At 44.3% G+C, this 72,089-nt stretch overlaps 1 long non-coding RNA gene across 1 annotated transcript; it reads left to right on the top strand.

Annotated features, from left to right (window-relative positions):
* The first annotated feature begins 27,310 nt into the window (after positions 1 to 27,310).
* On the top strand, positions 27,311 to 66,482 carry LOC140475920 (uncharacterized). The gene is made up of 3 exons (XR_011960353.1): positions 27,311 to 27,385; positions 60,468 to 60,541; positions 65,939 to 66,482. It is a non-coding gene; the product is annotated as an uncharacterized lncRNA (long non-coding RNA).
* The last annotated feature ends 5,607 nt before the right edge of the window (positions 66,483 to 72,089 follow it).

Here is a 72,089-nt window from a genome sequence, read left to right as displayed (position 1 = left end):
TTTCTAGTTTTCTAGGAAGGCACCAGTAGAGGTATTGTGTTTGGACTCCCAGAAGGCATTCAAAAGGTGAAGTTACAAGAGCCCACAGTGTTGCAGGTAATATATCAGCATGGACGTGCATTGGCTAGTGGGTAGGAAACAGTGAGTGGGGATAAGGGGTTGGTGATCAGTGGGGTGCCACAGGGATCAGTGCCGGGATCACAATTCTCTCCAACACATAGCAATGACTTGGAGGAATGAAGTGAATGTGCTGTAGCCAGATTTGCAAAAAAATAGTTGGAATGACATGTTGTGAGAGGAATACAGTTAACAGAGACACATTGATAGGTTAAGTAAGTACGCAAAAAATTAGCAAGTGAACTATAATGTGGGAAATTGTGAAGTTGTTCATTTTGAAAAGCGGAACAAAAGAACAGAATGTTGTTTAAATGGAGAAACGCTGCAGAAAGTGCAACACAATAAAGGGACTTGGGGACAAATGTGCATGAAACACAGAAAGCGAGCACATAGATGCAGCAGATAATCAGGAAGGCTAATGGAATGTTGGTCTTTATTTCGAGAGAGTTGGAGTATAGAGTAGGGAAGTCTCACTGCAACTGCAAAAGGTGCTGGTGAGAGCACATCTGGAGTACTGTGGGCATCTTTGGTCCCCTTATTTAAGGCAAGATATCATTTTAGAGAAGGTTGGCTAGGGTGATTCCTGCTATGGGAGGTTGGTCTTATGAGCGAACTTTAAACCTATTGGAACTCTATTCACTTGAGTTTAGAAGAAAGAGAGGTGATCTCATTGAAACATTGAGGATTTGGGCTTGACAGGGTAAATGCTGAGAGGATATTTCCCTGACGGGAAAGACAAGGACCAAAATGCATAGTCTCCGAATAAAGAGACGCCGATTTAAGACTGAGATGAGGAAGAATTTCTTCTCTCAGAGAGTTGTGAGTCTTTGGAACGCCTTGCCATATAGAGCTGTGAGGGCTGAGTCTGAGCTTGATTAATTCTTGATCAGTCAGGGAATCAAGGGTTTCGGGGAAAGGACAGGATGTGAGGGATGTCGGATCAGCCTTTAACCAGTTAAATGGTGGAGCAGCTAGAGATGCTGAATGGCCTCCTCCTGATCATATTTCTTGACATCTTTTATTCCCCCCCATACTATTCCAAACATGATCAATCACTTCAAATTGCAGAGAGACCTGGTCACTGTCATAATGCAGGCAAAAATTTAGCAAGTTTTTTAAAAAATTCATTCACAGGATGTGGGTGTTACTAGATGGGCTACCATTTATTATCCCTTTCTAACTGCTGTTAAGAGTCAATCACATAGTTATGTGTCCAGCATCACATGTCAGCCAAACTGAGTAAGGATGGTAGTTTTCTTCCCTAAAGGACATTATAGAGACATAGAGGTGCACAGCATGGAAACAGGCCCTTCAGTCCAACTTGTCCATGCTGACTAGCTATCCTAACCTAATCTAGTCCCATTTACCAGCACTTGGCCCATATCCCTCTAAACCCCTCCTATTCATATACCCATCCAGATATCTTTTAAATGTTGTAATTGTACCAGTCTCCACCACTTCCTCTGGCAGCTCATTCCATACATGCACCACCTTCTGCTTGAGAAAGTTGCCCCTTAGGTCCCTTTTATATCTTTCCCCTCTTACCCTAAACCTATGCCCTCTAGTTCTGGACTCTCCCACCCCAGAGAAAATACCTTGTCTATTTATCCTATCCATGTCCCCCATGATTTTATAAACCTCTGTAAAGTCACCTCTCAGCCTCCTACACTCTAGGGAAAACAGCCCCAGCCTATTCAGCCTCTCCCCCTGTATTTCAAATCCTCCAACCCTGGCAGCACCCTTGCAAATCCTTTCTGAACCCTTTCAAGTTTCATAACATCCTTCCGATAGGATGGAGACCAGATTTGTGCACAATATTCCAAAAATGGCCTAACCAATGTTCTGTACAGTCACAACATGACTTGCCAACTTCTAGTGATCCAAATGGGCATTTCCTGACAATATTTTCACGGTTTTCTTAAGTCAGGATTTTTTTTTTAAATTGAATTCAAATTCCACTGTCAGCAGTGGAAGGATTTGAACCCAGGTCTCCAAGATATTGCTTGGATCTTTGGATGAATTATCCAATGAACATGCAAGCGGGCCACCTGTTTTCCACTGGTGAAGAAAGGATATCAAAAAGATGCCTACATCTTCCTCAGAGAGCACCAGGCAGATCAGAGCATGGACCTTAACTATACCTGCAACACTTCCTTACACCATTGGAAGGTCAGTCACTCAGACATTTTTTTGTTGGCCAAGGCTGAGAGTAGGGCCTGACTCAAAAGGTGACTCCAAAGGTCAGCAGACTGTCACTTGAGCATTACTTAAAAAGCAAACGGAAATTATTAGTGCCCAAGGTTAAGAGTCCCAACAACTGTCATTGGGGCCAGCCATAATGCTGTCAAAACTTTATTACTTATTCATTACTTGCCCTTATTACTAATTCATTTCTGTACATGGCTTTACTGTTTAAAATTCATGGGACAGGGTATCTGGAAAAGGCTGCATTTCATGTCTCTTTTTTGACGGATAAATCATAAATCAGAATGCTTTGAGAGAGGAGAATGAGAATGCATATAGATTGGGATCTTACTGGTGCCCTCTGCTTGGGCCTTGCTAATTGTTGCTCAGAAACTCAAGGTCGTGGCTGGTGTCAGGAGCACGCCAAACATCCTGAGGGCCAAGGTCTCAGGTAAGTTTCATCCGTCGGGGCAGAGGTTGGTTCCTGGCGTTGGGGGAAGGTGGTCAAGGAGGGGGACCGAAGTAAAGCTGCCTTTCGGCAGCCACACCCATGCCATATGCCCAGTCTCTCAGTTAGTACAGACTTTGCCCTCCTTATCCGATGCTGCCAAACTGCACACAGCAGTTTACCAGGCTGCTTAACTCTTCCTTTTGTCAAGCCTGGAGCTGAGGTCATTGCAGCCCAGGCAGGAATAGATTCTTAAGTGGTCAGTAATGGAACACTTAAGGGCCGCAACTGGTGCTGATGATGCAGGAAGGTTTTACTTGGACCTTCAACAAATGAATGGAGAAAATAACACACCGACACACAAGCACAGATGTAAGCACACAGACCCAGATATAAATGCACAGACATGATCAAAATATGCACACACATATCTCCAAACAGACAGAAGTGCAGAGACCAAAACACATACAGACAACACAGAGACACACAGGAGCAAAAGCACACATACACCGACAACAATACAGACACAGCCAAAAAAACCCATTCATCTGCATGGATACATGTCTGTCGAGCAAGTGCACAGACATTTTGCATTGACGTTCGACAAGAATTATTTGTGACAATGAAGCAGTATGACCAGTAGATTTTCTGCATCACTGCGGCTGAAATTTCTGACATAAGTAACGGCGAACATTTGCCTTAAAAATAAACTATGATCTCTGCTTAACAGCAAGAGACAGGGCATCAGAGCAGCAATTTCAGTGTAATCACAGCAGAGTGAGGAGAGTGCTTTGTTAATGTGCCTGTTATAGTTTCACTCAAGGAATTGTAAAAGACGGTTTTATCACGGGCAGGGATTGAGCGAAGACAGATGTAAAACTGAAATAAATTACAGCAAGATATGTAATGCTGAAGAATTAGAGGTGGATTAGTCTTCCTGAAACCATCTGGGTGTTTTTGCAACTTAAAAAGAACAAGATGGGGCAGTGCTTTTACTGTCACAACTCCAACTCAACTGGAATGTTCTCTGTCGACTTTACACGTCACATTACTGCCCATTCTGAGTTCATACGACAAAATCAAAATCTGGACCTGGTGAATTTCTCTTCAATTTATGGTTCTTACACAACAGTATGAATTGAGGAGCAATACAGGCGCATGCAGTGTAGCACACATCCACTCTTCTCCCTGTGCTTGCTGACCTACAATGGCTTCTGATCTGACAATGCCTGAGTTTAAAACTCCCTTCGATTAAACCTTTGGTCACTAATATCTCCTTAAGTGTCTTTTTTTCCCCAGGGTAGGGGAGTCCAAAACTAGAGGGCGTAGGTTTGAGATGAGAGGGGAAAGATATAAAAGGGACGTGAGGGACAACGTTTGAGGGTGGTGCATGTAGAGAGTTGCCAAAGGAAGTGGTGGAGGCTGGTACGATTACAACATTTAAAAGTCATCTGGACGGGTAGATGAATAGGAAGGATTTAACGGGATGTGGACCAACTGCTGGCAAATAAGATTAGATCAGATTGGGATCCAGGTTGGTGTGAATGAGTTGGACCGAAGGGTCTGTTTCTGTACTGTTTGACTGTATGACACAATATATGGATCATTGATGTATATATATGGTCCTTGATGAAGAGTGTATATTGACACGCTGATAGTATGACTCCATGAGTTTAGTTTTGTTAGAGACTTCCCTCGGGAAGTTTTTGGTGAATTGCCTTGGGAAGTTTTACTTCACTATATGGAAGTGTTATTTAACTACAAGTTGGTGGTGGGAAGGAGTCCATTCATGCTGTTAGGTTCGACATTTCATGCAATTTTTCCTGGTGGTTGGGTTTCTTTTCAGTTTGATCAGCAAAAAGCAGAGAAGATGGACAGGATTAAACTGGAGAAACTTAAGAGGGACGTACCCCCGAAGACAATTGTTTCCAACACACCAATGCTCCCTCTGATGGTGCCAGTCCCAAACATAAAGTAAGACCAAAGGGTCTATTTCTGTGTCGTATGACTGTAAGATTCTATCACTCTCTAGGGGGTTGTTACAAGACTTGAATGAATAGGCACACGTCAACATATAAGGAAGGAATGTATTGTGGTTGTGTCAAAGGTTAAAGTGCGAAAATCAGAAGTAGGAGCCGAACCCTCCTCAAAGCCATTCACTTCCAATTTGAAGAGACCTCTGTGTCTCTCTGCCAATGATGCATCCATAAACTCAACATCAACCACATGGTGCTCCTTTGATCTTTTGCTTTGTGATAGGACAAAAGATGAACACAGTAATCCTGGTGTAGGTAAGAATCATGTTTCTAGGTTTACATTTAATTATCCTATTAATAAACCCTAAAGCTTTCACCTCCAACATCTCAATCTGGATCATGAACCTCTGACAACTCAGCGAAGAGAACACCACTCAGGTCTGAAGCAGCCTAGTTTGACTTCTGGCAAATACAACATAAAAGGTGTGTTAGGAAGTTCGAACACATAATCTTAACTGGGCTTTTGTAGGTCATCAATTTTACAACCTCACAAAAAGAATTTAATCACGTTGACACACCCAGATTGTTTTTTTTTTCAGAAATCTTGTTGAGATTGGAACCTCTCTGAGGGGAAGGGTGTTGTTATCAGAAGGAGGCCTCATGGGGAGGGAGCAAGACACAAAGAAAGGATTTTCTCAACATGACGTGACCTACAAGTTTAACTCCAAACTGAATACTCCATTTTCCTGGTTGAACCTAATTTTACTTCACTTTTGTAAACAGCTGATGCCAGTGCTGTAGAGAATCCAGCTTCATGATTTTCAGGCTATCTACATCTAATACATCTCTAATAATACCTTCTAATTTGACTATCACTGAATTTAAATTATTGGGACTGTAATTTCCTGATTTTAACCTTTTTTTTCTTCTTAAAGACATTTGTTACCATTCCTTGAATCCCACAATGGTTCAGGACCCAGGATTCCAACTAGTTCTTGAAAGCCTTATGAAAGTATTGTACACTCTTAAGACTGACTGTTGATTGAGATGATGGGTGCTGCTTTGTCCTTTGTCCTTCCTGGCCACAGATATTGTCAGAACTGTCAACTTTCCTCAAGTTCTGCTTGTCTGGAGTAACTCCTATCACATCCCCATCCCAATTGTACACATGGAATTAACACTTGCCTCCTTCATGTACAACCAACCTCAACTCATCACTGCTCCCAGGCAAATTGAGCAACTGAAATCTGACTCCAAAGTCGAGTGCAGCCATTTCTCCACCAACCAGAAAGGAATGGCCTACTTACTTCTTTCCAATCAGAGACATTTATGCTCAACACTTTACCCACTGAGAAACCTTCTGACTCACAAAGTATTTGTCCCAAGTGAGTGACTGAGGACTGGATCATGTAAGATGCCATAATGAAGGAGGGGAGCATGAGATGAGTTATACAGTTCCTCTTCTGGCCAGGTTGTTTCTTTATTCAAGGTAAGATATTAAAATTACCTTTAAATAACTATATGACTCTTAAAGACTACTTCAATATTCTATGTAGAATTGAGATGAACTGAGCTCTCCTTTGCTCTGTTATTGCTTTGTCTCCCAAAGCTCCATGCATTTTCCAAAGAGATGTAAAGCTTTATCATTACGTCCTGAATCTCAGACATGGGAGTTCCTCATCCATTGTTGTGGTTCTGTTCGCCGAGCCTGGAATTTGTCTTGCAAACGTTTCGTCCCCTGTCTAGGTGACATCCTCAGTGCTTGGGAGCCTCCTGTGAAGCGCTTCTGTGCTGTTTCCTCCGGCATTTATAGTGGCCTGTCTCTGCCGCTTCCGGTTGTCAGTTCAAGCTGTCCGCTGTAGTGGCCGGTATATTGGGTCCAGGTCGATGTGTTTGTTGATAGAGTCTGTGGATGAGTGCCATGCCTCTAGGAATTCCCTGGCTGTTCTTTGTTTGGCTTGTCCTATAATGGTAGTTTTGTCCCAGTCGAACTCATGTTGCTTGTCATCTGCATGTGTGGCAACTAAGGACAGCTGGTCGACCCTCGACCTCTTCATTTCCAACTGCCGCCGGGACATTAACCGCCTCAACCTGTCTACCCCCCTCCCCCACACCAACCTCTCACCCTCACAACGCACTGCCCTCCAATCCCTCTGCTCCAATCCCAACCTCACCATCAAGCCAGCGGATAAAGGGGCACAGTGGTAGTCTGGCGCACTGACCTCTACACCGCTGAAGCCAAACGCCTTCCTACTGCCCCCTCGACCCCACCCCCCCATCACCAAACCATCATCTCCCAGACCATACAGAACCTCATCACCTCAGGAGATCTCCCACCCACAGCTTCCAACCTCATAGTCCGGGAACCCCACACTGCCCGGTTCTACCTCCTTCCCAAGATCCACAAGCCTGACCACCCTGGCCGGCCCATTGTCTCAGCATGCTCCTGCCCCACTGAACTCATCTCTACCTACCTCGACACTGTCCTATCCCCCCTAGTCCAGGAACTCCCCACATACATTTGAGACACCATCCATGCCCTCCACCTCCTCCAAGACTTCCGTTTTCCCAGCCCCCAACGCCTCATCTTCACCATGGATATCCAATCCCTCTACGCCTCCATCCGCCATGACCAGGGCCTCCAAGCCCTCTGTTTTTTCCTCTCCCGATGTCCCCAACAGTACCCTTCCACCGACACACTCATTCGTTTGGCCGAACTGGTCCTCACCCTTAACAATTTCTCCTTCGAATCCTCCCACTTCCTCCAGACCAAAGGGGTAGCTCTGAGCAGCTGAATGGACCCCAGCTATGCCTGTCTCTTTGTTGGCTACATAGAACAGTCCATCTTCCATAATTACACTGGCACCACTCCCCACCTCTTCCTCTGCTACATTGATGGCTGCATTGGTGCCACCTCGTGCTCCTGGGAGGAGGTTGAACAATTCATCAACTTCACCAACACATTCCACCCTGACCTTAAATTTACCTGGACCGTCTCTGACACCTCCCTCCCCTTCCTGGACCTCTCCATCTCCATTAATGACGACCGACTTGACACTGACATTTTTTACAAACCCACTGACTCCCACAGCTACCTGGATTACACCTCTTCCCATCCTACCTCCTGCAAAAATGCCATCCCATATTCCCAATTCCTCCGCCTCCGCCGTATCTGCTCCCAGGAGGACAAGTTCCACCACAGAACACACCAGATGGCCTCCTTCTTTAGAGACCGCAATTTCCCTTCCCACGTGGTTAAAGATGCCCTCCAATGCATCTCGTCTACATCCCGCACCTCCACCCTCAGACCCCACCCCTCCAACTGTAACAAGGACAGAACGCCCCTGGTGCTCACCTTCCACCCCACCAACCTTCGCATAAAGCAAATCATCCGCCGACATTTCCGCCACCTCCAAAAAGACCCCACCACCAGGGATATATTTCCCTCCCCACCCCTTTCCGCCTTCTGCAAAGACCGTTCCCTCCGTGACTACCTGGTCAGGTCCACACCCCCCTACAACCCACCCTCCCATCCTGGCACCTTCCCCTGCCACCACAGGAACTGTAAAACCTGTGCCCACACCTCCTCCCTCACCTCTATCCAAGGCCCTAAAGGAGCCTTCCACATCCATCAAAGTTCTACCTGCACATCCACTAATATCATTTATTGTATCCGTTGCTCCCGATGCGGTCTCCTCTACATTGGGGAGACTGGGCGCCTCCTAGCAGAGCGCTTTAGGGAACATCTCCGGGACACCCGCACCAATCAACCACACCGCCCAATGGCCCAACATTTCAACTTCCCCTCCCACTCTGCCGAGGTCATGGAGGTCCTGGGCATCCTTCACCACCGCTCCCTCACCACCAGATGCCTGGAGGAAGTACGCCTCATCTTCCACCTCGGAACACTTCAACCCCAGGGCTTCAGCAGTTTCCTCATTTCCCTTCCCCCACCTCACCCTAGTTCCAAACTTCCAGCTCAGCACTGTCCCCATGATTTGTCCTACCTGCCTATCTTCTTTTCCACCTATCCACTCCACCCTCTCCTCCCTGACCTTCATCCCCTCCCCCACTCACCCATTGTACTCTATGCTACTTTCTCCCCACCCCCACCCTCCTCTAGCTTATCTCTCCACGCTTCAGGCTCACTGCCTTTATTCCTGTTGAAGGGCTTTTGCCCGAAACGTCGATTTCGAAGCTCCTCGGATGCTGCCTTAACTGCTGTACTCTTCCAGCACCATAATCCTGAATCTGGTTTCTAGCATCTGCAGTCATTGTTTTTACCTCTATGCACATGGGTGTTTGCATAGTAAGGGTCTATTTGCAGCTTCATAGAATATTAGAATCCCTACGGTGTGGAAGCAGGCCCTTCACCCCAACAAGTCCACATGACCTTCTGAACAGTAACCCACCCGGATCCTATTGCTCTACATTTACCCCTGATTAATGCACCGAACCTACACATCCCTGAACACTATGGACAATTTAGCATGGCCAACTCACCTAACCTGCACATCCTTGGACTGTGGGAGGTAACCAGAGCACCCGGAGGAAACACATACAGACACAGGGAGAATGTGCAAACTCCACACAGACTGTCACCCAAGGCAACTGGAATCGAACCCCAGTCCCTCGCGCTGTGAGGCAGCAGTGCTAACCACTGAGCCATCCCAGACAGCTTGCTGCATTAAAGACTTGTTGTCTGATGGCCTTAGCATCAAGAACTCACCAGCAGCTCTCCCCATCACATCCCTCATCGTCAGAGTCAGTAAAAAAACACACACTTCAATCAACCCTACTGATAATGATCAACTCAGTAACCAAAGACACACCAGCAATGATTTTGTTCATTACATCTCCCTCACTGAAAGCCCTGGTATACTCCTGGACTGCTTTCAAAGCACCCTGAGATACGTACAATGATTAATGAGAATTGATTTTTTTAAATCACATTTTTTTTTAAAAATTGCCTGTATTTTCAACCAGAATCAGTAGCCAGCAGAGAGGCTGTGATCCCTTTCGAATGTCTGACTGACACGACAGTGAAATAGATTTATGGTAATTTAATGTTAATCAACAAGCTGTTATTTTGTTTCTACCAGCTCCAGTACAGACAGCAATGAGCAAAACGACTTTCCCTTGTGAGTGAAGGTGTTAGACAGGCACTTGGTTTTTGTCTTGGAAGCTAGAGAGGGCACAGATTGTGGGCAGCATGGCTGAAGCCCGGAGTGCACTAGCTGTAATTTGAGTACTTTTTAAAGTTACTTTTCTGGACTTTGAGTAATTCGAGTACTTTTTAAACCTTTGTCTTCCTAAGCTAGACTATTTTTCTTTACCCTTTCAATTCTGTAACAAGCACTTAAGTATTCTGTACCTAGGTACCAAAGCGGTGATATTACAAATTTTTCGCTGCACTCATTTGAGTGCACATGACAATTAAGGCCATTCTATTCTATTCGTTTCTTGCCCACAGCTGTCCCTCAAGAAATTAGTTTGAAGGCGTCTTCGACCACTTCCTTGTTCACTTGTACCAGGTGCGACAGAATAATGACAGGGAGGAGAAAGTGAGAACTGCAGATGCTGGAGAGTCAGAGTCGAAAGGTTTGGAGCAGGAAAAGCACAGCAGGTCAGACAGCATCTGATGAAGGGCTTAAGTCTGAAATACCGACTCTCCTGCTCCTCGGATACTGCCCGACCTGCGTGCTTTTCGACTCTAAATAGTACAGGCACTGAGAATCTTCACTGTCACCAGGAGGAACAGCGTTAAGAATTAGATACCAAAGCCAAAGGCTGTTCCGAAAGATAAGCTTTAAGGATGCTTTAATGCTGGCCTGGGTCTGAGTTAAGTCATGGCAGGAAGGTGGTAGAGTGGAGGGGGGAGAATCTACTAAGCAGAGTTTAAACAGTGGGACAGTGCGTAGCTGCAGAAGGTTGAAGGAGCTTCAAAAACTCTGGAGAGATACAAGGACAAGGATAGGAGCTTGGGAAATGAGTACCCAACTGAGGTCAGTGAAAATGGGCACCCAACTGAGGTGAGTGAAAATGGGCACCCAACTGAGGTGAGTGAAAATGGGCACCCAACTGAGGTGAGTGAAAATGGGCACCCAACTGAGGTCAGTGAAAATGGGCACCCAACTGAGGTGAGTGAAAATGGGCACCCAACTGAGGTGAGTGAAAATGGGTACCCAACTGAGGTCAGTGAAAATTGCTCTCAGGTACGTTTTTTTTTCTTGAGGTCTACAGCATGGAAACAGGCCCTTCAGCCCAACCTGCCCATGCTGCCCAGTTCTCACAATTAAATGAGTCCCATGGGCCTGCATTTGGTCCATATCCCTCCATACCTGTCCCATCCAAGTACCTGTCTAAATGCTTCTTAAGATTGTACTCACTCCCATCGCACCTCTAGCAGTCCATTCCCAACACTCACCACCTTCTGTGAGAAAGGAAATGCCCACCTCACCTTAAACCTATGCCCTCTAGTTTTACACACCCCTAACTTGGGGTTAAGCTGTTGGCTATCTCCCTTATCTATGCCTCTCATGATTTTATGAGATGGGTCACCCCATCTCCTACACTCCAGGGAAAAATTCCAGGTTATAGAATCTTGGTGGGATTGATGCTTATTTACAATAGAAATCAACTTTGAACAGTTCAAATTTGGAAGTTGTATTGGCAGCGATGAGGATTTGCATTTCTCTGGAGGGACAGAGATGCCAGGAGACAGAAATGTGTAGCATTTTAAAGGGATGAGTAAGCACCCTTAGTGATGAGGCTGCTCATGAGAATTGAAGCCAAACTGGAATGAAGTTTCTACCATCTAATACTCAGCACAGAATCAGGAGCCAAGTTGTGAAGTTTCACCAAGCCCTGAACAGGATGATTTCAGTCTAGTTCATGGTGAGCTATAAGATGTTCTGGCTGATCCAGAACTTGAAATCAGATTAGTCAATGAACAGCATGGGATCAGCCATGAAATCAAGAGCAGTGCCACGAAAATAAAACACGTTACCATTAGTCTCAGGGTAGAAACTGAGCCAACATATAGGTGAAGAATGGGAATGAGTAAAGATTGGAAGATTAGATTATATCAGGGGTGATTACAAGAGACAAAGGCATTGCAAGAAGCAAAACTGAGACATGGAAGAGCGAACAACAAATATGGATCCCAAGGATGGGCAAAGAAGAATGCAACGATATTGTACTGGGAGGCACAGGTACAATGGTAAGGTTATTGGAGATGCAGAATCATAGAATTATAGATTCTTACAGTACAACAGGAAGCCTTTAACCCATTGTGTCTGTACTGGCTCCTGAAATCCCATTCTCCAGCCCTACCTGTGTAGCCCTTGAAATTTGACGCTTCCAAATATATATCCAGCTCTATGTTGGAACTTCCTGTGAAATCCACCTTCACCAATCTCAGCACATTCCAAGTACGAACAACTCTCTGAGCAAAGAAAGTTTTCCTCATCTCACTCCTGGTTCTTGCTGACAATCTTAAAATTGAGACTCCATTGTTCCTAACATACCAACTAGTGGAAACAAAATATCCTTCTTTACTTTGTCAAAATTGTTCAGCATTTTGAAATCCTCATTAAGGTCACCTCTTAATCTTATTTGCACCAAGGAGAATAAACCCAATATCTCTAATCTTCCCTTGTATCTAAAATCTATCATTCCTAGTATCATTCCAGTAAATCCCCTTTAAACTCTCTCCAGGGCTTTAACATCCTTCCTTAAATAAGGTACTCAAAACTGAACGCAATACTCTAAATCTGATCTGACCCATGATTTGTCCAGGTGTAGCATCACTTCCTTGCTTTTATACTCTATGCCTCTATTTGTTAACTCAAGGATCCTATAACAGTTCATAACAACTGTTTCACATTACCTGGCCACCTTCAGAGAATAAGCTGAAAATGTGTTGCTGGAAAAGCGCAGCAGGTCAGGCAGCATCCAAGGAGCAGGAGAATCGACGAAGGGCTCATGCCCGAAACGTCGATTCTCCTGCTCCTTGGATGCTGCCTGACCTGCTGCGCTTGTCCAGCAACACATTTTCAGGTCTGATCTCCAGCATCTGCAGTCCTCACTTTCTCCTTCAGAGAATGGTGTACATGGATCCTGAGGTCCCTCTGCTCCTATACTCCCCTCAGGGTTATACCATTGAGCCTGTATTGTATCTCCTTGTTTCTTCTACCAAAATGCATTACCTCACATTCCTCTGCAATGAAATTCATCTGCCAATTTGTCCATGTCTCTCTGAAGTCACTCAGCATCATCGTCACAATTGACTATTCTCCCTACTTAGTATCATCTGCAAATTTCGAGATTTTACCCTCAACATCTATCTCTAAATTGTTCATAGAAATCAGAAAAAGCGAGGGTCCCAACATCAATCCCTGAGGAACACTACGTTCAAATTCTTTTCAGTCTGACACATGCCCATCTATACCTACCTTGTGTTTTTGATCATTTAGCCAACCTCTCGTCCATGTTGCCAAGAACCTATCAATCCCAAACATTTCTAATTTACTAATCCACCTGCCATGTGGCACCATATCAAATGCTTTCTAAAAGTCCCAATATACTACACTTACATCACTTCCCCTATCCACTGCCTGTATTGCCTCATCAAAGGACTCAATCAAATTTGTCAGACATGACCTTCTCTTGACAAAGCCACATTGATTGTCTAGTATTAACTGAGTTTTCTCTAAGTGTATATTTACCTTATCCCATAATCTGTCCTCCATCAGTTTTCCCAGCATTGACATCAAGCTGATGGGTTGGCAGTTTCCTAGGATTTCCTTCGCCCCCTTCTTAAACAATGGTCTCATGGTTGTAATCCTCTTAGTTCCCCTATTAATCTAGAATCTCAGGCTAATGTTCTGGAGAACTGAGTTCAAATGCAGCTATGGCAGATGGAGGACATTTGAATTTGACCTAAAAGCTAGCCCAGTGTTACCCATGTAAACACTGCTGATTGTTGGAAAGGTTGGCTGGGAAACATTGTGAAATTCTAGTCTTCCGTCAAAATTGTTTCCTGCCATAATCCTGGCAAGCATCACAGGCTGGCTTTGAAATCAACAATGCCTCATGTTCTCGCTTGATTTAGGGTGAAGATTTGGATAGATCCTCGAGAAACTGAGAGTGCACCTTGGCCATTTTCATTGCCATATTTTACAACTTCAATTCCTTATTACAGCCGCCTGCTAGTCTTTCCGCCACTGGCTCATTTATTCTTCGGCATCTGGCCGAGCGGTGACCTTCACTGAAATTTTGAATTCTCTCGCTGCTGCACAGTTATGTCAGCGTTCTGCAATTGCAACAACTTTAAGTTTGAACTGGGCTCCTTTCTTCTTCGTCCATGTTGCGATATTCAAAGGCAGGATTCGAAGACAGTGTATGCTTGCAAAATGCAGGCAGGGTCAAACACAAGGAGTTGAACATCCACCTTTGATGTTGTGCTGTTCTGTTATTCTATAAGTAGTCTGTACCCGGACAAGTTTGACTCCAAGTGACAAGAGGTTGGTGGTTACAAAAAGTTTGGATATTTTAGCTGAAAGTCAAGGGTCGACTTGTACTTGAGACATATGCACAGAAGGGGTCAGTGCTTGACTTTTACACCAGAGGAACAAAATGCCAGTGTTTATAGTGACAGGTAGACTGATTGCACTTTGGTCCTAGCTGATGGTAATTCTGGAGAAGTCAGACCCCAGATTCAGACCTGGCTTGATAGACTATAAACATTATTCTCGTTTTGTATGTTTCTGTGGTGTTCAGTCACTGAATATGTTTAAACCAGAGGGCACCAATTTATTTTTATCATCAAATTTTATTACACATGCAAACATAAACATGTATTACATAAAAGAACAAGACACAACCTGTATTGTATTTGTAAAGACCTATTGGAACAATCTCATTATAAATATCAGAAAGAAAGATTCATCCCTTTAATCCCAGCAATGCCTTGACAGGCACCTGAATTTCAGTGAAGAGTCAAACTACTCACCTTCCTGTTAAAGCTTCTCAGCTGGCACATCTGTAATTAGTTTTCTTTGAACAAATTCCTGCGTACTGGATGTATTCTGCTTTCTTCAGTTAATGTCTGTCCCTGAGACCCTTAAAACAAATGGCTAACTCAGCTCACTATTATGTAACATGGGTTCCTTAAACTTATGTCTTCAACAGACCTGTAGGATGTCTTCCTCTCTGGTAGTCCCACAGCTGTCAACTCACTATCTTATGAGCATCTCAGGACTTCATCAGCAGCCTGAACCACTGAGAGACTACTAGTAACAGCACCTCTGCTGTTATGGACCCCTTTCCTCTGAAGAACCTTCTCTGGCTCTGTGTCTCTCAGGTTAACAGTCAATTCAAGCCAGCAAGCCCCTTAACAGTTTTCTCCCAATTTGCTGGATACTTATCTGAAATCAGAGGATGTGTTGTAAACATTGTTTCGAATTTTGCCAATTGAAAAAGGGTCAGAACTTTCACAGAACAGAAAAAAAAACAAGATCCATTTTCTTCCACTTTAGAACACTAGTTCTCAAGGAAACAATGGTATAGGATGAATCTTCCCAATGGTTGAGTGATGGATTGTGTTTGGTCGCTGATCACAATGAACTGTAAAGATCAGATTTACGAAAGAATGGAAGGCTGAGATTTCCTCATATCAAGGAGAACATTTCTCTGCTGCTAATTGAACTGAATATACAGGAGCCAGAGGTAGTCAATCAGAACAAAATAGTTGAAAGCAGCAAAGACTAATGAAAGCCTACTGCTGCGCAGGAAGATTAGCTAAAGTAACATCACCTTGTAAACTTCTTTCCATTAAAAAGTCTTTCATTAAAAATGACATGAAATACTTCAAGCAGAAACAAAATACCATTCATATGAAGCACAACAAACTCTTTAGAATATACACAGGCAAATGATGACAGCTCACTCAGAACAATCTGTACAAGCAACAGGTCAAATCTCACGAGTCCTTTGAGAAATGGAATTAAATTGGTGTGTCTGCCAGCGGATATGATTTACTCAGGCACTTAGCAGGTATTTGATAAAGTTTCATGACAAATTCATTAGCTGGGTATATAAGACCAAATGTTTCCACTGCACATAGGCACCCTTCATAACATTCAGGGCATTAAGTGCTGGAATGAGGGGCTAATGTCTAATTAGTGTAACTTTGGTGGTCGAGACAGCATCTTTCAATCCTTATGATTCAATGACTGACCAGGACGGAGAAGTCATACAGCATGGAAACAGAACCTGCAGTCCAACCAGTCTGTGCTGAACATAATCCCAAACTAAACTAGTCCCACAAACCAAGATTGCTTTAAACCTTGCACCTATTAGAATAGGTTGCAAGTTTCGGTTCATTAATATGTAAATGCGAAAACTTCTTTTGAGTCACGTTCTCCAGATAACTTAAGGTTTTGTTAAAAAAAAATTGACATCTCAGCTCAGTTATCATTCTAAAAAGTGAAAGACTTAACAGCAATCCAGGTCTGTTCAATATATCTTTTCAGTTGCATGACGCTGTAATCGCTTGCTATAAATTCTGTGTCTTACATTCCTGTCCCACAACCACCTGATGAAGCTCTGAAAGCTAGTGCTTCCAAATAAACCTGTTGGACTATAACCTGGTGTTGCGTGATTTTTAACTTTGTCCACCCAGTCCAATGCCAGCACCTCCACAATGACAGCTGGAAATAGAAAGATGGCTGGCTGACACATTACCTGCATACAGGCTGAGGAGACTGAGGGGGTGACATGATTGAGATGTATAAATCTATGAGGGTTATAGACAGGGAAGGCAGGAAGAAACTTCTTCCCTTAGTAGAGGGAGCAACAACCAGGTGCATAGATTTAAGGTAAGGGGTTTCGAGGGGACATGAGGGGAAATATTTTCACCCAGGGTGTGATGGGAATCTGGAACTCACTTCCTGTAAGGGTGGTACAGGCAGAGACCCTCACAATATAAAAGAGGTATTTAGTTGTGAACTTGCGATGTCAAGGCAGAGAGGACTATGATGCAGGAAAATGGGATTAAAAGAGTTAGAATTGGAATTAGAGTTAGGTTTTACTGTCACGAGTACTCAAGCACAGGGATACAGGAGCACAGTGAAAAGTGTACAAAGTCATCACTCTTGGCATCATCCTAGTACAAAATCTTAGGTTAAAAAGTAGAAGAGTAAGGAAAAAAGTTAAAAGTTCAACATTACACTTCTTATCAGTATAAAGTAGCAAATAAGAAGTAAAGTTAAAAGTTCAAAATTACAGTTTTTCTTTAGCCATGGGCCTGCAGTTATAGATTCATAGAGTCATATAGATGTACAGCACGGAAACAGACCCTTCGGTCCAACCCGTCCATGCCGACCAGATATCCCAACCTAATCTAGTCCCACCTGCCAGCACACGGCCCATATCCCTCCAAACCCTTCCTATTCATGTATCCATCCAAATGCCTCTTAAATGTTGCAATTGTACCAGCCTCCACCACTTCCTCTGGCAGCTCATTCCATACCCATACCACCCTCTACGTGAAAAAGCTGCCCCTTCAGTCTATTTTCTATCTGTCCCCTCTCACCCTAAACCTATGCCCTCTAGTTCTGGACTCCCCCACTCCAGGAAAAAAGACTTTGTCTATTTATCCCATCCATGCCCCTCATGATTTTATAAACCTCTATAAGGTCACCCCTCAGCCTCCACTCCAGGGAAAACAGCCCCAGCCTATTCAACCTCTCCCTATAGCTCAAATCGTCCAATACTGGCAAACGTCCCTGAATCCTTTCAATAGGAAGGAGACCAAAATTGCACACAATATTCCAAAAGTGGCCCAACCAATGTCCTGTACAGCTGCAACAAGACCTCCAAACTCCTGTACTCAATACTCTGACCAACAAAGGAAAATATACCAAACACCTTCTTCACTAACTGCAAATTCACTTACAAGGAGCTACAAACCTGCACTCTAAGGTCTCTTTGTCCTGCAATACTTGCTAGGACCTTACCATTAAGTGTATAAGTCCTGCTAAGATTTGCTTACCCAAACTACGGCACTTCGTACTAATCTAAATTAAACTCCATCTGCCACTTCTCAGCCCATTGGCCCATCTGATCAACATCCCGTTGTACTCTGAGGTTACCTTCTTCGCTGTTTGGGCTTTCCCCATGAGGGATCCATCACTCTCCCCAGGCACAGGCCTCGATCCCACTCACCCCCACCCTGGGTCATATCTCTCTTCCCTACCCTGGCTTGATCTCTCTACCCCCAACACTGGGCTCAACCTCTCCCCACCCTGGGCCTGATCTCTCTACCTCCAACACTGGGCTCAACCTCTCCCCACCCTGGGCCTGATCCCTCCCCCACCCTGGACCTGATCTCTCCCCCACCCTGGGCTAAATCTCTCTCCCCCCATCCTGGACCTGACCTCTCCCCTGCGTTAGGCCCTTATCTCTCCCCACACTGGGCTCAATCTCTCTCCCCCGTGGGCCTGATCTCTCCCCCACCCTGGGCCAAATCTCTCTCCCCCCTCCCTGGACCTGATCTCTCCCCTGCGCTGGGCCTGATCTCTCTCCTCCTGCGCTGGGCTTGATCTCTCGCCTCCTTCACTGGGCTTGATCTCTCCCCGCACTGGGCTCCATCTCTCAATCCCCCTGCCTCCGCGCTGCTGTCTCTCTGCTGACCGCCATCTGTGGGCTCACTAATCGCCTCCCCACAGGTTGACAGAGCCCAGCTGCAGTGCAGCTCCGACCCCCAGCCACCTCCATAATGCCGGCGACCTCCAGAGTTGTGCCCAGGCCCCACCAACCACCTCACGGCCGACTGGCAAAGTCCGTGCCCTGGGCCTCCAGCCTCTGCCATCACCACCTCCATGACAGAGCTCCCTCCAGAGGGTATGTAGAGAAAAAAGGAGCAAGGCAAAAGCAAGAAAAGAAAGAAAGAAAGATCATCTCCGGCTCAGGAACTACTCCACCGCCATCTTCGACAGTTTGATTGTTTTTGACCAGTGCAGACTCGAATGTCTGAAGAGCCTTTTTCTGTGCTCTAGACATCTATGACACATTTTTGCATTCCCCAATGTACACACATATTCATTCACTGTATATGGCAGAAGATGCACAATTCACATGAGGCTGTGTGTGGAGTGTCGGGTCATATGGATTTGGTTTTCGCATGATAATGGAATAAAGTAGATTAGATGGGCTTCAGATTGGTTTCACAGGTCAGTGCAACATCGAGGGCCGAAGGGCCTGTACTGCGCTGTCATGTTCTATCTTCTATGTTCTATGTTCTAGGTTTCTCAGCACAGTGATGGGACATTGAGGAGTGCTGCCTCTAATTCACATACTGGACCCACCGACTGTTTCTTTGCCAATTTTTTTTCCCCTAGCAATTCCTCAGCAACCCTTTTAAAATGAGCACTCTTAATTTCTGCTGCCTAATAACTGAAGTGTTAGTTGAGGACATGTTCGATGTGATACAAAGTCAACACATATTCAGTGAGATAAACAATGCTCAATTTCCCTTGGAAAGCTAAAAAAAGGAGCTCACTTTTCACTGCCATGTAATGGAAAACAACAGGAACTAACTTTGCCCAGTGGTTATTCATCCTAATGGTCACATTTCCCCTCACAGAGATTGGGAATGGTCACCCCAACACATCACAACATAACTCCACAAGTTGCAGGGGAATTCATTGGTGGAGTGATCACCAGATAACAAGCTCTTGCATTTGGAATCTCACTCAGCAACTGGTAAGAGTATATGCTCTTATTTAGGAAGGATGTTTAAAAGATTCCACATTAAGTGGAGATTGCATTTAAAGTGTGCTTTGTGCCATGTTGTTATGGTTGGCACGGTGACTCAGTGGTTAGTTCTGCTGCCTCATAGCAACAGGGAGCTGGGTTCGATTCCACCCTTGGGTGACTGTGTGGAGTCTTCACATTCACCCTGTGCCTGCACAGGTTTCCTCTGGATGCACTGGTTTTCTCCCACAGTCCAAAGATGTGTAGTTATGTAGACTGGACACTAAAACTTGCCCATAGTGTGCAGGCTAGATGGATTAACCATGGGGAATACAGGGTTACAGGGATGCGGGTGGGGAAGGGGTTTGCTATGCGGAGGTTCACTGTGGACTCACTGGGGTGAATGACCTCTGTAAGGATTCTATTCTATTCTACGGTAAGATTGGCATTAAGGATGGATCTCATCAAGGAGTGAAGACAGTATCTGACTGCTATGATCTTCCTTCTCCAGTTGGCACAGGAGATGACAGGATGATGGACACTTCAGGGGCATCAAGAGCAGTGATGGGAGGCAATAAGGAGGGACAAAGGAATCGCTCATCCTCGATTTGACTGGCAAGGGGCATAGTTAAAAGGAACAAATTGTCGGAATTCCTATACTATCAAAGTGCCTCGATAAGGAGGAATGTGTTCAGTCAGTGTGTGGAACGAAGGGTATTGTAATAGTCACGGTACATAGCAGCCTGGCAGAGTTTATGTTTCTAAAGGGAGCTTAGAGTTTACCATGCTTGAAGAATTTATACATCTATATGCAGCTGAGGCAGATTCTATTGGAAACAATTAAATTTTCATGCAAGATTTAAAGTGCTTTAAAATGTAATCATTTGGAAATACAAAGTTTCTTTCCAGCGGTTAAACATTCTGAATTCTTAAAATTATGGCAATTAAATCATTTGTCAAACTGTGGTGTTTCACAATGTCTCACATATCGAAGGGTTGAACATGAATTTTAAATCCAGTAAAACGTATGCAAATTTAATTTCTATAAGGCTAATCTTTAAAACAATTCTTGTTTAAATGTTGGCCCGCTTTTGAATAAATAAATATTTTCCTGTTTAGGAAATTAGCTGAGCGGCAGAGAGCAGAAAGGAACAGAAACACAAGTCGACAGGATGTGACTTGTATTCTTCTGCACAGATCCATGTTGGGATCGCAACTCTTTACTGTGTTTATGAGTAAATTAGCTGGTAGCACATGCCCAAGACTGATACACACACTAACACACAGCATTGTATGAAGCACTGTGATGGAAGCGTAGAATTACAAACCATTAATAGACTATTACTAGAACTGAGGCACTTTCCCAAAAGTTCTCTTGTTGTATTCATCAGCACAAACGCACTCAATGACAAATTTCAGTCACAACAATTTAAACGACAGGAGAAAAAGGGATGATGAATGACAAGTCAATCCCAATCAGCCAAGGATTGCCATGGGGGCAGCAACAGGGAACCACAGATACCCCAAGCTCCCAAGTGATTTTTAAAAAATCACATTCTTTCAGTTTTGAAAAAAAAAGTCACACCAGACTCGAAACACAGAATCCTAGAGGAGATATACAGCGGGGAAACAGACACTTTGGTCCAACCAGTCCATGCTGAACATAATCCCAAACTAGGTAAAAAGCTTTATTCCTGATGAAGGGCTTTTGCCCGAAACGTTGATTTCGCTGCTCGTTGGATGCTGCCTGAACTGCTGTGCTCTTCCAGCACCACTAATCCAGTATAATCCCAAACTAACCTAGCCCAACCTGCCTGCTCCTGGCTCATACGCTTTCAAACCCTTCCTATTCATGTATTTCTCCAAATGTCTTCTAAACGTTGTAATTGGACCCACATCCACCACTTCCTCAGGAAGTTCATTCCACACGCCAACCACCCTCTGTGTGGAAAATTTGCCCCTCATTCTTTTTTAAAATCACTCTCCTCTCATCTTAAGAATTCCCCCATCCGAGGAAAAAAGACACTGAACATTAACCCTATCTGTACCCCTCATGATTTTCTAAACCTCTTTAAGGTCACTTCTCAACTTCTTTGTGCCCCAGTGAATAAAGTCCCAGTTTATCTAGTCTTTCCTTATGACCGAAACATTCCATACCCGGCAACATCCTGGTAAATCTCTTCTGAACTCGCTCCAGCTGAATAGTATCTTTCTTATAACAGGGTGAACAGAACTGGATGCAGTATTCCAGAAGAGGTCTCACCAATGTCCTGTATAACCTCAACTTGACATCCCAACTCCTATACTCAAAAAACTGAGCAATGAAGGCAAGCAGCTCTCTTCCCACAAGTGCTGCCAGACCTGCTGAGTTTCTTCAGCATTTTTTTCACACCAGATCTCCTATTTTGTTTCTTCTTTGCACGTCCTCCTCTTGCTTTAGATGAACATGTCACTGCTTATGAGCGTATATCGTTGCTATCAAGCATTAATGAGCAAGGTTACAAGCTTGACTGATTCTCTTAAATTGGTAATCAAATAAGACTTCAGTTATTGGACTGACTGGAGAAGCTGGGACTGGTCTCCTTCAAACAGCAGAGATTAAAAGGAGGTTTGATAGATGTGTTCATTATCTGTTTTGACAGACAAAGTATGGAGAAACTATTATTCCCTGATCTGGGAGGGACATTAACAAGACTCCACAGATTTACGATTGCTAAGGTGACAAAGGTGACACGAGAAAATGTTCATTTTCTCGAAGCAGAGACTTATTAAAATCTGGAATACACTGCCCAAAAACAGCATGGTGATTATTTGAAGCGGAACAAGGTTGCATGGAAACGAGGAAGAAGCAGCCTATGCCAAAAAAATGTTAGCACAGACATGATGGGCCAAATGGCCTCTTTGAACTCTGTGATTCTATCTCAGGTAATCGTTCTTACATTAAAAAAAACGTGTTGACAAGCCATGCATCAGCCCTCCATCAGAATTGCCCAGAATCAGAATATTTACCTTTTAGTCGCAATTACTGACACATTCCAGGCAGTTTATGTTACATTTCTTTTTGTGTTAAACCCCAGTTTATGTTATTTTGTTTTCATCTCTAGTAGAGAGCTTTGACAGGTCTGTAATTTGTCAAGAACGCTCCTTTTTTTTGCATAAAGGAGGGGAGTGAGTTGCAGCCTGATGAGATCCAAGCCTCTCTACCACAGTACATGCTTATTAACTCAGCCCATGTGTCAATCAAGCTTCATGATTGCACCAATTTGGCTAGTCGAAGATTTCGGAGAATTTCATGGAGCAGAGATCATTGTGCAGTGATTAAGACATGACAGCCATCTGCATCAAGCCGGTGACGCACAATAAATGAGCGAGCCTTAAAGGGGAAGGCAACATAACTAGTGGAAAAGAGGTCACCTGACAGAGGGTTCTAAAAAAACATATGGGGCAAAAGGTAGGGTGAACAAACAAGGTCATTTTTCTCGGGTGGGGGAGTCCAAAGCTACAGGGCAGAGGTTCAAGGTGAGAAGGAAAGATTTAAACTGGACCTGAGGGGTAACTTTTTCATGCAGACCGTGGTCCGTGTGGAATGGGCTGCCAGAGGAAGTGGGGGAGGCTGGTGTGTTTACATTCAAAAGGCATCTGGATGTGTGTATGAATAGGAAGGGTTTGAAGGAATATGGGACTAGGTCAGATTGGGAAGTCTGGTCAGCACGGATGAGTTGAACCATAGCATTTGTTTGGATTAGATTACTTACAGTGTGGAAACAGGCCCTTCGGCCCAACAAGTCCAACCCACCCAGACCCATTCCCCTTTCACCTAACACTACAGGCATTTTAGCATAGCCAATTCATCTAACCTGCACATTTTTGGACTGTGGGAGGAAACCAGAGCACCCGGAGGAAACCCGCACAGACACGGGGAGAACGTGCAAACTCCACACAGACAGTTGCCTGAGGCAGGAATTGAACCCGGCTCCCTGGCGCTGTGAGACAGCAGTGCTAACCACTGCACCACCGTGCTGTATGACTCTATGACTCTATATATGGATCATTCTCTGGTCTATCATGAAGAGTAGGTAGTGGCGCACTGATAGTTAAACAGTCAATTTCAAGTCTCTTGGCATTGCAGATGAGTTGAAATCCTTCCATTGTGTTTCTGTTTTAGTTGCTTGTTGTCTAGCTGGTATCTCTCTCTCTCTTTCTCTCTCTCTCTCTCTCTCTCTTTCTCTCTGTCTCCAGACAGCCGCTGAAGTTACATTCACAGTTATCTCATGTCTGTATGTCCTTTTTTTCAAAAAAGAATGTGTGTTGTAATTAGGAGTTCGATATATCCCAAAGTGATTCAGGGTTGTACTGCATTGTTATGAGACGGTAGCAAAGCCAGCTGCTACTTATTTGTATTTGGCACGAAAGCTGGCACGAGAGTTGCAATCAGGATTTACCCTGCTCCCCATTCCCCCAGTGGCAGCTAAGGCACATACCATTATTTTTGGGGAGAGCTACAGGACAGTCATTTTACTTTGAATTAAAGGAAACAGTTTAAAATGTAGCCATCTTATGAAGCCTCACACCTCTCACATTAAATAACTCTCAACATATTTGTTGGAAGTTGCATTGACTGAACATCTGCTGAATGCAGTCAGTGAGGAGATAAATAGTAATGTACAAATGTAGGGTAATTGAAACACAGAAAATAGGGCAGGATTGGGCCATTTGGCCCTTTAAGTGTTCTCCCCCATTGTATTTGATCCAACTCAATACCCTGTTCCTGCTTTCTCCCCATACTCTTTGATCCCCTTGGTCCTGAAGACTATGTCTCATTCTTTCTTGAAAACGTTCAATGTTTTGACCTCGTGGTACACAGTGCTAATTGGATGAGCATGGATCCTGGGTATAGAGTGGCCTTCATAGGGAAAGTTAGAATAACTAGTGATAACATAAATGTTTGGGTAAATGTGGACACTGATGACCATCTGCTCTCCAAAAACATCAGAGAACATAAATCTTTTGTATTACTGCTGAATGCTGCCATGTTGCAATTCTTCAAATCTGTTCTTGAAAACAACAGGAACCTATTATGCTACATCTCCTCCGATTTTGGGGATTTATGGATCTAACAGCATCTAACAATATAGATAGTTGAAATGAAACAAAGAACTGTAGATGCTGGAAATAGAACAAGAACAAAGAACAAAGAAAATTTACAGCCCAGGAACAAGCCCTTCAGTCCTCCAAGCCTGAGCCGATCCAAATCTACTGTCTAAACCTGTCGCTCAATTCCTAAGCATCTGTATCCTTCTGCTCCCCACCTACTCATGCATCTGACCAGACGCATCTTAAATGAATCTACCGTGCCCGCCTCTACCACCTCTGCTGGCAACGCATTCCAGATGCCCACCATCTCTGTGTAAAGTACTTACTGTGTGTATCCCCCTTAAACTTTCCACCTCTCACCTTGAAAGCGTGACCTCTCGTTATTTTCCCTTTACTCTGGGAAAAAGCTTATTGTTATCTACCCTGTCTCTACCCTTCATGATTTTGAAAACCTTAATCAGGTTCCCCCTCAATCTTATTTTCTCTAATGAGAACAAACTTAACCTACTCAACCTCTCTTCACAGCTAGCACCTTCCATACCAGGCAACATCCTCTGCTGCCTCTCCAAAGTGTCCACATCCTTTTGGTAATATGCTACCAGAACTGTACACAGTATTCTAAATGTGGCCGAACCAATGTCTTGTACAATTTTAACATGACCTGTCAGCTCTTATACTCAATACCCCGTCCAATGAAGGCAAGCGTACTATATGCCTTCTTGACCACTCTATCCACCTGTGTAGCAACCTGAACTCCCAGATCACTCTGCTCATCAACTTTTCCCAAGGTTCTTCCGTTTACTGTATAATTCACTTTAGAATTAGACTTCCCAAAATGCATCACCTCACATTTGCCCGGATTGAACTCCATCCACCACTTCTCCGCCCAACTCTCCAATCTATATGTATTCTCCTGTATTTTTTGACAGTCCCCTATGCTTTCTGTTACTCCACCAATCTTCATGTCATCTTGCTGATCATATCAACAGTGCCCTCTTCCAGATCAAATCTGAAACAAAAAAAAAATTAGGGTGTAGGTTTGTTCGTGAGCTGTAGATTTGATATCCAGACATTTCATTCCCTGGCTAGGTAACATCATCAGTGGCGACCTCCAAGTGAAGCGAAGCTGTTGTCTCCTGCTTTCTATTTATATCTTTCTCCTGGATGGGGTTCCTGGGGTTTGTGGTGATGTCATTTCCTGTTCGTTTTCGGAGGGGTTGATAGATGGTATCTAGATCTATGTGTTTGTTTATGGCATTGTGGTTGGAGTGCCAGGCCTCTAGGAATTCTCTGGCATGTCTTTGCTTAGCCTGTCCCAGGATAGATGTGTTGTCCCAGTCAAAATGGGGGTTTTTTCATCCATGTGTAGGGCTATGAGGGAGAGAGGGTAGTGTCTTTTTGTGGCTAGCTGGTGTTCGTGTATCCTGGTGGCTAACTTTCTTCCTGTTTGTCCTACGTAGTGTTTGTGGCAGTCCTTGCATGGAATTTTGTAGATGACGTTGGTTTTGTCCATGGGTTGTACTGGGTCTTTTAAGTTTGTTAGTTTTTGTTTGAGAGTGTTGGTGGGTTTGTGTGCTACTAGGATTCCGAGGGGTCTCAGTAGCCTGGCTGTCATTTGTGAGACTTCTTTGATGTATGGTAAGGTGGATAGGGTTTCTGGCTGTGTTTGGTCTGCTTGTTGTGGTTTGTTCTTGAGGAATCTGCGCACTGTGTTTTTTGAGTATCCGTTCTTCTTGAATAGGTTGTATAGGTGGTTCTCTGTTTTTCGAAGTTCGTCTGTGCTGCAGTGTGAGGTGGCTCATTGGAATAGTGTTCAGATACAGCTTCGTTTGTGTGTGTTGGGATGGTTGCTGGTGTAGTTAAGTATTTGGTCAGGGTTTGTCAATTTTCTGTATACGCAGGTTTGTAGTTCTCTGTTGTCCGTTCTTTCGATTGTGACGTCCAGGAATGCGAGTTTGTTGTCGGTTTCTTCCTCCCTTGGTGAACTTTATGCCTGTGAGGGTGTTGTTCATGATGTTAAATGCCTCTTCTGTCTTGTTTCATTTTGTGATGACAAAGGTGTCATCTACGTAGTGGACCCAGGTTTTTGGTTTGATGGTTGGTAGGGCTGTTTGTTCTAGTCTTTGCATTACCACTTCTGCTATGAATCCTGATAGTGGAGATCCCATGGGTGTGCCGTTGGTTTGTTTATAGACTATGTTGTTGAAGGTGAAGTGGGTGGTGAGGCACAGGTCCACTAGCTTCATGATGTTTTCGTTGGTAATGTGATTGATGGTGGTTGGGGTGTGTGTGATCATCTCTTCTAAAAGTGTGGCGAGTGTTTCCTTTGCCAAGTCGATTTTGGTGGAGGTAAACAGCGCTGTTACGTCGAATGAGATCATTGCTTTGTCTTCCTCTATTATGGTGTTTTTGATGATTTTTAAGAATTCCTGGGTGGAGTGGATGAAGTGTTGTGACTCTTCTACTCGGTATTTCAGTCTTGCGTGTAGTTCTTTGGCCAGTCTGTAAGTTGGTGTTCCAGGTAGTGAGACTATAGGTCTGAGGGAGGCTCCTGATATATGGATTTTTGGTAGTCCGTAGAATCATGGGGTGTTGGTCCCATTGGGTTTCATTTTCTGGAATTCCGTCTTGTTTAATTGTCCGGAATTGTGTAATTTTCTTAGGGGATTTATAATTTTTTTTCCTGGTTGTGGGGTCGGGCCTAGCGCCATCTGTTGGTAGGTGTTGGTGTCTGCGAGTAGTGCATTGGCTTGCTCTATGTAGTCCCTTCTGTTCAGGATGACTGTGAGCCGACCCTTGTCTGCAGGTAATATAACGATGTTTTTATCTTTTTAGAGGTTTTCTAGGGCTTTCTTGTGTGTTCAGTTTGTTTCCTTCCCTCTTTCGGCTCAGAGTAGGTGCAACTGTCTGTCTGATTGTTTGTTGTGTTTCTTCCGTGAGAGTGTTGTCCTTCAATGTGATTTCTAATGCCGCAAGGAAATTCTTCTTGTCAGCATCTCGGTAATTGAAATTTAATCCTTTGACTAGTACCGCTTCTTCTGTGTCATAGGGTTCGGTCTGATAGGTTCTTTATCCATGCCCCTGTGTTATCGGTTTTGTCTTTTTTTTGTGAGTTTGTCATGTTTTTTCTTCAGCTCCCAATTTTTCTTTCTCTGTGTTTGTCGTTGTTTGGTGTTTATGGCTCGTTTTATCGCGTCTGTCCATTCTTGATTTGTTGCTTGTTTGAATAGCGGTTTTGGTGCGCAATTTCCCGGTTGTATTTCTGGAGTCTGTGGTGGGCGTCATTGATTATTTCTCGAAACATCATGAAGCTAGTGGACCTGTGCCTCACCACCCACTTCACCTTCAACAACATAGTCTACAAACAAACCAACGGCACACCCATGGGATCTCCACTATCAGGATTCATAGCAGAAGTGGTAATGCAAAGACTAGAACAAACAGCCCTACCAACCATCAAACCAAAAACCTGGGTCCACTACGTAGATGACACCTTTGTCATCACAAAATGAAACAAGATAGAAGAGACATTTAACATCATGAACAACACCCTCACAGGCATAAAGTTCACCAAGGGAGGAAGAAACCGACAACGAACTCGCATTCCTGGACATCACAGTCGAAAGAACGGACAACAGAGAACTACAAACCTGCGTATACAGAAAACCGACAAACCCTGACCAAATACTTAACTACACCAGCAACCATCCCAACACACACAAACGAAGCTGTATCTGAACACTATTCCAATGAGCCACCTCACACTGCAGCACAGACGAACTTCGAAAAACAGAGAACCACTCATACAATCTATTCAAGAAGAACGGATACTCAAAAAAATACAGTGCGCAGATTCCTCAAGAACAAACCACAACAAGCAAACAAAACACAGCCAGAAACCCTAACCACCTTACCATACATCAAAGAAGTCTCAGAAATGACAGCCAGACTACTGAGACCCCTCAGAATCCTAGTAGCACACAAACCCACCAACACTCTCAAACAAAAACTAACAAACTTAAAAGACCCAGTACAACCCATGGACAAAACCAACGTCATCTACAAAATTCCATGCAAGGACTGCCACAAACACTACGTAGGACAAACAGGAAGAAAGTTAGCCACCAGGATACACGAACACCAGCTAGCCACAAAAATACACGACCCTCTCTCCCTCGTAGCCCTACACACGGAGGAAAAAAACCACCATTTCGACTGGGACAACACATCTATCCTGGGATAGGCTGAGCAAAGACATGCCAGAGAATTCCTAGAGGCCTGGCACTCCAACCACAATGCCATAAACAAGCACATAGATCTAGATGCCATCTATCAACCTCTCTGAATACGAACAGGAAATGACATCACCACAAACCCCAGGAACCCCATCCAGGAGAAAGATATAAATAGAAAGCAGGAGACAACAGCTTCGCTTCACTTGGAGGTCACCACTGATGATGTTACCTAGCCAGGTAATGAAACGTCTGGATATCAAACCTACAGCTCAGCGAGTAAACCTACACCCTAAACCTCAACCTGAGCTACAAACCTTCACAAACCTTGCTAAAACAAAAATTGCTGGAGAAACCCAACATGCCTGGCAGCATCTGTGGAGGGAAAGCAGAGTTAACATTGCGGGTCCAGGGGCTGGCCAGTACTAATTATCAATGTCAATAATTCAAACACGTGCCCATTTGTGACCACATCCCAGGCAGTAGGCAATAGGTAAGGTTCTTAAAGCAAGGGAACCAAGGCAGGGATTTAAAGTTGAGATGGATGAGTGTTGTGGGTTAACTTTAACCCTTCGGCCCTCAATGTTGTGCTGAACTTTTATCCTACTCTAAGATCAAACTAAGCGACATACCCTTCATTTTACTATCATCCATGTGCCTTTACAAAAGTCACATCTTCAAAGAATTCAATAAGGCTTGTGGGGCATGACCGGCCCTTCACAAAGCCATGCTGACTATGTCCAGTCAAACTATGCTTTTCCAAATAATCATAAATCCTATCTATCCAAATCCTGTCCAATAATCTGCCCACCAACAATGTAAGACTGACTGGTCTGTAATTCCCAGGAATATCACTCTTCCCTTTCTTGAACAAGGGAATAACATTTGCCACACACCAATCATCTCATACTATTCCAGTGGACAGTGGGGATGCAAAGATCATTGCCAAAGGCGTAGCAATCTCTTCCTTCACTTCCCGCAGTAATCTTGGGTATATCTCAATTGGCCCAGAGGACTTATCTATCCTCATATTTTTCAAAGTTTCCAGCACATCCTCCTTCCTAACAGCAGCCTATTCTAACACGTCAGCCTGTTTCACGCTGTCCTCACAAACGATAAGGTCCCTCTCAGTAGTGAATACTGAAGCAAAGTATTCATTAAGGACTTCCCCAACTCCTCCGATTCCAGCACAACTTCCCTCCACTATCCCGGATCAGCCCTACTCTCACGCTGCCCATCCTCTAAATGTAGAATGCCTTAGAATTTTCCTTAATCCTACTCACCATGGCTTTATCATGCCTCCTTGTAACTCTCCTATATCCATATTTTAGTTGGTTCCTAGCTATCTTGGAACCCTCTAGAGCCCTGCCTGATCTTTGCCTACTCAACCTTAAGTAAGCTCCCTTCTTCCTCTTCACTAGATGTTCCACATCTCCTGTCATCCAAGATTCCTTCACCCTACCATTCCTTCTTTGTCTCAGTGACACAAACCTATCCAGCACTCGCAGCAAGTAGTCCCTAAACAACCTCCACATTTCTGTCATGCATTTCCCTGAGAATATCTGCTCCCATTTTATGCTCCACAGTTCCTGCCTAATAGCATTGTAATTCCCCCTTCCTGAGTTAAATATTTCCCCATATGATCTGCTCCTGTCCCTTTCCATGACTATAGTAAAGGTCAGGGAGTCATGATCACTATCATCAAAATAGTCTCCCAATGAGAGATCTGACACCTGAGTTGGTTCGTTGCCAAGCACCAAATCCAATATGGCCTCCCCTCTAGTCAGCCTACCTACATATTGAGTCAGGAATTCTTCCTGGACATACCTGAAAAAATCTGCTCCATCCAAACTATTTGCACTTAGGAGGTTCCAATCATTATTAGGGAAGTTGAAGTCACCCATGACAACAACCTTGTTACTGCTACACCCTTCCAAAATCTGCCTCCCAATCTGCTCCTTCATGTCTCTGTTGCTATTGGAGGGTCTCTAGAAAACTCCCAATAAAGTGACTGTTCCTTTCCTGTTTCTGACTTCCAACCATACTGATTCCGTAGACAAACCCTCCTCGACAACCTCCCTCTCTGCAGCTGTGATACTATCCCTGATCAGCAATGCCACTCCTTCACCTCATTTACCTCCCTCCCTATTCCTTTTGAAACATCTAAACCCTGGAACATCCAACAACCATTCCAGCCCCTGCGATATCCAAGTCTCCGTAATGGCCACAACATTGTAGTTCCAAGTACTGATCCATGCTATAAGTTCACCACCCTTGTTCCTGAAACTTCTTGCATTAAAATATACACGCTTCAATCCATCCACACTGACTGCAACTTTGCATTATCAACTGTCTATCCTTCAGACTCGCTGCACATTGTATCTGCCCGTTCACCAGCTACTCCATCCTCTGATCTGTAGCCCTGCTAAACTAGTTTAAATTCTCCTGAAGAGCTCTCTCAAACCTCCCACCCAGGGTATTAGTGTCCCTCCAGTTCAGGTGCAACCCGTCCTCTTTGTACAGTCCCACCTTCCCCAGAAGGTATCCCAATGATCCATATGTCTGAAGCCCTCCCTCCTACACAAGCTCTGCAACCACGTGGTCAGCCAAACTCGCTCTCTGTTCCTAGCCTCACTAGCCCATGGCACTGGTAGCAATCCTGAGACTACTAATCTGCTCATCCTGCCTTTTAGCTTCCAACCTAACTCCCTGTATTCACTTATCAGGAATAAGATCTCTCAAGTAAGAAAGTTAAGCCTCACAACATAACTTGGCTATTACCCAATTAATGATGGAATTTAGCTACAATTCCACCAACAGTGTCTGCCTCTGGATGTGTCCAGGGTCCGATCCTAATGCAAAGTTGTTCACAAGAGTTCTGCTGAAGGAGAGTTATACCTTCTGATTTTTATACAGATTCTCATCCTTCAGGTCCATGATGTGGTAGTATTGATGATTCTTTAGAGTCCTTTCACCCAACATATTGATTACTCTTCTGGATCCCTTGAGACTGCAACTTACTTCCTTATCAGAAGTAGCTTTCCTGTTCCTTGTTACATTTGGCTGTAAGTGTCTGTTGAAGTCACAGCTTTCCTATGATTAACTCTTTAAATACAATCCTTGTCCTTACAGCACTAAAGCAGCTAGTTATCAAGCAGATGACAGGGCAGTTTATGTAATCTCAATTTCTTAATTTCCAAGAGATGGCTAATTGTTTTCCATCTGTATCTAACAGCTTGTCTTAGTCCCTTAACAGTTTATTCCAGAGAGAGTTATTGCCACTTCTTTCCGTGTGTAACAGTTTACTTTTTGTTGATTCATTCGATCCATGAACAATTATTAAAGTTCTAAAGTCTATGATATCACATGAGTTAATGGTGACATTGGTGAATGGTGCACTGTGTTTAATGGACTCCACTTTGTTCTTATCTTCTTCAGCATGGGCCATCACTTACATTAAAACAGGGGAACATTTGGGCAAAGGAGGAAGACAATGAGATCCCCAAAACTCCCCACCACCATATCAACAAGAAGCCCACAGGAAGTTGAAGGAAGCATTATCATTGCCAGGGGTTCCTCCTCGATTTTAAATTCTGGATGGAACTAGAGATCAGGTGCATTATTTCCTCGCCTGGTTGTATGCAGGAAACCGAGGAGAGGGAAGTGGCTCTCGTTACCTTATCAAGAAGAAATCTAGTTTTCTGCTGCAAAAAAAAGCCTATGAAACATTGGCAGCTGCTCCTCAATACTGCCCAGAGACCTACTGTCACACTGAATTTCAATCATCCAGATATGTGCTCTATTTGTCTAATTTAAATGCTCACCAAAGACATTGTAGATAGATTAATTATTCATCAGTTTAGCCTACTGAGTAACGACAACACATTTTATTTCAAGAAATTAGCATAATTATTCATTACCACTTTTCACTCTCGCCTATCGTTGTTCAACTCATTATAATACTGTTTAAGCAGCCCAGTCACAGCTTCCGGTGAAAACAGCCTGTGAACATATTTAAGATTGTTGAGGAATAGCTCTCTCACTGTGGAAAGTTATGGGGAAAGCCTGGCAAAATGACAATATTTGCAGTGCACTTTAATGGATTATATTTTAAATAATGGGATCCCTCAGACAATAGGGTTGTACATCATAAATAACAGCTCCATTGTCAATTGCAGCAGATCAGGTGCGATCCCTTGTCACTTAAAAGCGCATAATAAATAATAGACCTTCAATTACCATAATATAAATGAGACTTGTATTTAACCAGTAAGGGCAAGTCCTTCATTATCTAAAGAGGGGTTAGGGCACATCATATAATTTAAATCGTTTTCACCATCAGTCTGTATAGCTGACATAGAATGCATTTCGTAAATATTAAGTTTATTGTAGGTATATTGAATGGAACAAGCTGTGTGGGGATAAGTTGAATATCATTGCAAATTCTGTTATATTGCAGTTGAAACAATTTTCTAACTTCTTTTCAAATTTGATGAACGCAGTATGTTTTACAGAAGAAATCTCAAGATGGATTGGGGCTGGGAATAAAAAATGACAACCATGTTTCAATTATGTAGAAAAACAAGGAAGATGTAATGAATAGTAGAACCCTGGGAAGTGCCAAGGATCAGATGGAGCTTGGTGTGTGTGTACACCAGTCCTTTAAGGTAACAGGGCAAATAGATGAAGCAGTTAAGAAGGCATATAGTATACTTGTCTCTACTAGTCAAGGCAGAGAGTTTAAGAGCAGGGAGGACATGCTGGAACTGTATAAAATGTTGGTTAGGCCACAGCTACAGGAATGGCCTCATTCCTGATGAAGGGCTTTTGCCTGAAACGTCGCTTTTCCTGCTCCTTGGATGCTGCCTGACCTGCTGTGCTTTTCCAGCACCACTCTAATCTTGGCTCTAATCCCCAGCGTCTGCAGTGTCCACTTCAGCACAGCTGCAGCATGATGTGCAGTTCAAGAATCCACATCATGGGGGGACATTTCTGCACTGGAGAGGGTGTAGAAGAGATTTACCAGGATGTTGCCTGGCCTGGAGAGTTTCAGTTATTGAGAGAGATTGCACAGACTGCAGTTGTTTTCCTCAAAGCAGAGGGGTCATGATGAGATGTATAAAATTATGAGGGGTATATATAGTGTCGACAGGAAAAAACTTTTCCCTTCAATGACCAAGGGCATGGATTTAATTGAAGTGAATAAAAGTGAATTGAATTCACTTTGTTGTCACATGTACTCACATGCGTTCAGTGAAACATTTACAAGTTATCACTTATGGGGCCATCTTAGGTACCAAGCTATCTAAGTACAGGTGCATAAGTACAAATTCTAATGGAAATAAAGATAGAAAAAAAAAGGTCTAATAATGCATTGGAAAAATAGAGAAATAAGAGTACAGAATATCAGTCCTTCCCACACAGACCACACTGATCTTCACCTTGAGGCCAGGAATCGAGTCCGCGTTGGGGCTGGGAGAGTGAGTCCACATTGTGGCCAAGACAGTGAGTCCACACTGAGGCCAGGAGAGTGAGTCTACACTGAGGCCGGGACAGTGAGTCCACACTGAGGCCGGGAGAGTGAGTCCACACTGAGGCCGGGAGAGTGAGTCCACACTGAGGCCGGGAGAGTGAGTCCACACTGAGGCCGGGAGTGTGTGTCTACACTGAGGCCGGGAGAGTGAGCCCACTCTGAGGCTGTGAGTGTGAGTCTAAACTGAGGCCAGGAGTGTGAGTCTACTCTGAGGCCGGGAGAGTGAGTCCACACTGAGGCCAGGAGAGTGAGTCTACACTGAGGCCAGGAGTGTGAGTCTACTCTGAGGCCGGGAGAGTGAGTCCACACTGAGGCCAGGAGAGTGAGTCCACACGGAAGCCGGGAGTGTGACTCTACATTGAGGCTGGCAGAGTGAGTCCACACTGAGGCCGGGAGAGTGAGTCCACACTGAGGCTGTGAGTGTGAGTCTAAACTGAGGCCGGGAGTGTGAGTCTACACTGAGGCCGGGAGAGTGAGTCTACACTGAGGCCGGGAGAGTGAGTTCACACTGAGGCCGGGACAGTGAGTCCACACTGAGGCTGGGAGAGTGAGTCCACACTGAGGCCGGGAGAGTGAGTCCACACTGAGGCCGGGAGAGTGAGTCCACACTGAGGCCGGGAGAGTGAGTCCACACTAAGGCGGGGTGAGTGAGTCCACACTGAAGCCGGGAGAGTGAGTCCACACTGAGGCCAGGAGTGTGAGTCTACTCTGAGGCCGGGAGAGTGAGTCCACACTGAGGCCAGGAGAGTGAGTCCACACGGAAGCCGGGAGTGTGACTCTACATTGAGGCTGGCAGAGTGAGTCCACACTGAGGCCGGGAGAGTGAGTCCACACTGAGGCTGTGAGTGTGAGTCTAAACTGAGGCCGGGAGTGTGAGTCTACACTGAGGCCGGGAGAGTGAGTCTACACTGAGGCCGGGAGAGTGAGTTCACACTGAGGCCGGGACAGTGAGTCCACACTGAGGCTGGGAGAGTGAGTCCACACTGAGGCCGGGAGAGTGAGTCCACACTAAGGCAGGGTGAGTGAGTCCACACTGAAGCCGGGAGAGTGAGTCCACACTGAGGCCGGGAGTGTGAGTCCACACTGAGGCCGGGAGAGTGAGTCCACACTGAGGCCGGGAGTGTGAGTCCACACTGAGGCCGGGAGTGTGAGTCCACACTGAGGCCAGGAGTGTGAGTCCACAATTAGGCCAGGAGAATGAGTCTACACTGAGGCTGTCAGTGTCAGTCTACACTGAGTTCGGGTGAGTGAGTCCACACTGAGGCTGGTAGAGTGCGTCTACACTGAGGCCGGGAGAGTGAGTCTACACTGAGGCCAAGACAGTGAGTCCACACTGAGTTCGGGAGAATGAGTCCACACTGAGGCTGGTAGAGCGCGTCTACACTGAGGCCAGGAGAGTGAGTCTACACTGAGGCCGGGAGAGTGAGTCTGCACTGAGGCCAGGACAGTGCGTCTACACTGAGGCCAGGAGAGTGCGTCTACACTGAGGCCAGGAGAGTGAGTCTACACCGAGGCCAGGAGTGTGACTCAACACAGACGCCAGGAGAGTGAGTCCACACTGAAGCCGGGAGTGTGACTCTACATTGAGGCTGGCAGAGTGAGTCCACACTGAGGCCGGGAGAGTGAGTCCACACTGAGGCTGTGAGTGTGAGTCTAAACTGAGGCCGGGAGTGTGAGTCTACACAGAGGCCGGGAGAGTGAGTCCACACTGAGGCTGGGAGTATGAGTCCACACTGAGGCCAGGAGTGTGAGTCTACACTGAGGCCGGGACAGTGAGTCCACACTGAGGCTGGGAGTATGAGTCCATTCTGAGGCCAGGACAGTGAGTCCACACTGAGGACGGGAGAGTGAGTCTACACTGAGGCCAGGAGTGTGACTCAACACAGAGGCCGGGAGAGTGAGTCCACACTGAGGCTGTGAGTGTGAGTCTACACTGAGGCCGGGAGTGTGAGTCTAAACTGAGGCCAGGAGTGTGAGTCCACACTGAGGCCAGGACAGTGAGTCCACACTGAGTCCGGGAGAGTGAGTCTACACTGAGGCCAGGACAGTGAGTCCACACTGAGTCCGGGAGAGTGAGTCTACACTGAGGCCAGGAGTGTGAGTCTACACTGAGGCCAGGAGAGTGAGTCTAAACTGAGGCCAGGAGTGAGTCCACACTGAGGCCAAGAGTGTGAGTCCACACTGACGCCAGGAGAGTGAGTCTACACTGAGGCCAGGAGTGAGTCCACACTGAGGCCAAGAGTGTGAGTCTAAACTGAGGCTGGGACAGTGAGTCCACACTGAGGCAGGGAGAGTGAGTCTACACTGAGGCCAGGAGAGTGAGTCCACACTGTGGTTAGGAATGTGACACAACACTGAGGCCAGGAGAGTGAGTCCACACTGAGGCCAGGAGTGTGAGTCTACACTGAGGCCGGGAGTATGAGTCGACACTGAGGCCGGGAGTATGAGTCGACACTGAGGCCGGGAGAGTGAGTCCACACTGAGGCCGGGAGAGTGAGTCCACACTGAGGCCGGGAGAGTGAGTCCACACTGAGGCCGGGAGAGTGAGTCTACACTAAGCCCGGGAGAGTGAGTCCACACTGAGGCCAGGAGAGTGAGTCCACACTGAGGCCAGGAGAGTGAGTCCACACTGAGGCCGTGAGTGTGAGTCTACACTGAGGCCGTGAGTGTGAGTCTACACTAAGCCCGGGAGAGTGAGTCCACACTGAGGCCGGAAGAGTGAGTCCACACTGAGGCCGGGAGAGTGAGTCTACACTGTGGCCGGGAGAGTGAGTCCACATTGAGGCCAGGAGAGTGAGTCTACACTGAGGCAGTGTGAGTGAATCCACACTGAGGCCAGGAGAGTGAGTCCACACTGAGGCCAGGAGAGTGAGTCCACACAGAGGCCGGGAGAGTGAGTCCACACTGAGGCTGGGAGTGTGAGTCTACACTGAGGCCGGGACAGTGAGTCCACACTGAGGCTGGGAGTATGAGTCCATTCTGAGGCCAGGACAGTAAATCCACACTGAGGCCGGGAGAGTGAGTCTACACTGAGGCCAGGAGTGTGACTCAACACAGAGGCCGGGAGAGTGAGTCCACACTGAGGCTGTGAGTGTGAGTCTACACTGAGGCCGGGAGTGTGAGTCTAAACTGAGGCCAGGAGTGTGAGTCCACACTGAGGCCAGGAGTGTGAGTCCACACTGAGTCCGGGAGAGTGAGTCTACACTGTGGCCAGGACAGTGAGTCCACACTGAGTCCGGGAGAGTGAGTCTACACTAAGGCCAGGAGTGTGAGTCTACACTGAGGCCAGGAGAGTGAGTCAACACTGACACCAGGTGAGTGAGTCTACACTGAGGCCGGGACAGTGAGTCCACACTGAGGCAGGGAGAGTGAGTCTACACTGAGGCCAGGAGAGTGAGTCAACACTGACACCGGGACAGTGAGTCCACACTGACGCCAGGAGAGTGAGTCTACACTGAGGCCAGGAGTGAGTCCACACTGAGGCCAAGAGTGTGAGTCTAAACTGAGGCTGGGACAGTGAGTCCACACTGAGGCAGGGAGAGTGAGTCTACACTGAGGCCAGGAGAGTGAGTCCACACTGAGGCTGGGAGAGTGAGTCCACACTGAGGCCAGGAGAGTGAGTCCACACTGAGGCCGGGAGTGTGAGTCTACACTGAGGCCGGGACAGTGAGTCTACACTGAGGCCGTGAGTGTGAGTCTACACTGAGGCCGTGAGTGTGAGTCTACACTAAGCCCGGGAGAGTGAGTCCACACTGAGGCCGGGAGAGTGAGTCCACACTGAGGCCGGGAGAGTGAGTCTACACTGTGGCCGGGAGAGTGAGTCCACACTGAGGCCAGGAGAGTGAGTCTACACTGAGGCCAGGAGAGTGAGTCCACACTGAGGCCAGGAGAGTGAGTCCACACTGAGGCCAGGAGTGTGAGTCCACACTGAGGCCGGGAGAGTGAGTCCACACTGAGGCTGGGATTGTGAGTCTGCACTGAGGCCAGGAGAGTGAGTCCACACTGAGGCCAGGAGAGTGAGTCCACACTGAGGCCAGGAATGTGAGTCCACACTGAGGCCAGGAGTGTGAGTCCACACTGAGGCCGGGAGAGTGAGTCTACACTGAGGCTGGGAGTTCAAGCTTTTGGGTTTAAAGGAGGCATAAAGAGAAATTGTTTCACCCAGAGACTGGTGGTAATCTGGAACTCACTGCCTGTAAGCGGGATAGAGATAGAAACTCTCATAATATTTTAGATGCACATTTGTAGTGCCAAACAATCCAAGGCTATGGGCGAAGTGCTGGAAAATGGGATGAGGAGGTTGTTTTTAACCAGCGCAGACTCAATGGGCAGACGGCCCTTTATCATTGCTGTGGATTTCTATAACTATAACATTACTGCTCAGTTCTGAACTTGGTACCTTGGAAAAGACATTTTTTAAAATAAGAAACTGACGTATAGATACCAGGCTGCTCCGTGCACTTTAAAGTAAATACTGTGTATTCTTGCATAATTAGAAATTGCTGGAAAAACTCTGGCAGCATCTGTGGAGAGAGAAACAGAATTAACATTTTGGGTCCAGTCTGAAGCATTAACTCTGCTTCTCTCTCCACAGATGCTGCTAGACCTGCTGAGTATTTCCAACAATTTTTGTTTTTGTTTCATATTTCTAGCATTTGCACTTCTTTGTTTTTCTCACCTGTGAATTGTTCTGTAGTCAAATGTTTGCAATGAGAGAAACTGAGAAACCAATTTGCACAGAGCAAATTCAGGAAAATAATGTTGACTGAGAAATATATTTGAACAGGTAGTAACAATACAATGGCTTTAAAAGTGTATTTTGTCCTTTTCTTTAATTCAAGGGAAGTTTTAAGACAGAGAGGTGTTGAGCTCTCTGTTTGAATCCAATAAACATGGTGTGAGGCCTTGGGATTTTTTTAAAAGTTGGAACAATAGAAGCAGCCTGAATGGGTGGGGTCAAGGTCCCACAGAACCAGGATTTTAGTTTTAGTTCTACAGTAACAGTTGCTGGGATCTTGAAGCTGGGTTTAGAAGTTGCAATACATTTCTCCCTGCTACTCTGTCTCTCTGAGTTTTCTCTTGATATGCTTTCCTCCTAGACTAGAAAATTATATGTGAGACAATCTATTTTACCGAATTTACATTTACCGAGGTTGTGTATATGGGATATTACAATATTGGAACATTTACTGCTTAGTAGTTAAATAATCTATTATTCTGTTTATTTTTCCAAGAGAGTTGTTATTCCAATTTCTTCTTTCCTTTGTCATATTTTAACGATAGTGTATGATTTAACTGTGTTTTGTTTAAAGACTGGTAGCTTGACCAATCAAATTGCATCTGGAACATAACGCCTTACACTTATCAAAAAAATAAGAAAACGTTCAGGTTTAGGCTTTCTTCTTAATATATTTTGAGGGGCTCTGGTCAGGTCCATAACACAGGTCACTGGGGAGAATTCCCTTTTTCATCTTGGAAATATTGCTGTGAGCGTTTACACTTCCACTAGAGTGACAGCTGGGCGGAGGGATGGGGTGAACCTCAGTTTATATCATATGTAAAAGACAGCACCCCCCTGCACTGCACTTTGAAAAACATACTCCGTCAATGATGGAGAATTGCACAGATCTTTGTAGCATGGAAGCAGGCTATTCGGCCCCTCTGGTGTGGACTAAACACAAGTTTCTTCTCACATCACTTAATTGAACCCCTTGAATTTATCTTTTAATCCCCATCTCAATCACCTTTTAAACAATTCTGAGTTGGAAGGGCTCTGTATTTTCTGTGTGAAATAGGTCAGTAAAGAATGCTGTTTGGCCTCAGCACATGCAGACAGAATGAAAGACAACCGATTTTACATGGCTCCCCAAGACAATTTCCCTCAGTGTAGGTGAATTGGCAGTGCTAAATTGCCCATAGTGTTCAGGGATATATAGAAGAGGTGCACTGGTCAGGGGAAATGTCGAGTAATAGAGTTGGGGAATAGGCCGGGCGGGTTACTCTTCAGAGAGTCAGTATGGACTTATTGGGCCAAATGGCCTGTTTCCACACTGTAGGGATTCTATACATTCTATGAGAATAAGGAAGAACTTGACGAGCCAATGTTTCTCATTATGCTCTAACCTTTTGTCATAGATTTTGATAATATGGCAGAGGTTTCCCAAGACATTCGGGTTCTGGAAATTCCAGTTTTCAATGTATTATATCTGCCCTTAGTTTGCCATGGCACAGTCCCTCATGAGCACCAGAACATACAATGCCCATCTTTGCCAACTGACTCAGTGGAGGATCTGCATGAATTTTCTTTACAATTTGAAATTGTCTGCATGTACCACACATCCGGAATCCCCCCACATCTCCCCGATTTATATGTTTGAACATTAATCTTTATTTAATATTTTACATTTTTCTTTTAAGTACTCACTAGTGTATTTGTGAGAAAAGTGAGCATTTCCTACCTCAGTTCGCTTTAGCAATTGTCACTTAAAATCAAGTCACAGTGCACAAATGTCTGAAAGCCAGCTTATTTCACATCTGTTACAAGCTGGAGATTAGACTGATTCAAATTCTGCAAAGTTGGATTTAAGTGGTGGGATAATCAGAGGAAGGAAGTCTTCTGCGATATAACGCTCTCTTTCTGACTGAACATCCCTGACAAGAGAGATGAAGCAGCTTGGACCTCTAGAATATTGCATTTCTGATATTTGTGATATTTTACCTTTCTCTACTGAATGCTTGCTAAGCCCATTGCATCTGCATTAGGTGTTTCAGAGAATAATCCACTCAGTCCTGTTTCCCAGCCCTATCCCCACAGATTTTCCTCTTCTAAGTAAATCTTAGCAGGACTTATACACTTAATGGTAAGGTCCTGGGGAGTGTTACTGAACAAAGAGACCTTGGAGTGCAGGTTCATAGCTCCTTGAAAGTGGAGTTGCAGGTAGATAGGATAGTGAAGAAGGCATTTGGTATGCTTTCCTTTATTGGTCAGAGTATTGAGTACAGGAGTTAGGAGGTCACGTTGAGGCTGTACAGGACATTGGTTAGGCCACTGTTGGAATGTTGCGTGCAATTCTTGTCTCCTTCCTATCGGAAAGATGTTGTGAAAATTGAAAACATTCAGGAAAGTTTTACAAGGATGTTGCCAGGGTTGGAGGATTTGAGCTATAGGGAGAGGTTGAACAAGCTGGGGATGTTTTCCCTGGAGGCTGAGGGGTGACCTTATAGAGGTTTATAAAATCATGAGGGGCATGGATAGGATAAATAGACAAAGTCTTTTCCCTGATATGGGCGAGTCCAGAACTAGAGGGCATAGGTTTATGGTGAGAGGGGAAAGATATAAAAGAGACCTAAAAGGCAAGTTTTCACGTAGAGGGTGACACATGTATGGAATGAGCTGCCAGAGGAAGTGGTGGTGGCTGGTACAATTGCAACATTTAAAAGATATCTGGATGGGTATATGAATAGGAAGGGTTTGGAGGGATATGGGCCGGGTGCTGGCAGGTGGGACTAGATTGGGTTGGGATATCTGGTCAGCATGAACAAGTTGACCGAAGGATCTGTTTCTGTGCTGTACATCTCTATGACTCCACATATCTAAATCCCTTTTAGGAGGATGCTATTGAAATTAAATCCATGTCCATCAGGCAGTACATTCCAATTTCTAAACCACTCAGAATCTCTACGGTATGGAAGCAGGCCAGACAGCCCCTCCGAAGAGCATCCCACCCAGACCCACCTGCCTACCCTTTAACCCTGCTTTCCCCCTGCCTAATCCACCTAGTCTACACATCCTGGACACTGGGCAATTTGGCATAGTCAATGCACCTAACCTGCATATCTTTGGATTGTGGGAGGAAACTAGAGCACCCGGAGGGCATCCACACAGATGCAGGGAGAATGTGGAAACCATACAGACAGTTGCCTGAGGCTGTATTTGAACCCAGTGCCTGGCACTGTAAGGCAGCAGTGCTAACCACTGAGCCACCATGCTATGCTTTGCGTGAAATAAAAATGTCCTCTAAAATGAAACAAAGTTCTAAAGAGGGGTCATCAGACTCTAAGCATTTACTCTTTTTCTCCGTCCAAAGATGTTGCCAGATCTGTTGAGTTTCACCAGCAATTTCCACTCTAGTTTCAAAACTTTCCTCGAGTTCTTTCATGAATAGTCATAGAGTGGTTGAGGTCAACAGTTTAATCTAATCTGCACCTTCGATCTGTCAACCTTTCAGGTGTTGGAAATAGTTTCCCATCATTCTTTTTATAACACACACACTTAGCCACAAATACAGTTGGGTTCTGTACAGTAGCGTATCAAGGAAACAAACAAACACTGAAGTTTAACTCTATCCAAACAAACCAAAGTCATCTCTTAACTTTGGCAGAAAGGTCTTTCCCCACTGTGCCTTGGCGGCAGCTGCCTCAAGCTTTAGTGCATCCCTCAGCATGTAGCCCCGGACCTTGGAATGTGCCAGTCTGTAACACTAGGTCAGGGTCAACTCCATACTCTGGAAGACCAACACGTTTCAGGCAAACCAAAGATTGTCATTCATTCAGTTGATGGTCCTCCAGGCACAGTCGATATTTGTTTGGTGTGCGTCCTAGGGACAAGTACAGAGTCCTGCGTCACGGAGCTGCTTGGCAAAATCCACCACAACCTCCTCCAGTCCTTTGCAAAGGCACATTCTAGAAGGAGATGTGTGACAGTCTCTCACCCCCACAGCTACATCGAGGGTAGTGTTCCATAGCACAGATAGACTGGGCAGACACTCTTTCTAAATCCTTCAAGATTTTAAAAGCCACAATCTCCATAGCTTTTGCTATTGCCTGTAGACCAACCCCAGTTTCCCCAGTCTGTCAGTGTAATTGTCATTCCTCAACCTCGGAACTGAATTGGTAAATCTTCACCACATCCAAACTAAAGTCTTCAATTCCTATCTCAGGGTTGGTGGACAGAGTTGGATATAGAGCACCAATCAGAACTGACTGAATGTTGTATGTTATTTAGCGTAATATCCTAGACTTTGTTTTATGTTCCAGGTCTTCTCCATATCTGTGAGCATCACCAACATGACAATAATGGCCTGAAATGACAGTCTTATTCCAGGAGTCAGGTCAGGCTTGACCCATATACAGATCCCAGAGGCAGCTGTCCATTTAAATGATCAGCTATCTTCATCAAAATCCCACTTGGTTAACCTCCACTGCATTGATCACAAAGTGTAGAAGACAGAGCAGCTCAGAAATGGTCTAGTCTCACCATGTTTCTTTGGAATAGCTATTCCTTTGGAGACCCAGGATACATTGGGAGTGAGGCTCAAGTATCCATGCTGAGGATCAGGAACACTTTATTTGTCAGATGGAGTAATTCAGGTATCATTTGGGATTGTTATCTGTAGAGAAGAATGTGCTCAAACAAAGTATATGTCACTCAGAGCTATGAAACTGTTAAATACTTGACAAATCCTTCAAGATCTGTCAAGAAGTGTCAAAGTTATCAAGAACTGTCAAGAAGTGAGGAGGCAGTGATGCTGTCACTCTATCAATAATCCAGTGCCTAGGCTAATACTGTGGGCAAATGAATTCAAATCTTACCAAAGCAGAGGGTGACATTTGAATTCAATAAAACAAATTCTAGAAATAAAAAGCTAGTCCAATGGCAATGATTGGGAGAAAGTGAGCACTGTAGATGCTGGAGATCAGAGTCAAAGCGTGTGGTGCTGGAAAAGCACAGCTGGTCAGGGAGCATCCGAGGAGAAGGAGAATCGATGTTTCGAGCATAGGCTCTTCATCAGGAATAAGAGGGTGGCACAAGGGGGCTGAGAGATAAAAGGGAGGGAGTGGGGCTGGGGGAAGGTACCTGGGAATGCAATAGGTGGGGGTGAAAGTGATAGGTCAGAGAGGAGGGTGGAGCGGGTAGGTGGGAGGGAAGATAGACAAGTAGACAGTTCAAGTGGCAGTGCCGAGTTGGAAGGTAGGATCTGGGATAAGGTGGGGGGAGGGGAAATGAAGAAACTGGTGAAATCCACATTGATTCCGTGTGGTTGGAGGGTCCTAGGCAGAAGATGAGGCGTTCTTCCTCCAGACTTTGGGTGGTTAGGGTTTAGCAGTGGAGGTGGCCCAAAACCTGCAAGTTCTTGGGGGAGTGCGTGGGGGAATTAAAGTATTCGGCGATGGGGCAATGCGGGGGTTGTTTCATGCATGTCTCCCAAAGATGTTCTCTAAAGCGTTCCGCAAGTAGGTCTCCTGTCTCCCCAATGTAGAGGAGACCACATCAGGATCAATGGTTACAGTACATGACACGCGGTGAAGTGCAGGTAAATCTCTGACAGATGTGGAAGGATCCTTTGGGGCCTTGGATGGAGATAAGGGGGGAGGTGTGGGCATTGGCTTTGCAATTCCTGCGGCGGCAGGGGAATGTGTCAGGAGGGGAGGGTGGGTGGTGAGGGGCATCGACCTGACAAGAGAGTCACAGAGGGAATGGTCTTTACTGAATGCGGATGGGGTGAGGAGGGAAATATATCTCTGGTGGTGGGGTCTGTTTGTAGGTGGCGGAAATGGTGGAGGATGATGCGATATGTCCGTAGGTTGGTGGGGTGGAAGGTGAGGACCAGAGGGTTCTGTCCTTGTTGTGGTTGGTGGGGTTCAAAGGTAAAGGTGCGGGAAGTAGAGGAGATGTGCTGGAGGACATCATCGACCAAGTGGGAGAGGAAATTGCAGTCTTTGAAGAAGGAGGCCATCTGGTATATTCTGTGGTGGAATTAGTCCTCCTGGGGCAGGTGCAGCAGAGGCGGAGGAATTGGGAATAAGGGGGACCATTTTTACAGGAGGCAGTCTGGGAGGAGGTGTAATCCAGGTCACTGTGGGAGTCAGTGGGCTTGTAGAAAATGTCAGTGTTGAATCAGTCACCGTTGATGGATATGGCGAGGTCCAGGAAGGGGAGCACGAGGTGGTACTGATCTAGTCATTGATGTAGTGGAGAAAGAGGTGGGGAATGGTGCCGGTGTATTTGCAGAAGATGGACTGTTCCATGTACGCAACAGAGAGACAGATAACTGGAGCACATTGGGATGCCCATGGATGCCCCTTTGGCCTGGAGGACATGGGAAGATTCAAAGGAGGTATTATTGAGGGACCAGTTCAGCCAAACGAATGAGAGTGTCAGTGGAAGGGTACTGGTGGGGTCTAGCACCACACTCTTTGACAATGGTGACTATTGCCTATTGTAACTCACTAATGTCCTTTAGGGGAATGAAATCTCCCACCCCTACATGGTCTGGTTGATATGTTACTCCTGACATGCAGTAAAATGTGGTAGACCTCTGACTACACCCTGAAATGGCCTGGTAAATGACTCAGATGTATCAAGCTATTGCAAAATCTAAAACGAGGAATGAAATCCGGATCAATGGGAATCATGGCAGCACAGGAAAGGACAATGACAAACCCAGCACTGTCCGCCCTTCGTGACCTTCCTTATTACATTCTGGAGGCTACTGCTAAATTGAAAGAATTGTCCCACAGATTAGTCAAATAACAGTCTGACATATTCATACTCATGGAATTAAATCTTAGGAACAATATTCCAGCCACATTGGGTATGTCCAGGGGTGATACAGGTGTGACTCTCCAGGTGTGGCAGAACTGTGCTATATGGGTAAGGAGGAAATTGCCTCGCAGTCCTCAGCTTTGACCCATGATATCTCATAGCATTAGGTACAGGTTGGGCCAGGAAACCTCCTGCAGATTGTAACCTATCACCCACCCTCAGCTGGTGAATCAGTTCTCCTTCATATTGAACATAGGAGTGACCATCACACAGTCCTTGTGGCTTTCACCTTGAGGATAGCCTCCAATGTGTTGTGTGGCACAACCACCGAGTACCAAATGGGATGGATTTCAAACAAGTCCAGGAACTCAAACCTGCAGATCCATGAGGAGTTGTGAACCATCAGCAACAAGAGAACTATATTAAAATGGGGCAGCACAGTGGCTCAGTGATTAGCACTACTGCCTAACAGCATCAGGGGTCCCAGGTTCGATTTCGGCCTTGGGCGACTGCCTGTGGGGAGTTTGCATGCTCTCCCCGTGTCTGTGTGGGTTTCCTCTGGCTGCTTCAGTTTCCTCCCACAGTCCAAAGATGTGCAGGCCAGGTGAATTGGCTACGCTAAATTGCCCATAGTGTTAGGTGCTTTAGTCAGAGGGCAATCAGTCTGGGTGGGTTACTCTTCAGAGGGTCAGTGTGAACTGGTTGTGCCAAAGGGCCTGTTTCTCACTGTAGGGAATCTAATCTAAAACACAGTTTGTCATGGTTTGTATTGTATCCCTTGTTGCACCTTATCATCAGCCCTTTTACAATGAAGACTACAGGTGGGCAGGCCAGGAGCAGCACCAGCCCCATCTGAATGTGAGGTGTCAACCTAGTGAAGTTATCAAATAAGACTACTTGCATACCAAATGGCATAAACAACAAATGATAGACAGATGTCAGCTATTCCACAGCCAGCAGATTAGATCTAAGCCCTGCAGTCCTGCCACATCAAGGCACGAATGGTCGTGGACAATTAAAGAATTCACCGGAGGAGGAGGAGGTAACTCGACAAATATCCCCATCCTCAGTGATGGGGAGACCAGCACATCAGTGCAAAAGATAAAGCTGAAGCTTTTGCGTTAACCTTCGGCCACAAGTCTAAAGCAGATGAACCATCTTGGCCTCCTCCAGTAGTCCCCAGCATCACAGATATCAGTCTTTGGCCAATTTAATTCACACTATGTGATATCAAGAAATGGTTGGAGACACTGGATGCTGAAAGAAAATGGACCCTGACAACATTCTGGCAATAGTACTGAAGACACATGCTCCCAAACCTGCCACGCACCCAGACAAGCTGTTCTGTATGTGACAGATGGCATTTACCCAACAATGTGGAAAATGGTCTGGGGAGGTCCTCTTCTCAAATAGCCAAAAAATATAACCCAGCCAATTACCTCCCTATCAGTCTACTCTCGATCATCAGCAAAGTAATGGAAGTGGTCATCAACAGTGCCATCCAGTGTTCACCGATGCTTAGTTTGGGCACACAGTTTCTGACCAAATTACAGTTTTGGTTCAGAACAGCTGAGTCCCAGACTGCTATCGAAATCAAGGTTGATTTTGAATGTAATTGCTGGAGGTCAATCTCCTCAGCTCCAGGACATCTCCTCAGGAGTTCCTCAGGGTAGTATCCTAGGTACAACTATCTTCAACTGCTTCATCAATGACTGACCCTCCCTCTCAGGGTCAGAAGTGGGGATGTTCACCAATGATTGCACAACGTTCATCATCATTCGTGACTCCTCAGATATTAGATTAGATTCCCTACAGTGTGGAAACAGGCCCTTCGGCCCAACAGTCCACACCAACCTTCTGAACAGCAACCCAGCCCCCCTACATTTATCGCTGAACAACCAACCTAACACTGTGTGCAATTTAGCATGGGCAATTCACCTAATCTGCACATTTTTTTTGGACTGTGGGAAGAAACCAGAGCACCCGGAGGAAACCCATGCAGATATGGGGAGAATGTGCAAACTCCACACAGGCAGTTGCCCAAGGCTGGAATTGAACCCGGGTCTCTGGCGCTGTGAAGCAACAGTGCTAACCACTGAGTCACTGTGCCGCCAGTCCATGTTCAAATGCAACATGATCTGGACAATGTTCAGACTTGGGCATAAGAAGCAAGTAACATTGGTGTCAGATAAATGCAAGCAATTATTATCTCAAACTAAAGAGAATCTAACCATCATCCCTTGACATTCAATGGCATTACTATCACTGAATCCCTCACTATCAACAATTTGAGGTTACCATTGACAAGAAACTGAACTGGACCAATCATTTACATTCAGTAGCTATAATAGCAAGCAGAATCTGAGAACACTTTGGCAACAAACCCAGTTCCATATTGTCTGAAGGCAGTTCATCATTTACAAAGCACAGGACAAGCATGTGATAGATTATTCTCCGCTTGCCTGAATGAGTGCTCTACAAAAGCACTCAAGAATGCAACACCATCCAAGTCAAAACAGCCCATTTGATTGGCTACCTATCCAGCACCTTCAGTATTTACTCCCTCGTGACTGATGGTGCGTACCATCTACAAGTTGCACTTCCGAAAGTTAGAAAGGTTTCTTCGACAGAGCCTTCCAAACCTGAGAGCTCCATATGTTATAAGGACAAGTGTAGCCAATGGACAGGAACACCACTCTGGGACATACACCAGCCAAGCTCGGAACTGAATATCTCTTTCACAAGTTCAAAATCATGGAAATCCCTTCCTAACAACTCTGTAAGTGTATCTCCAATCCAGCAGCAGTTTAAGAAGGCAGCTCACCACCACTTTAACAAGGACAATTAGGGATGCGTAATAAATGCTGGTAAACCCAGGATATCTCATGAATGAATTTTAAAAAGTATCAAACCTGTCAAGAACTGTCAAACTGGCAAGAACTGTTGTGGCCTTTCCTGAAATGTAAAATGTGTCACGACCATTCAAAATGTGTTTTATGTATGAGTGCTTTTTTGCAATACAGTGTAGTCCATGATAGGGTAATTTAAGAGAACAGGACTTCATTTTTCTCCTGTAATTAGATACTTGTGGATCCTAGGCAAGTTGGCACAGTAGGTGAAGGGAAAAGGTTGGTGCGTGGAAGTAAGCACTAAGTTGGCACGGACTTATCGGAGACATGGGGTATGAGTGGAGGTGGACAGATTGATGTGAGGGCACGAGGGATGGGGGATGTAAAAAGAGGCATCAGATCGCTTGAGGTCCCATGGCAGGTGGATAGAGGGACATGGAAACATGGGGGGGATGGGTATAGTGTATTTGGTAGCATGAAATCACATGAATGAAATATGGGGAGTGCGATTGGGTCAGCAGGGGGTGAATGAGTATGAGAAATGGGAATTGGAGAAATGTGTTATATTTCTTTAACTTTGATTGACGGGCATGACACTTGGCCACCAAGACAGTTTCTCTGCTCAACCCACCTCACCAACTGATAGCTCCCTCAGCCCTTCCCATGTACCCAGGCCAGTTCCTCTGAAAACTGGGAGTGCAGCCAGTCAATTTTAAAGGCCAGATTCGTGGGGCGAGGGATTGTCCTGCCTCTGTGCACCCTACCTGGTAACAAAAGCTGGGACCTCAGTTTCTAAAGTACAGAGTATTATAGGCTGATAAGCTATCCTGCAGCGACACATATACAAGCAGACCCATCCGTCTCTTTGACATTGTGCCAATCAGCATACACCTTCTCTCATCATGTTTCTTAACAAACAAATCATGTTTCACTTGACGCTGCGCTGCAGTGAATTTCATCGGCGCTGGATCCACCTCCCCCACGAGCCTGTCCCAGTCCTCTCTCAGTTTACAGGTCCAAGACTTTATGTTGTTGACTCACTTCAAAACTATGCCCTCCATCCTTTAAGTCCATGTCATCAACAGCAATAGTTGCGCTGGTGGCGAACTTTGAAAAATCCACTGTACCACTTTCGAAGAAGAAACAAGATAAGGGAATATATTTAATGAATGAAAGGACACAGGGTAACTTAGAGGAACAGAGGGATCTTGGAGTAATTATTCACAGATCCCTGAAGTCAGCAGATCACACTTACACTGGACAATTAGATGACAATGAGAAGAGGGGCGGGTTAATACAGGACTGAAGGTGTTATACCTGAATGCACGTAGTATAAGGAACTTGTGGCGGCAATCAAATTTGGAAGGTATGATGTGGTGGACATCATGGCTGCAAGGGAATCAGGATTGAGAGCTGAATATTCATGGATATACATCTTATCGAAAAGATAGGCTGGTGGGCAGAGGGGATGGGGGTCGCCTTATTAGTAAGAAATGAAATTAAATCAATAGTAAGAAACAAAGTAGGGTCACACAATGTAGAATCTGTGTGGGTAGAATTGAGGAACCGCAAAGGTGAGAGAACCCACAGTTAAAGTTATGTCTCCAAACTGTAGTCAGGAGCTAGGCCGCAAGATCCACCAGGAGATAGGAAAGATGTGTAGGAAAAGCAAAGTTACAGTGATCATGGGGGATTTCAAATTACAGGTGGACTTGTAAAATCAGGTTGATAGTGAATTGCAAGAAAACAAATTTGTGGAATGTCCATGAGATAGATGGCTTTTTGGAGCAGCTTGTGGTGGAGCCCACTGGGAACAAGCAATACTGGATGTTGTGAAATGAGGCAGACTTGATAAGGGGACTTACGGTGAAGGAACCCTTATGAGGACCCAAGGGCATAGGCTTAGAGTAAAGGGAAGACCCTTTAGAATGGAGATAAGGAGAAACTTCCTCAGCCAGAGAGTGGTCAGTCTCTGGAATTCATTGCCACAGAAGGCTGTGGAAGCCAGGTCATTGAGTATATTTAAGTCTGAGATAGATAGGTTCTTGAGTATCAAGGGGATCAAAGGTAACAGGAGAATGGTAAGCACGAGAATGCAATTGAGAAATTTATCAGCCATGATGGAAAGGCAGAGCAGACTCAATGGACTAAATGGCCTAATTTCTGCTCCTATGTCTTTTGACCTTATGTACAGGATAATTGAGAAGGCATGTGGGATAGTTGCTTTCATCAGTCATGGCACTGAGTATAAGAGCAAGGATGTAATGTTGGAGTTGTACAGAGCATTGGTCAGGCCCCAGCTGGAACACTGCATGCAGTTCTGGTCACCTCATTACAGGAAGGATGTGATAACACTAGAGGGGGTCCAGAGGAGGTTCACCAGGATGTTGCATGAGATGGAGAAATTGAGCTAAAGGAGATACTAGATAGGCTTGGATTGTTTTCTATAGAGCAGAGAAGACTGAGACGAGGGGCATGATTGAGATGTATACGACTATGAGGGGTGTGGACAGGGTGAATAGTGAGTAGCTGTTCCCCTTGGTTGAGAGGGTCAATCATGAGGGGCACATTGTTAGGGTAAGGGGCAGAAGATTCAGAGGGGATTTGGGAAAAAAACATTTTCACTCAGCAGACAGTGGGAATCTGGAATGCACTGCCTGGGAAGGTAGTGGAGGCTGGAAACCTAACAACCTTTAAAAATTAATTGGATGAGCATTTCAAATATAGAAATATTCAAGGATACGGGTCAAGTGCAGGAAATTGGGATTAACGCACTTTTAGTGGTAGTAATGGCAGTGCAAACTCAATGGGCTGAAGAGCCTTTTCTGCACTGTATGAGTCGATGAATCTATGCTCATCTTTTGCCAAATAAATTTTGTTTGATGCTATAACTCACAATGAAGCTTCATGTACTAAATGTCACTCATAAATCCAGTTGTGAATTCAGAGGAAGCCACTTTACCCTGAGGGTGTATAGAATACCAACCCTTCCACTAAGGGAAGCAAATGATGCAGATAGCATCAATAGATGCATTTCAAGAAAAGGAAATAAGATGTTCTGGTGATGGAGTGAAATAAAGCATAATCCGAGAAGAGTCATCTAAAGCAATGGCTTCTATCCTATCCCAATAAAGATTTATTTCAGTAACTGAAATTTTAAGTTAGTAATTAATTGCTGTTAACTTCCTGGTTTGCTGTGCGTGAGAATCCTTCAAAGTGATTGGCTGTTTTCTTTCCTGCTCACATCACTATGTGGCATTGCAAAGAATCGCATTAATCTAACACTAGATTTAAATGTGAATGCTATCAGTGAAGGAGGCATCAGTGTAACAGAGAATGGCAGATTGTTGTCGGCAGCTTTTGGCAATCATTGAATCCCTGCAGTGTGGAAGCAGGCCATTAGGCCCATCAGATCCATGTCAACCCTCTGAATAGTATCCCAACCAGACCCCCTCTCCATCCTATCCCTGTAACCCTGCGTTCCTCCTGCCTAACTCACCTAGTCTGTACATCCTTAGACACTAAGGGCAATTTAGCAGGGTCTATCCACCTTTGGACTGTAGGAGGAAACCAGAGTACCAGGAGGAAACCCATGCAGACACAAAGAGATCTCCACACAGACGTCACCTGAGGAATTGAGCATGGGTCCCTAGATCAGCAGCGTACTCTTCAGTGCTGACCAGTGAATCCAGCCCAATGTTGAAGGTTGCAAAGTGTCTCATCTGATTATGCAGTGTCATTCCTTGAGTTTACACTGAGCTTCACTGGAACAGTTTAGAAGGCTGAGGACAGACAGGTCAAAGTGGAGCAAAGAATTACTGCATCAAGCATCCCGAAGTACAGAGTTACACCTTTATAGACTATGTGTGTTGTTCAGCAAAGCAATGGACCCAAATTGTACTTGTTCTCCCCAATGTGCAGGATTCCCCATCAAAGTGAATGCATTAATAGTTTAATTATGTGAAATTAACAGGTTAGTGTCTCAATTGAGGTAGACAAAAAAAATTGTACCTACAATCTGATATTCACATGGTGTAATTTCAAGCCTGCTTCTTTTATGGTAATGGAGGGGTCTTTGCGAAGGGCAGGTTTTAAATGAAAGAGACTCCTATGTAGGCAAAATCTCTGAGATTGAAAACCCTGAAATAATTACGGCCTGTTAAACTATTATTCACAGCTAATTTACACTCTTAAAAAGCAATTGAAGCAGTTTTTCCAACTGAGGAAGCAGTGGACTAGAAACTATTAAACACGGTTAATTGTACTTTATTATAACTCTGCTACCTCACTGTTTTGATGTAGTATATAAAGGATGGAATTAGCAGTGAACAGTTAACTACTTGCAGGACATTGCATTGTGCACCAGCGATAATTGTCAAGGGTTAACATTAGATGTATGGCACAAATCCATGCCATCTCGCCCAAACAGCTAATGTTTATGGTCCATTTGAGGTTGCCCTCTTTGGTGATCCACAGCAGCCTTTTACCATTCAAAAGTAAAAAGATTCAGTCTATCAATCCTTTCTTGATACTTAAATACAAAAGACTGGAATCGACTGGGCTTGTACTCACTGGAATTTAGAAGATTGGGGGGAATTTCATAGAAACATATAAAATCCGGATGGAACCAGACAGGCTAGATGCAGGAAGAATATTCCCGATGTTGGGGAAATCCAGAACTAGGGGTCACAGTTGAAGAATAAGGGGGAGGCCATTCAGGACTGAGATGAGGAATAATTTCTTCACTCTGAGAACCTGTGGAATTCTCTCCCAGAGGAAGATGTTGGGACCAGTTGGTTGGATATATTCAAGAGGGAACTGGACGTGGCCCTCACATCTAAAGAGATCAAGGGGTTTCAGGAGAAAGTAGGAATGGGATACTGAGATTGCTTGATCCACCATGATCGTATTGAATGGGAGTGCAGGCTTGAAAGACTGAATGGCCTACTCCTGCACCTTTATATTTCTATGTATTGCATGAACGTGTACATAGATTTTTGATTGGCATGCAAGTTAAGAGGAGGCTGCAACAAGAGAGAAGGCAGAGTTAACACTGGACTTGAAATGTTAGAACTGTTTTCTGTCCATAAATGCTGCCAGGCCTGTTGTGTTTCTTCAACAATTTCTGTTTCTGTCCTTTTGTTCTTTTACTGATGCTGAAGATCCACATGCCAAGTAAATTGTGACTTCCCCATTATTCCTGCCAAAAGCTCACTCCCTCTGCTTTGTCCCTTGAACTAACAATCCATTCTGCTGTTGGCTTCACCTTCCATGACCCTATCGATTAGTCTAGTTCCAAAGGTCTTTTGAAAATCCAGATAAATTACATCAACGACATCACCGGGTCGATTCTAATAAAAGCAAAATGCTGCAGATGCTGGAAATCGGAATTAAAAAGCAGCAGAAACTCAGCCAGCATTCCAGGAGAGAGAAACCAAGTTAGCATTTTGAAACAACGTGTCAGAACAGTTTGCCTTTCCTGATTTTGAAGAGCAACTGGCTCGGTTTTCCGTGTTTGAAGGGTGTCTCCATGAACTACCACTGCTGGTACTGCTGCCTTTCACTATCAATGTGCAAGTGTACAGAGTGTAAGTGGAAACACCTACTTAGGATAGCATGGCAGTGCAGTGGCTAGCATTGCTGCTTTGAAGTACTGGGGACCTGGGTTCAATCCCACTTGTAGGGCTGTGTAGCAATTGCTCATTCTCCCCATGTCTATAAGGGTTTCCTCTGGGCTTTTCTCCCACAGTGTAAAGATATCAAGTTTATACACAAATACATTCAAGAACATCTTCTTCCCTGTTTTTAATACACATCTGAATGGACTTCTTAAATTTAAATGTTAATCTCACACTCTGTGCACCTTCTCTGCAGCTGTAACATTATATTCCTTGCTCTGTTTCCATGACCTAAATGCACTTTTTGTGGTATGATCTGCCTGTACTGCACACAAAACAAAACTTTTCACTGTACCGAGGCACATGTGACAATAATAAATCAAATCAAAGATGTGGAGGTTAGGAAGATTGGCAATGGGAAATGCAGGGTTACAGGGATAGGGTAGGGGAGTGGACCTGTGTGGGATACTCTTTGGAGGATCAGTGTGGCCTGGCTAGGTCAAAAGGCCTGCTTCCATACTGGAGGGATTCTATGATTCTATGAATCTCATCATTAGCCAACAGGGCAGAGGTTGTATATTCCACAATCTATGGCTCATTTCCTCAGTTCTCAAAACCTTACTCGCAGCTGGGAGGTTACAGTCAGGAGCCTGGTGGAACACAGCACAATACACCTTCAGAATAACAGGAGCACTTGAGAAATGAGACACCTTTTAAGAATAAAAAGGTTATGAAATGAAATGGCCTATTTATGAGGTAAAACTGTATCACGAGCAACACTAATGATGCTTAACTTGCTTTTCTTTAATGTAGAACAGCTATTAATTGAATGGGACACCAGCATCCTCAGCCGAGCTGCTGCTAAAGTAATTGAGAATCTTCTTAGACAAATGAGCTGAGTAATTGCATGCGCACATGAGTTTTAATTTGCTCCTAATAATGCACATGCTGATTGGTACTGAAGGCTCAATGTCCTGTGTCACCAGGGTCTCCCTGGGACCAAATGAGGCCATGAACTCTCTCCTGAAGAAGACTGCACTGAGCCAATTAGCCATGTCAGTCAGACTGGATTCCATCCAAAACCTGGCACACATTCTGCTCACTGCGTACTGAAGATGTGCTCAAAGGGTAGGTGTGAGTGAAATTGGCTTTTCATTTCAGACAGCTGGAGATGCAAACATTCATACAATTAATTGCCCACTAGTTGATTGATGCCTTAAATCTTTCTTCCTCTTCCAATGCACAGAATGGCATGACACTAAATATAACGTCCCCTACCTTCCCAACTCACTGCCCCTAGCAACCTCCTTCTCAGAGAGAGAAAGAGACGTTTAATGAGGCATTAGCTCCCACCTACAGGACTTTCATTAAGAAATTTTAAAAATTGATTTCCTTTTCACCACATACCAGTTTGATGTTTTAGTCTGCAATCCTTTTATTAATTATAGTCTTGATATTATTGTAGGTGCTAATGTAGAGCTTCACTGATTCAAAGGAGAAGAACGTCAATCATTGTACCATTAACTCTGTCCACCATGAGGGGAGATGATATAACTGTTAGATTATTAATAGTGGTATAATTGTTGGATTATTAAAACAGGGGAAAAAAATCAGATGATGCTTTAGGGACCTGGGTTCAAATCCCACTATGGCTGAAGGTGGAATTTGAATTCAATTTTTAAAAAAAAAACAGGAATTAATAGTCTAATAATGCTTTAGACATGCGCTCGTTACGCCGAGACTATGAGCCAAATGCTGGAAGATAGGATTAGAATAGTTTTTGACCAGCACAGATACAATGGGCCAAAGGGCCTTCTTCTGTGATATCAATCTCTAAGATTCTATAATAATATCCGATAAGTTAGTTTTGTTTTAATTGTTCATCAATGGGATTTGAACATCATCAGCAAGTCAAACATCTCTTATTGTTTTTGGACTGAATGGTGCGCTAGGCCATTTCAGAATTCATTACACTTGTACATCGGTAACGGATAAGGTTGGCAGATTTCATCTCTAAAGTGCATTTATTTTCAAACAACAACCAAGCTATCATTAACAAAACTAGCTTTCAATTCCCAGCTTTATTGAATGGGTTTAAATTCCCCAGCTGCTAGGGTGATATTTGACCCAGAGCACTAACCTGGGCCTCTGAACAACTTGCTCAATCCATCTCCCAACTGCTTCATGACGAATGGAAAATCCAACATTTATCGAATGTAAGGCCTCAACGATTTGTTCCCACAGATTGGTGGGGTACCCTGGAAATTACTGGAGACTCCAGGGCAGTGTCGGACTGTTGGTAACTCTCACTGTCTCAGAGCAGCAGTCCAGCGTGGTGGTCTCTCGGTCCGGCATGGCCGCAGCACTGACTTCTGGCCTCAAGGTGATTCCAGAATGGTCTCAAGAGCCTCAGGGTGACGCCTGCTGCGGTCTGGAGTCAAGGCCCAGTGCAGACTGGAGGCTGGGTGCCAGTGTGGACTGAGTTAGAAGGACCATTGTTGTGAACTTTTTATCTCCCTATTTTCTAATTTATTCCTACCATCTGTAATGCTGGACTTTTCAATTCTTTATTTTTTTCCTAAGAACGTATACTGAAGAATCTGTGCTGAGGTACCTTGTACCTAAGATGGCACCATAAGTGGTGACTTTTGAACTTTTCACTGTACTCATGTGAATAAACGTGACAACAAAGCTAATTTATTCATTCGCTGGCATTGGCTTAAACAGTGGCTAAAAATGGAACAAAAACCAAATGAATATTAATGAAACTGATTCATTTCTTGAATGGCTTTTAATTATACAAAACCCACTTCATCATTAAGTACCATCTACACGGTGCACTGTGCTGTCACACCAGGGTTCCATCAGCCTTCTAAACCCACAGCAATTACCACCTAAAAGGACAAGGGCAGTAGATAAATGGGAATATCATTAACCCAAAGCCCAAACCAAATCCCAACTTCACACTGCAAGATCACCTCCAAGTCACTTACCATCCTGACTTGGAAACATATCGCTGCTCCTTCACTGTTGCTGGGTCAAAATCCTGGAACTCCTTCCATATTGGCATTGTGGGTCCATCTACAGCATAGGAACTGCAGCAGTTCAGGAAGGTAGCTCATCAACACCTTCTCTGGGTCAGTTTAAGGATGAGCAATAAATGTTGACCCCATCAGTGATGCACATGTGCCATGAGCAAATTAAAATAAAGTCATAAAACAATCTTGAAGGGCTCTTTCATTTGTGGAATTTGGGTTTTAGTACAAACAGGATGAATTAAGTTAAAGTGTCATCCCTCAGAGTTACCTCAGTTTAGGAAGATAGGAACAGGAGAAGGCCATTCTGGTTGTTGAGCATGCTCTACCATTTCATGGCCAATGGAACACTTCAATACCTTTACTTTGCTCTGTGTTAATTGGGTGTCATGTTTACCTAGCTGCACCTGCATGTTAGCCCTCAATGACTGAGCAACGAGGACACTGAGGTTCCTAACCTCTTACCATTTAAGAAATCCACTGAATAGCTGTTTCTCTGACCAAATTAGACAATCTCATATTTTTTCCACATTACATTCAATCTGCCATTAAAAAATATGAAATCTATCAAGATTGTCTTAAATTTACTCAAAGACCGAGCTTCCACAGCCCTCTGAGGAATTCAGTCCTCTGAGTGCAAGAATTTCTTCATATCTCCAACCCTAAATTGCCTTTCCCTTATTTTTAAATTGTCCCCTTGGATCTAGACTCCACGACCAGAGAAAACATCTTACCTGCTTCGACCTTGTCTATCCCTCTAAGTATTCTCAGTTTCTGAGAAATCACCTCAGGCCCAGTCTGCCCAATTTCTCTTCATAGAACAGTCCCTCCATCTCTGAAACAGGTCTGGTGGACTCTCACTGCAGTCCCTCCAAGGCAATAATTTCCTTTATGAAGTAAGGAGATGAAAACTGCACATAATACTCCAAACGCAGTCTAACCAATCTTTGGATATAACTGAAGCAAGACTTCAGCGCTCCTGTACTCAAATCTTTTTGCAATAAGCTTAACATTCCATTAGCCTTCCTAATACCTCGCTGCACCTGCATGTTATCCCTCAGTGACTTATCAACAAGGTCACCTAATTTCCTAGCCTCTTACCATTTAAGAAATACACTGAACACCTGTTTCTCCTACCAAATTAGGTAACTTCATATATTGAATCCACTATCAATTTCCCAATCACTAAATCCATCCAAATCCTCCTGAAACTGCTTTTCACCTGCCTGACAACACACATTCCCTGCATAGCTCTTCAACATCTGCAAATTTGGAAATACTATATTTGGATCCCACCTCCAAATCATTAATATAAATTATAAACAGCTACAGGCCAAATATTATTCCTTGCTGGACCTCACCAGTCACAGAATGCCAACACAAGAAAGACCCATTTCTACCTAATCTCTGTTTTCTGTATGCTAATAAATCCTTAACATTCTATCCCATTTGCTTTAATTTTGCTACCCAACTTCCTTTGAGGGACTTTATGAAAAGATTTCTGAAAATCTAAGTATACCACATCTATTGTCTTCCCATTATCAACTTACTTGTCAAGAATTGATACTGTTGGTAAACGTCACTGTCCCACTGTGAGAGCTTTCATTCTCAATATAGGATTGTTGCAGGTTCCAGAATAGATTTCTTCCAGTGTTGCGACTTATATTCTTTCCTTATCAATGGCACCAAAAACAGCTTTATGGATCATTCATTTCATCAATTTTTGTTGAACCTTGCTATGTGTAAATTGGTTGTCATGTTTATATTTTTTGTTATTCACTTGTGGGATGTGGGCATCACTGGCTGGCCAACATTTATTGCCCATCCCAACTTGGGATGAGAAGGTGGTGGTGAGCTGCCTTCTGGAACTTCTGCAATCTCCCTTTGGTAGGTAGATCCATACTGCCCTCAGGGAGGGAATTCCATGATTTTGACACAATCACAGTAAAGTAACAGCGATATATTTCCAAGTCAGAGTGGTGAGTGACTTGGAGGGGAATTTCAGGTGGTGGTGTTCCCATGAATCTGCTGCCCTTGTCCTTCTAGATGGAAGTGGTCAGGGTTTGGAAGGTGTTGCCTAAGGATCTTTGGTAAATTTCTGCAGTGCATCTTGTAGATAGTACAGTCTGCTGCTACTGAGTGTAAGTGGTGGAAGGAGTCGATGAATGTGGATGCGATGCCAATGAAGCAGGCTGCATTGTCCTGGATGATGTCAAGCTTCTTGAGTGTTGTTAGAGCTGCACCCATCCAGGCAAGAGTATAAGATTGTACATGTGCCTTGTACAGGTTTTGGGGAGTCAGGAGGTGAGTTATTCATTGCAATATTCCTAGCTTCTGATCTGCTCTTGTAGCCATTGTGTTTGTGTGCTGAGTCCAGTTAAGTTTCTGATCAATGATTACCCCCAGGATGTTGATAGTGAGGGATTCAGTGATGGCCTAATATTATTCGATGTCAAGCGGTGATGGTTGGATAGTTTCTGATTGACTATGGTCATATCCTGGCATTCCTGCAGCCCGAATGTTACTTGTCACTTGCCAGTCCATGCCTGGATATTGTCCAGGTCTTACTGCATTTGAACATGGACTGCAAATGGTGCTGAACATTGTGCAACCATTGGCGAACATCCCAAATTCTGACCTTATTATGGAGGGAAGGTCGTTGATGGAGCAGCTGAAGATGGTTGGTCTAAACCATCACCCTGAGGAGCACCTGAAGTGAAGCCCTGGAGCTGAGATAACAGATAAAGGGCTATGCCTAAAACATCAACTCTCCTGCTCCTTGGATCCTGCCTGACCTGATGTGTTTTTCCAGCAGCGCCCTTTCGACTCTGACTCTCCAGTATCTGCAGTCCTCACTTTCTCCTGAGATGACTGATCTCCAGCAACCTGCATTGACTACGCTTCAGAGTAGTTCATTGCCAAGCACCTGAAGATGGACTTGCAAGGCAAGTCCTCCCTTACAGAACTGATGAGGAATCATCAAACCCTAAACCTCTGCTCTTTCCCCCTCTCCACCAATGCTGCCTCACCTGTTGGGTATCTCCAGCATGTCTCATTTTCATTTTTTTCTGAACAGGGTGGATTCAACAGGACCAAGAGGATGTGAAGAGAATGGGGGCAAACCGCAGAACTACAATTAAAGCGGGAGATGTAAGTTTTTTTTTTAAAAAAAGGAAAGTGTATTAAAAAGAAGTAAGCTGCCTTGCTGACTATACAGTTGCCTTTCTACAGAATAGACCTATCTGCTGTTCCTGTGATCTAGTGGCTTAGTGATGTTAAAAGGTTCATGTAAAGTGGCCTTGAGTATATAAGATGGGAATCATTAACATAAAAAGTGCTGGTCTCTGAGCATTTCATAGTGCTGAGTTCAAAAGATAAAAACCATGAAAGAAAACAGCAGAATAGAAACTCATCGAAGTGTTTATCTGCATTGCGTGCAGAAAGTGGGCTGCTTATATCAATTAGAACAAGCATAGCACATCCATTATTAACAACAGATAGAGAATGAATGAATCCTGCCTCGCCTTATCTACCTACAGCAGGGTGAAACTTATGTATTGTGTGGCTTTTCTAAGCCTGTATAAAGTAAGTGACATTGAAAAAGGTAAATCAGCCCTGGAATTAAAATCACATATTATTTTTCGTGGTCTGTTGCTTTTTCCATTCACCTCCCCAGGGCCTGCCTAGGTTTTCGGGAGCGTTCATTAATTGGCTGGTATGAAAGGGTTTTGAGAGGGGAGGTAGTGTGTTTGCGTTGAAATGAAGAGAGGGAGTTGTATGCACACACATGCTCATTCACACAGACGCTCGGCAATGATTGAGAGGCAGAGGGCTGTTTGTGCTGTAAATAACACGGAGGCTTGACATAGGTATATTGAGATTGGAATTCTCGATCTTTCCTTTGTCGGAGTAGGAACCCTGTGGCTCTCCAGCACCACTCCCCACCCCTATCCCATGGAGCCTAGCAGCAAAACTCATAAAACAAAAACAAAGTGAGACAGGATGAATTTGGGCAGGAGAAGGGTGTTTGGAAGTGAACGTAGGAACCATTCTGTTTGACAGGAGGTGATGGCCTAACGGTCTTGGCGCTGGACTACCAGAGACCTAGGTGATATTCTGGTGAGCCATGTTCAAATCTTATCATTGATGTGAATTTTTTTAAAATCTGAAGTTCAGAGTTAAATGATTAAATAATTGTCAGGAAAACCCCATCTGGTTCACTAATGTTCCTTAGGGGAGGGAAGAGCCAGCCTTACCTGACTCCAGGAAAACAAATGACATTTTGGGCATAAGCCCTTCATCGGGAATGTTGGGCTTATGCCTGAAACATCAACGCTCCTGCTCCTTGGATATTACCTGACCTGCTGTGCTTTTCCAGCACCACACGTTTTGACTCTGATCTCCAGCATCTGCAGTCCTCACTTTCTCCAGAGAAAATGCAAACATGGTGAACTGCACGAATTCACCAAGGCTCATTCAGTATGGCAGTCTAAACTTAAAACCACAGCTAACTAGAAGGATTAAAGCAGAAGGTATATGGGAACACCGCTGCCTGCCAATTCCCCTCCAAACCATGTGGAGACATATTGCTGATTCTTCGTTGTCACTGGGAAAAACCCCTTGAACCCTTCCATAGTGAGTGCTAGCACCATGTGAACTGTAGAGGTTCAAGAAAGTATTGCGCAGCCACCTTCTCCTGGGCATTAAATGCTGGCCAACCCAGTGATTTCCAGTCAGTGGTGGCTCAGTGGTTAGCGCTGCTGCCTCACAGCGTAAGGGACCCGGTTTGATCCCAGCCTCAGGCGACTGTCTGTGAGGAGTTTGCACATTCTCCCTGTATCTGCGTGGGTCTCCTCCAGGTGCTCCGGTTTCCTCCCACAATCTAAAGGTGTGCAGGTTGGGTGAATTGGCCATGGGAAATTGCCCATAGCATTCAGTAGGTCAGGTGCATTAGTCAGGGGTAAACGTAGAGTAATTCGATAGGGGAACGGGTTTGGGTGGGATACCTTTCAGAGGGTCAGTGTGGGTTTGTTGGGCCGAACGGCCTGTTTCCACATTGTAGGGGTTCTATGAAACAGGAGTAAGCTCTTTGAGTTTCCTCTACGATTCCAATAGGGCCATATCTGATTTCTCACATCAGTTTCACTTGTCCACTGTGAGCGACTTGTGAGTAATGAATGAGGCTTTGCTGCAGCAAGAAACACGGTATTTTTCAGGACAAGTTTCCCTTATGTTGAATCAGAGACAGGGGAGGCTCAATATCAGAAAGGGGTCCTTTAATAGAAATCCTAAGCTAAATATTTTAGTCATTGTGGTAAACAGCTCTGTCATGTGTCTAGGATGCTCGAAGAGGAATCTAATCCAATTCTAGTGAGCGACTCATTTCCGGCATTTGGAACAAGTGCACCTTAGTTTCTTCACGGTCATTGATTTAGCGGCTGATCTGTAAATGGGCGCCATGCTTCTCCGTCACCCGTCTCTCACTGTCAAAATTTTTCATGACAAACCACATTAAATGGTTCTTTGACTAACATCGAACACAATTCAAAGCATCACTGACTCCACAAAGCAAAGGACCTGTGAGGCAATTTTGATTACGCACGGAATATTTTTCATCCACTGCTGCTTGTAATCACATTGGCTGTGAATCGCTCAGGAACAGTAATAGCATTGATCTATCACAGTGAAGATGCACTGGCCCCTCTCATCACACATCCAGCCTGATCTAAGAAATTACACTGCAGGTTAACAAATGGAAGAGAGAACAAACACACAACTCCAATCACAGCTCCTCCGCAGATACATTGATTTATGGCTTAGCTTAAATAAAGCAAAGCCATACATAAGGAAAAGAAAAGCACATCAATAATACCAGGCATTATATCTTGAAGAGTAACGGTCCAGGTAAAGGCAAAATGCATTACATAGATTTGCACAGGAGAGAGAGCAGCCCATAAAGTAAGGAGTATTGCGCTGTACAGGAAGTAGACTGGGCCAGTGAAACAGGGAGCATTATAACATACAGGAGAGAGAGCATCCAGTAATATGGGAAGTAATAAAATGTACAGGATAGAGACCAACCCGGTAAATAGGGAGCATTATGATGCACCATAGTGGCTTTGTAAACCAAAGAACATTAACATATAGGAGAGACACTCATGCAGTAAAACAGTGAGTATTATATACAGTGGAGGGGCTGGCCCACGAATACCTGGAGGAATATCAGGATATAGAGAAGAAACTGGTCTGGTAAAACACTAAGTACCATAGTATACACGAGCAACTAACCCAGTGAAACAAGGAGTAATACAATATATAGGAGAGAGGGAGAGAGAGATCGACAATTTAAAAGAGGGAGAATTATAATCTACAGGAGACCGGCTTAGGAAAACCAGGAGAATTTTAATATGCAGGAGAGATTGCCTCAGTAAAACCAGAATATTATACAGGAAGTAGCACAGCCCAGAGGCAAGGAGAGAAACAGTGGACTGTGGAAAGATCCACATGCACTCTGCCTTCAAAAAGACATTTGAAAGTTCCACCTAAAAGGCTAATTATCAAACTGAAAACTGCAGGCTTTCTGATTGAATCATTGAATCAGATAAGAAGCTGTTGGTCATATACAAGCAATAATTGCATATTCCTGGAGTTATTTCGGAAAGAATTCAAGTGGAGTGGACTCTGGGAGGAAACTATAGAACCCAGCAGAAACCCACACAGACTCCACACCCGAGGCTGCATCAAATTGGGATCCCTGGGTACTGTGAGGCAGCAGTGTTAACCACTGAGCCACCTTACCACCTACAAATGGCTGGCCATTTTGGAATGCAGGAACACAGAGGCATCTCATGTATTCACATCTTATGCATCTTATGGCTTTAAGCTCACTTCCTTAGCTCTCATTCATTCACTCTTTCTCATAGATTTTGTGCAGACTTGGAAGCTGCCAGCCTCTCTGACTTACACAGAGGAACAAGCAAGCAGCTAGTGACAGTTCACAGCAGTGAATAGTCAAGGCCGTGTTATTGTGCCCCATGCAAGGGGGGATATGGATCGTTAGCTGTCTTCCTGTTTGTCCTATGTAGTGTTTTGTGCAGTCCTTGCATGGGATTTTGTACACTACGTTGGTTTTGCTCATGCTGGGTATCGGGTGGTTCGTCCCGGTGAGTTGTTGTCTGAGTGTGGCTGTTGGTTTGTGTGCTGTTATGAGTCCTAGTGGTCACAGTAGTCTGGCTGTCAGTTCGGAAATGTTTTTGATGTATGGTAGTGTGGCTAGTCCTTTGACCAGAATTTCTTCAGATTTCTTGAGAATTCTGCTGCCCAAATATTAATGCTGGCTTAAAAGTGAGGACAGTTGACTGTAAATTGTATAAAACCTTTTCAACTGTCTTATACTCCCTGTGTTCCAGTGTGACCTGTCATATTTCTTTGCTCTTGACAGTTATTCCAGTTAAACCGCATTGTCTTACCCTTCTAAGCTGTAACATTTGATTCTTTAACCATGGTAACTGGTCTGAAAGGAGAGTTATGCTCAGCTCCATATCAATGGTAATGGGATGTCCATCAACAAGAGCAGTTTCTGTGAATCCTGAATCATTAGAATCACCAACTGTGCCTATGAATCCCTCAGATATCTTTTCCAATGAGGAGCTCCAATTACATTGAGCGCTTTATATGAGTGAAGGTTCAACTTTTTAATGTTCTAATATTATGTACAACATCTACACTTTTGTTTGCATTTGGGGCAATTGTGTCTCTTAAGTATTGCTTCGTCCATGACACCCAATCTTCTCTGTGTATACTCTATATCAGATAGTGAATTTGTCAGGATGTTTGATTTCTCCTTCCAGCTTTTCATAATCTGCATATTTATTCTTATTATTGTAACACTACTGTACCACTCAAATACTGCTTGCAATCTGTTCTTGTATACATTTGCATTCACAAATGTTATTTTAATTTCAATTGACATGGAGCTTGTTATGTTCTGTTCAGTATTTTCTTTATTTGCTGGTCTTCTAATGAAGCGTTAAATTCTAATAGCATTTTTTAAGTTCATTTTTAGGATGTGCCCACTGATTTCTGGGTCAGCATTTATTGTCCATCCCTGGTTACCCTTCAAAGGATGGTGATGACCTGCCTTCTTGAATCACTGCGGTCCAGTTGGTGAAGGCAAAGCCACAATGATATTCTGTAATGATTCATAAATCTGTTCTTTTGTAATACTGTACCTCTGCGCTCTTTACTGAATTTCCCCACATCTTCCAAGTTTTCCCACCTTCTGCAGTTAATTTGGAAGGCCCCCATTTCTTCCCAAGGCAGAATCGATGTTTAACTACTTTTCACAGTCTATAATACTAAGCAGTTTCATCCAGACAATTTTTTTTAAATAAAGTACTCTGGCTGCATACATTCAGGTTCTTCCTGCCAAAAGTGTGGTTTAATTATTCAGTCACTGTTGCATTATGTTTTACAGTTAGAATATCAGTATACCATTAAGAGATATGCTAATTATATCTTTGCTTTATCATTGCTTGTCACCTGCAGGTATAAAGGTTTCAGACTCCATCTTAACTTGGACCACATGAAGCATGGCATGCTGTACTGTTCTTCATACTGGAATAGCCTAATACCTGCCCAGGCACAAATGTGACTCTGAATATATTGCTTGGATATAAAGTGTGCTGTGCTAAGTACTCTGTTGAATTCTTCAATACCATACCAGCCACAAGTAGTTGTCATGTTACAAGGGATGGCCTAAACATGAAAAGGTAATCCCCCTGTTGGAAGCAAAATCTCATTCGTCACTTGCGGTCCTTTGAAATCTTTAGTTTCTCCTGACTTTTCTTCTTCTGCTAGACTCAACACTAAATGACTTTAAATTTATTTTTTTTCTAGCTTAAATAAATTGCAAAGCCTTCCCAAATCTGCTGCCCCAGTCTCAATTTCTTTTCTAGCCTTTCATAATCTCTTGCAGCTCCACCTTCATGGAGCCTGATCTCCATGACATAATGCTTGTTGTGAGCCTATTTTATCACTCCCTTGCTTTCTGCTTTGGGTTATTACATCATGGATGCAGGTTTGCTCACTGAGCTGGAAGGTTCATGTTCAGACATTTCGTCACCATACAAGGTAACATCTTCAGTGAGCATCTGGACGAAGCATTGCTGATGATTCCTGCTTTCTATTTATGTGTTTATGCAAACACATAAATAGAAAGCAGGAATCATCAGCAATGCTTCATCCAGATGCTCACTGAAGATGTTACCTAGTAGGGTGATGAAACGTCTGACATGAACCTTCCAGCTCAGCAAGCAAACCTACATCCAGAACCTCAACCTGAACTGCAAATCATCTCAAAACTCGTTATATCATATTTGTAAAGTTGTCTTTGTTTCCCTTTGAGATGGTTACCTTTCCTCCTGGAGACTTTTCTTTCTCACTCTAGTGCCTCCTTCATAAAGGTCTCTGCCTTTTTCTCAGTGTAGATAGCTTTTCTTTCCTTAGTAAGACCACAGTCTTTCCCCCTACTTCTTCCCAGCTGCTTGATGAGAGTTTGTCTTTGCAATGCTGAGCATGCCCTGTTGCTTCCATGGTTACTGCTGTCTATCTCTGTGATTAGTTATGTTTCAGTTGCTGACTGACCATGTGTATCTTCCAAAATAAATAATGCTCCTAAAGTGGTAAACACACTTATTTTCAAAATGCTCTCCTATGAATCTTCATCTACTTGTGGTGAGACCTCTGCATGGACTTTGAATGCCTACCACTGATCACCATGGTGTATCACCCTGATTTCGGATACTGGCTCTATCTACCACCTCTACCAGCATATAGTTTGTCTATGCTTTGTCTCTGGCCTGTCTAATGATCAGTGCTAGAGACTACATTGCCATAAAGTCTTTACAGAATAAGGTATGATTCTTAGTTATCATGATCAATTAATCCAGGCGAGCTGAAATGAAGAGCAGGTAGAGACTAGGAATACTGCAGCAAGTAATTCACATCCTGACTCCCCGAAGCACGTTCACCATCTGCAACACTCAAGTCAGGAGTGTAATGGAATACTCCCCACTTGCCTGGATGAGTGCAGCTCCAACAACACTCAAGTGCATTGACACCATCCAGGACAAAATCGCCCACTTGACTGGCACCACACCCACAAGCATCCACTCCTTCCACCACCGACACTCAGTAGCAGCAGTGTGTACTATCTACAAGATGCACTGCAGTTATTCACCAAAGATCCTCAGACAGCACTTTCCAAACTCACGACCACTTCCATCTGGAAGGACAAAGGCAGCAAATGTATGGGAACTCCACCATCTTCAAGCTCCCCTCCAAGCCACTCACGATCCTGACTTAGAAATATATCCCCGTTCCTTCACTGTCGCCGGGTCAAAATCCTGGAATTCCCTCCTTAATGGCATTGTGGGTCAACCCACAGCAGGTAGACTGCAGTGGTTCGAGAAGGCAGCTCACCCCCACCTTCTCAAGGGCAACTCGGGACGAGCAATAAATGCTGGGCCCAGCCAACAACACTCACATCCCAACAAATGAATTTTTAAAAATGATTGCATTATTCGTCAGGCATAATTGCTCAGATACCCAGAGGCTGTATAGAATATATTCGCTCTGTCTGAAAGGTAGTGTGAAACTTCCTATCTACTCTCTAAAAGAGCGTGTGAATTCATTAGATTAGGTACAGCTAATGCCACCTCTTCTAAACTCTTTCAGTCAGAGCTATCTGCTACCTTATACAACAGTAAGGTGTCTCAAAGTGCTGCCACTGTCCTCCAATCCTCACCACCAACACATCCCATGTCCCCACACTAAACAACGTACTGCTGTCTTATCCACCTGGTGCAGGCCCATGAACTCATTGCAAATCCTTCAGGAAGTTCAACATTTCTACCCAGTGTCTGAGCTGGATTCCTTCGCTTTGACGTTTCTGACCCATTTCTGATCCTGATGCCACCGTCTCTGACCTAACCAAGTTGTCTCAGACTTAGTTAACCCCTGTCTGGTATTCTCATTCTATCTCTGAATCACCTAATGCTCTCTCTGACTATCCCAGCTTGTCTCTAATCCTGATGACCTCTCCTTGACCTCACCAACCTATCTTTGACCTTCATGACTTCTCCCTGACATTACCATCCTGTTCCTGACCCTACTGAACCATTCCTGATCTCAAAAAACTGTCAATGATCCTATTGAACCATCTCTGATCTTAAAAATCTATCCCTGACTCTACTGAACTATTTTTGATTTCAAAACACCTATCCCTGACTCTACTGAACTGTCTCTGATCTCAAAGAACATTACCCTGAAACCAAAAGAGAAAATGCTGGAAAATCTCAGCAGGTCTGTAAGGAGAGAAAAGCGATGACGTTTCAAGTCTAACTGACCCTTTGTCAAACCTTACCCTGACCCTACTGAAGTATCTCTGGTCTCAAAAAACCTATCCCTGTCTCTACTGAACTATCTCTGATCTCAAAATACCTATCCCTGACTCTACTGAACTATCTCTGATCTCAAAAATCTATCCCTGTCTCTACTGAACTATCTTTGAGCTCAAATATCTATCCCTGTCTCTACTGAACTATCTTTGAGCTCAAATATCTATCCCTGTCTCTACTGAACTATCTCTGATCTCAAAAAATCTATCCCTAACTTTACTGAACTATCTCTGATCTCAAAAAATCTATCCCTAACCCTACTGAACTATCTCTGATCTCAAAAAATCTATCCCTGACTCTACTGAACTATTTCTGATCTCAAAAATCTATCCCTGACTCTACTGAACTATCTCTGATCTCAAAAATCTATCCCTGACTCTCCTGAACTATCTTTGAGCTCAAATATCTATCCCTGACTCTCCTGAACTATCTTTGAGCTCAAATATCTATCCCTGACCCTACTAACCATCTCTGACCTCAAAACACCTATCCCTGATCTACTGAACAATCTCTGATCTCAAAAAACCTATCCTTGACTCTACTGAACCATCTCTGACCTCAAAAGTCTATCCCTGATCTTACTAAACAATCTCTAACCTCAAAAACCTATCCCTGACCCTACTGAACAGTCTTTGACCTCACAAACCTATCTCTGACTTTATTGACATGCCCTTGACCTCAGCAACATGTGTCTGACCCTACTGGACCAACTTTGACCTCAGCAATCTCTCTCCCTACCGAGCTTACTGAATCTTCTCTAAACTCACAATCCACCTCTGACCCTCTTGAGCCATGCCTGACCTCAACAATCTCTCTCTCTCTCTGTCTCTGATCCCACTGAACTATCTCCATCATCACCAACCAAACTGCCTCTGACCATACTGAATCGTCTTTGACCTCGGCACCTCACTGTCTGACCTTGCTGACCCCTCTCTGACCTGACTAGCCTAACTCTGACCCAGGCAAGCCTCTGTGACAATCTATCTTTAATGCTGCCGACTGATATTTGGCTCCATTATTCTTCACCCTTCACGCTGAAAAGCTGTCTCTGCATTGTGTGAACGCGAATGCCCTGGAGAACATTTGTTTGAATATTAAAGTATCATCCTGTAGCAATCGTGATAATGGAAAATGGGACTGTAGCAGGATGTGATTGAGCTCGAAGCAGTGCGAATAAATGGCATGACCCAAGGTGTCATTCTTTAATCGTCTGTCTCTCTTCAAGTGCAGTCAGCTACAGTTCCACCTGTCTATTAGAACTTAATCTAAATCCAATCAAATTTTAAGGAGTGTCACTGCTTTATACAAGCCTTTTTGTTTAAACTATTTCTTCTGTTTTGTGCACAAAATAGCCTTGCTATCGCCAGTATGAACATACTTATTTTACCTCTGAAAGTCCTTGGCGAGATCTCCGCATCTCCATTTCCTGGTTCGCAATCACATTTGACTCACTTAAAATTAACTTTACATTTCTGCTCTAGGCACAATGGCTAAAGTCATCAAAGAAAGTGTTCTGATAGAGAGAAAAGCATAATAATGGGAACATCAGAGAGAGAAAGATGAAAGGAAAAAAATAGAGGGAATGAGAGTGTGAGAAATTTATCTTGGAGCTTTTTTTAAAACATTCCTCTCAAACATGCTGTAGCTATTCGATAAATATTTTGCAAATGCCTTCAGGACATTTGAGCGCTGATGAACTTTTTCCTCATTTTCTTCAAATGTAATGAAAATAAAATTACTGAGCGTTTTGGAGTTATTCAGCAGAGTGGAACAAATGTAGCTTATATTTTACACTTGGATTAACAGGAAGCAACTGGCAAGATCCCAGTTGCTGATTAATGGTGAAAATAGAGAGTTGTAGTCTTATGACTAACCTGAATTTATTGGTGAGCGTACTCCCACCAATTGCTTGAAGGAATTGAACTACATTTATATAGCGTCTTTCATAACATCTTGGCATCCACAAGCACTTTGCAATTAATGATTACATTAATTTCCCTACAGTGCAGAAACAGGCCCTTCAGCTCAACCAGTCCACACTGACCCTCTGAAGAGTAACCCACCCAGACCCATTTTCCCTCTGACTAATGCACCTAACACTACGGGCAATTTAGCATGGCCAATTCACCTGTCCAGCACATCTTTGGACTGTGGGAGGAAACTGGAGCACACAGAGGAAACGCACACAGACACAGGGAAAACATGCAAACTCCACACAGAGATTCACCTGAGACTGGAATTGAACCCAGGACCCTAGGGCAGTGGTTAGGCAGCAGGGCTAACCACTGAGCCACCAAGTATAGTCACTGCTGTGATGTGGAAAAGCAGCAGCTAACTTGCATAGTGTAAAGCTCCCAGAAAGAGCAATTCTCTAATGACCTGATAATATGTTTAAATTATTAATTATTAATTGCAGGATAAATATTGCTCCAGACATGACAGGAAGCCTTGTGTTTGTCTGTGGAATATGTGTTGGGATCTTTTATATGCGTCCAAACAGGCAGACTGGGCATTGATTTAACATCTCATTCAAAAGATGGAGGTATATTACACATAAAAAGTTGGCGTCATGTGGTTTTAAAAGGTTAACAGCTAAGGAGGTGGAATCAGAAACAGTGTGTAGCCAGGCTGAGCTGTAGTTGTGGGCTCAGCACTGCTTTCAGTAACAGTAGTCTAGAAAAATTGTTTCTTTCGGATGTTATTAGTAAATGAATTCAGCGAACTCTAAAGGGCTAGAGAACAAAGTTACTTCAGTAGATCAAAGAAGGAATTACATTTCAGGAATATTTATGCTAAAATCTCAGTCATCATGGCAAGGGAGGTTGGTGCTGTTAGGAAGGTTTTCTGGTTTTAACTTCTCTATTTACTGGGACAGCGCTGATTGGAACAAAATTGATGTGGCTCCAAACATCTCAGGTGCTGGTTGTTAGTTCACTCCAAGCAGTTTGGGTTCAGGAGAAGTTCGAAAGAGTAATGTCTCCAAGCTGTGGAAACAGCTTAGAGTCATAGAGATATACAGCACGGAAACCGACCTTTTGGTCCAACTCATCCACGCTGACCAGATATCCTACATTAATCTAGTCCCATTTGCCAGCATTTGGCCCATATCCCTCTAAACCCTTCCTATTCACATACCCATCCAGATGTCTTTTAAATGTTGTCATCATACCATCCTCCACACCATTTTCTCTGGCAGGTCATTCTATACACCCTCTGCATGAAAAAGCTGAGGCAAGTTT

The sequence above is a fragment of the Chiloscyllium punctatum genome, chromosome 4 (genome assembly GCF_047496795.1).
Source record: "Chiloscyllium punctatum isolate Juve2018m chromosome 4, sChiPun1.3, whole genome shotgun sequence".
NCBI classification, from domain to species: Eukaryota; Metazoa; Chordata; class Chondrichthyes; order Orectolobiformes; family Hemiscylliidae; genus Chiloscyllium; species Chiloscyllium punctatum.
The sequence above is the reverse complement of the archived record's forward strand: the minus strand, read 5'-3'. Positions and strand labels throughout refer to the sequence as shown.